Consider the following 60,948-nt stretch of genomic DNA (forward strand, 5'->3'; position numbering starts at 1 on the left):
CTATAACAATACAGATTGAATTGAGCCCTTACATTGGACAATGTATTTTTCTTGTTTCTGTAACACAATGAGTTCTTCTGACCAATTTGCCTACAGTGAATAACACATCCTCTCCCTCCCCTATTCAGTGTGAGAGAACAATATCACAGGCAATTGAATGAACATCTGCAGAGTCGCATGGTGATAATTACTGGGAAGCATGATTAGTTTCCAACGGAGATATTAATCGACTGTCAGTAATGAAACAATTATCACACAAAATGACCCATACTGGTAGTCTAACTTAAAAGCTGGGCTATCAAAAGAGGATGATAACTTTGTGATTTCTCAATTTACTTTCAACTTGTACAAGACTTGTTGAGGCCTTGTGCATTTTTCCATACATTCTTCTTGTCAGTCATTTTGGTTATAAACACATTTTGAATAAACAAAATTACTGACTTTTCACAGATAGCTTAAGTATATTTACAAGAGACAAGGTTGGAGTGTAAGATCTGAAGCCATTCTTGTGATTATTGTGACTTTGTCATTGTAATTGTTTGTAAGCTTGTGTAGTTAAAAATTAATTTATGATCGTATGCTATCCATTTGTTGCTTGTATGCTGTTCTTTGTATGCCATTTTAATATTTGATATTAACCAATGATATTAGGCCACTCTTGGCCATGATTACAGACACCTGTGTCTTTTGACACTATATAAATGAGTCATCCCGCAGCGTTTGTGATTATACCCTGATGAAGACAGCTTGGCTGTCAAAACGTTGGTAATTACATCTGAGCTCCTAGAGTGTGCGGCTCTCTTTTATTTTGGAGTGTAAAATCCAACACATTTAAAATGTAATTAATTTACATGCCAAATGGACAAATAAATAGCACAGTCAGTATCAGTTATTTGATGTCCAGAATCGTATACAATACTGTAATTGCATCCCTGGATATGAACACAAAAGAAACTAGGCTACCGGAGAACCAACCCTCCAGACCCTTTACACAATTTAGTTCCAAAAGACTCTTATTGATTCAAACTAAACTAGCTCTGTCTATGAGAGCAATATTTAATGCAGTACTACAGAGGCACCGGTGTGTGTAGACAAGTATACATTCTCACCATAGATTTATGTACAGTATACATTTCCAAAGAACACTATATGATACTATCTTTAAAACATGATGTAGGAAATCTACAGAAATACTCCTCAGAGGGTTTTGTATTCTCAAGAAGCATTATAAAGTAAAAGGGATATTGATGGATCTTTTACTGCCATTTAAATCAAGCCTGCTATGTTTTTATTACTGTTGTCCCTCTCCAGGATAAATAGAGCTATAAAAAGCAGCGAGTGACGGGTAGTCTGGGCCAGCCTGACATTTTAGGGAGTCCTGTTAGAGTAGTAAAGCTGCCCATATGATATATGCAGCGCTCTGAGGATGCTGAGGACACCAAGAGGAATGCTCAGAGAGAATTAAGAGAGAGGAAGAAAGGGAAGTGGGGGAAAGAGAGGGAGAAAGATGGCTGGGGGGGAAGGGAGGGAGATTAAAAGAGAGAGGGGTAATTGATAAGAATAAGACAGAGAACATTACAAAGAGAGAGAGGAGACAGAAAGAGAGAGCACTAGAAAGAGAGTAAGCAGCTGTCGTGTCTTTACTATCATTAAATTGAAGACTTAGTTTTTAATCAAAGATTCCTGTAATTAGTATTACGTGATTAAACTGAATAATCACGTAACTGTAATTAACTAGGAAGTCGGGGCACCAAGGAAAGTATTCAGATTACAAAGTTATAATTTCCCAATATAACCTTTCAGATATTTTCATATCTGATCAATTAATGATTTATTTTACCTCACGTTAGTCTCCTTCCAAACGTCGTAAATTGTTGGTTAGCTGCACGAACCCAGTCTTCACTATGAGTCATCCATACATCAATTGTCTTAAATAATTAATTTATTACTAACTAAGTAATTCACATAAATGCATAAACAAACAAATATGGTAAATGTGGTTACATGAAATGATAGGAGAATATGCACTAGTGGGCTGAACCGGCATGGTGGCTTGCCACAATTAAAATGCTAATCCTTTACACATGAACTCTCACTCATTCGGGTACAATTGCAATCAATATATATATTTATGCTCAGTGTGTCGTCTTGATCGCTAGTGAAAAGTCATTCTTTTGTAGAATTGTCCGTTTCTCTCTCTGTCTTGGTTAAAGGGGATAGTTCAAAGTGACATTTCTTATAGAATGGATGTTTCGGCGGTTGTCGTTCTTCGCGTTCGATGATACCAAATTCCTAGCTGCAGACTAGTAATTAATATCAAAGACTTGTTCTCATTCTGTCGGTATCGATAGTCTAAGAGTTTAACCACGTGGTATGGTTAAAAGATTCAGCAATGGTCTGCAACCTTTGTCCCCCTGCTAATGGAGAAAAACATGGTCTGGTGATAATTTCTCAAAGTTGGGTTTTATTCGGAATGGCAGAAAAGGGCTGTCCCAGGATGTCTGACCCTAACTGGGCTCAGGGGCGGTCCCCTGATTTAGTTCAAATCCAATTCCTTTTTTGAGTTTTCCTTCATTAAACAGTCCAAAATCACATTGTAAAATTGTGTAAACAGTATCATACTCACTCATTCATCTTATACAACAATTAGATGTAAACCCTTTATCTGGGGCTATTATATAAACAATGTTATGGTAATGTGGCCACACAGTCTTCCATGAGCTTCCCAAGTTGTGACAAACGGACCAGTTCGTAGCTGGATTCTTCACCGATCTTTTACACTTTCTCCAGAACATGAAATTTGTTCGTACCTCAAGTTCTGTGAGGAGGAAGGATTTCCTTTGTCTCCATGAAAGACTACTCTCTATAATGAGAGACTACTCTCCATGAGGTCTTCTCAGGAATTTACGACCTCTGACCACAGCAGCCTAGTTGAAGGAGGCAAGGGGGGTGGCAGGGAGAGGGGATGGGGTTGATATACTCAAAGAGGCCAACGTCATGACACAGCACAGACAGACAGCTAGCTAGCTGTGATTTCATAGACCCGGTTCAGGCTGAGGTCTGTAGAAGACTTGTCCCGAGGCCAGCCTGCGTTTTAGCTCCTTCCACAGCATCTCCCTCTCCCTCTGGGAACCCTTCATGAAGCCCCTGTTCTCCTGGGCACGACGGGATAAGTACGGTATCACCTCATTCACCGGCCCGTATGGAACATATTTATAGACCGGGAAACCTGCCTGGCCTGGAGGAGAGAGAGACAGAGGGGAAGAGAATGACATTTATTGGGGCAGCTTTTCAGTACATACCCAAAAAATATTATACTTGGCTAGTGTAATGGAATTAGTGAGTTGGGAATTTATTCAACTAATCGTGCACATCAATTTTAGACCACACAAAGTTGAACCAGAAGTATCTTCGCTAGGATGGAGCAAAAGCCTTCACATCCTGTGGCTCCCCAGCACTTCAGTTGATCATCCCTGATTTAGTTCAATACAATGTCTTTGATTGACAAACTAGTGCTGTGAGCCAACACCTGTCATGGCCAATTTGTCAATAAAGTGTCAGTGCAAGTCCCAGAACTCCATATGTGCACAATGCAGGGTCATGAGGTTCCATGTGTCAACACAAATAACTGACTGCTATTGGGAAATACCAATACAAATCCTATGGAATCTAAACAGGGCCAATATGCCATCAAATCAGCAGTGCTATGTGAGGTCAGAGAGCTCTGTCTGTCCCTGCATCCCAATAATCTGTCCTGTAGGCATGGGAAGTGCAAACTTGGACTATTGGGAAGCTAACCAATCAATCAATTAACCAATCAGTCAGTCAGTCTCACCCAATGGGAAGCTGATTTGGTCGCACATGCCCAGCAGCTGTCCAAAGTACACCTTGTTCTCCGTGGGAGTCAGGCCCAACTCATTCATCCTGTGTCAACAAGAGGAAAAGGAAAATTATAATAGTTATATTTGTATGGTATATGATAGTGATGAAGACACAGTCTATGAATCTAAGAGATGAGGTACCCGGGCATAGAGACTTCCTTTGGACACATTTCGTTACTGTATGTGCAAACAGCTCTAGCTGCACTGATGGTGAAAGGGACACGTTAGCTTTCCACACACAGTTGGAGTCATTAAAAATCGTTTTTCAACCACTCCACACATTTCTTGTTAACAAGCTATAGTTTTGGCAAGTTGGTTAGGATATCTACTTTGTGCATAACACAAGTAATTTTTCCTACAATTGTTTACAGATTATTTCATTGTATCACAATTCCAGTGGGTCAGAAGTTGACGTACACTAAGTTGACTGTGCCTTTAAACTGCTTGGAAAATTCCATAAAATTATGTCATGGCTTTAGAAGCTTCTGATAAGCTAATTGATATCATTTGAGTCAATTGGAGGTGTACCTGTGGATGTATTTGTGAAAGGCCTACCTACAAACCCAGTGCCTCTTTGCTTGCCATGATGGGAAAATAAAAATAAATCAGCCAAGACCTCAGAGTTTTTTTTGTAGACCTCCACAAGTCTGGTTCATCCTTGGGAGCAATTTCCAAACGCCTGAAGGTACCACGTTCATCTGTACAAACAATAGTACGCAAGTATAAACACCATGGGACTGCGCAGCTGTCATATCGCTCAGGAAGAAGACGCGTTCTGTCTCCTAGAGATGAACATACTTTGGTGCGAAAAGTGCAATCCCAGAACAACAGCAAAGGACATTGTGAAGATGCTGGAGGAAACAGGTACAAAAGTATCTATATCCACAGTAAAATAAGTTCTATGAAGGCCGCTCAGCAAGAAAGAAGCCACTGCTCCAAATCCGCCATAAAAAAGCCAGACTACGGTTTGCAACTGCACATGGGTACAAAGACGTTTTGGAGAAATGTCCTCTGGTCTGATGAAAGAAAATGTTGGCCATAATGACCATCGCTATGTTTGGAGGAAAAAGGAGGAGCCTTGAGTGTACATAAACTTCTGACCCACTGGGTATGTGATGAAAGAAATAAAAGCTGAAATAAATCTCTCTCTCAACTATTATTCTGACATTTCACATTCTTAAAATAAAGTGCTGATCCTAACTGACCTAAAACAGGGAATCTTTTCTAGGATTAAATGTCAGGAATTCTGAAAAACTGAGTCTAAATGTATTTGGCTAAGGTGTATGTAAACTTCCGACTTCAACTGTACAGTCATGGCCAAAAGTTTTGAGAATGACACAAATATTAATTTCCACAAAGTTTGCTGCTTCTGTGTCTTTAGATATTTTTGTCAGATGTTACTATGGAATACTCAAGTATAATTACAAGCATTTCATAAGTGTCAAAGGCTTTTATTGACAATTACATGAAGTTGATGCAAAGAGTCAATATTTGCAGTGTTGACCCTTCTTTTCCAAGACCTCTGCAATCCGCCCTGGCATGCTATCAATTAACTTCTGAGCCACATCCTGACTGATGGCAGCCCATTCTTGCATAATCAATGCTTGGAGTTTGTCAGAATTTGTGGGTTTTTGTTTGTCCACCCGCCTCTTGAGGATTGACCACAAATTCTCAATGGGATTAAGTTCTGGGGAGTGTCCTGGCCATGGACCCAAAATATCGATGATTTGTTCCCACTTAGTTATCACTTTTGCCTTATGGTAAGGTGCTCCATCATGCTGGAAAAGGCATTGTTCGTCACAAAACTGTTCCTGGATGGTTGGGAGAAGTTGCTCTCGGGGGATGTGTTGGTACCATTCTTTATTCATGGCTGTGTTCTTAGGCAAAATTGTGAGTGAGCACACTCCCTTGACTGAGAAGCAACCCCAAGCATGAATGGTCTCTGGATGCTTCACTGTTGGCATGACACAGGACTGATGGTAGCGCTCACCTTGTCTTCTCCGGACAAGCTTTTTTCCAGATGCCCCAAACAATCGGAAAGGGGATTCATCAGAGAAAATTACTTTACCCCAGTCCTCAGCAGTCCAATCCCTGTATCTTTTGCAGAATATCAGTCTGTCCCTGATGTTTTTCCTGGAGAGAAGTGGCTTCTTTGCTACCCTTCTTGACACCAAGCCATCCTCCAAAAGTCTTTGCCTCACTGTGCGTGCAGATGCACTCACACCTGCCTGCAGCCATTTCTGAGCAAGCTCTGTACTGGTGGTGCCCCGATCCCGCAACTGAATCAACTTTAGGAGACAGTCCTGGAGCTTGCTGGACTTTCTTGGGCGGCCTGAAGCCTTCTTCACAACAATTGAACCGCTCTCCTTGAAGTTTTTGATGATCCGATAAATGGTTGATTTAGGTGCAATTTTACTGGCAGCAATGTCCTTGCCTGTGAAGACCTTTTGTACAAAGCAAATATGACGGCACGTGTTTCCTTGCAGGTAACCATGATTGACAGAGGAAGAACAATGATTCCAAGCACCACCCTCCTTTTGAAGTTTCCAGTCTGTTATTCAAACTCAATCAGCATTGTAGCGGTATTTATTTGAGAGGGGTAAAGAAAGATTTTGTTCGGTCGCCAGGCAGGTATTAACCATGCCGAAAGTAAAAGAGTAGAATAGAGAGAGTACCACTACCAGACCCACACACATCAGCAGAATAGACTGCCTAGAGTGTAGCCTGTTTACCAGATAGCCAGTGGAGAGAAAAGAGAATACACACCATATAAAACCAACATCACAGCACAGGGGTAACCCCAACAAGAATCCCTCATACAATAATACTAATACTAATAATGGCAGAGCAATTTAAAAGCAACTTCATACAAGAACGAACCCAGTCATCAACAGAGGATTTGCAATAATCTGTATTATCTTCCAGTGGATGAGTGCAGAGGGTATGAATGTGGCGGGTGTTCATAGACACAACAAAGGCCTTAAAAATGTCCGCAATCTTCTCGGCCACATGCCATTAGTACACCTCAGCTCAATACAGTTCACATAACAATACACAACTTGCAAGCAACCTCCCTTTTAACTAAAATGTCCATCCAAATACTTCTGGCTGGGCAATAATAGTCCAGCTCTAATGAACTTCAATGGGAAGTAACGCACTGGAATGATAGAGGGAAGAGAAACTGTCTGACTGTCCGATGGTTTGTTGGTTTGTATGTCAAAGCTTCGCAACAATGTTGCTACTAATCCATGCGATCCATAACGGGCGCGGTCCCAAACGAAAATAACCACAACCTAAAGCAATCACACCGATGATTGAGTTAAATACTTGATAAACTACACACGCTGAAAACAAACAAAACTTCTGCAGCCCAGCAGACACAATCAAACTGTCCCGCCACCCAAGAGCCCCCCCCCTCCCAAAGTGATCTCCAGCCTTGTTCTCGTCAACACTCACACCTGTGATAATGAGAGAATCACTGACATGATGTCAGCTGGTCCTTTTGTGGCAGGGCTGAAATGCAGTGGAAGATTTTGAGATTCAGTTCTTTGCATGGCAAAGAGGGACTTTGCAATTAATTGCAATTCATCTGATCACTCTTCATAACATTCTGGAGTATATGCAAATTGCCATCATACAAACTGAGGCAGCAGACTTTGTGAAAATTAATATTTGTGTCATTCTCAAAACTTTTGGCCATGAATGTACATAGTATATGCTTTAAACATGAGAAAAACTCTATAGAAATGCAATAACTACGTGTGTTAGAGTTTGAGCAGGAAAACTTGGCAGAGAGCCATCCTCAGTGTGTCTGTGTCAAGCTAAGGCCATGCAGTGCAGTAATGAGACTTGCCTCCTGAGGGTGTGCTTCACTGTGTCCTCATTGTGAGAAGCAACCATGACATTGGCATTTCTGTTCAGTACAATCTCATCGAGGATGTAGTCTAGACACCTTACAGAGTACAGACATGACAGACATGTTAAGTAAACTACAGGTATCCTAGCGGTTAAGAGCGTTGGGACAGTAACTGGAAGGTTGTAGTTTGAATCACTGAGCCGACTAGGTGAAAAATTGGTCGATGTGCCCCTGAGCAAGGCACTTAACCCTAGATGCTCCTGTAAGTCGCTCTAGATAAGAGTGTCTGCTGAATGACTAAAATAAAAAAAATACAATCCAAAATGCTCTCTGTGTGAAATTATATTACACAGCTGTTACTGAAAAATTCCTCATAGTGCTCTACTTTTGGTCAAGTCAGAGAGTTTACTTTATAGGTCATTCAGCATTTTAACAGGTTCTTAAAAACAATTGCTATTCAATACGAATTGAAGAATGTTTTAAGAACAGTATTTATTTAAGCACAGTGAGTAACTAAATAAGCACATCCATCCCTTACTTGTGGTACATCATGTTAGTGGTCTCATAGTCAGGGTTGATGGGGTCCTCGTATCCGATCTCCTCCGCTCTGCTCCTCTCCTGGTACATATAAGCCCCACGCACCAGCTTGGCCCCAAAAAACCATCCCTCACGCCTAGACAACTCAACATCCATGGTCACGATATCATAGGCCTCCTACAATGGTAGAGAAAGCGAGAGGAAGGAAGTAAAGGAGGGATATTAGGGACACCGGTCATCTGTATAATAATGGCGTATAAGCTGTTTATAAGCAAACCTTCAAATGATGTGTTTCAGAGAGCTGCTGGTAAGACATGACTACATGTATGAGCATAGAAACTCAGTGACAGGGTCTCTAGTAGCCTCAGCTCCCAGGCTTCAACTTCCTTGTCGATGTGACAAACAAGACTTGGAAGGATGGCAACGTAATGGGTCCCTAACCTTGAGGTAGCACTGGTAGGTGTTGAAGATGACAGGTTTCCCTCTATTGTAGATCCTCTGCATCTCCACAGTCAGTGTGCTGATGGCGGGCTGGAAGTAGGTCTGCTCTGCATCCACCATCAGACGAACACTGTGCTCCTCTGCATGCTGCAACACAGACAGCCAGAACAGGTGAGTTCCACTTCATTCCACACATGAGCTCAGAGTTTTTCTCAATAAACCAAGGAAACTGAACTGGTAGCTAATTATGAGATGATAAGATGACCTGGTGTGATGTAACGTGACATAGCATAACATTGCTGAAGATAACATAAGCATGGTTTCATATTTACATTGGCAAGTACGTCCAGCCTCTGGAGCATCCTCTTCATCTGTTTCTCCTCCTCCTCTGTGAACTTATTGAGCAGGGGCTCCAGCTGACCAGTCTGGACAAACAAAGAAAGGAGAGCCTAAAATACCTTACCTGAGGCTCAATGAATCACACTGTCTGAGCTAACACTGGAGACAGCCCACACACACAGAGACCTGAGGGCCTTTACCTTCAACAGACTGGCTTTGTCTAAGCTAAGATAAGTAAGTATTAACACACGGCCTCAAGCCTTCTCACACCGCTGAGGTGTGTGGTTATTCCTTGGAATTGCACAGCTGTCATGTGTTAATGCTTACATAGGGAATGGCGTGCCAATTCAAACCATGTCAGGCCCAGTGAGTCACAAGAGGTGCAACTCTTTTCAAACATTCTTTCACCATTCTGGGATCAACTCTAAACTGAATGGTCAATCTTATCAACGTATTTACTCAAACAATTGACAGGGTTTGGAGGTGTTTACAGAACCACTTGAGTTTGAAACCAAGTGGTATCTTCTATCTTCTAGAGCACTTTCGTTGCCATTGCCGTGCCTTGCTTACCTCTAAATTTGGGACAACCAGCAGATCTGATATCTTTATTCTGTCGTCGATCAGGCTGTTCCAGTCCAGCCTGTCAATGGTTCTGAAGGGGCACAGAGAGAGACCGCTTTTAGTAAGTCAAATATAGTTGTTGTAAGGGGCTTTTTCAACAAAGTATGCAAGGGCAATTATTCTACTGCTTTATGGCACAATACAGTTTCTCGAACGAGAGGTATTATTTTTACCCTGATCCTTGTTTTTCTCCAGTGAACCAGCCATGGAAGTCACCTGTGGCCCCCAGCGTGGTCATAAACTCCTGTATGGACAAATAGGCATTTTTGACCGTATATATAGTACGACATTGTTATCTCAATGGATCAAACCTATACACAAGTCATTATAAACCCTAAAGAACAGCAACTGTGTTCTCAGCGTTGGGTAGGTTACTTTCTAAATATAATCCGTGACGGTTACTAGTTACCTTCCAAAAATTGTAATCAGAATCATAACTTTTGGATTACACAAACTCAGTAACACAATCTGTTTACGTTCAGTTACTTTTAGCTTGCTTTCCGCTTAAGAGGCATTAGAAGAAGACAAAAATGAATATGACCAATTGAATGACATTTATTGCAGACTAAATACATTTGAGAGTTTACATAGCTGGCCATAAATGGATGTTGCATTTTACTTTATGGGTTGGTTATGTAGGCCTCTTCTAAGCCACTGCTTTCTACTACAGATAATGATACAAGTAGGCCATGTATTTACATTAAAAAACAAAGTCTGTCAGATGTCCTGTCGTTCCAATTAATTAATAACCCTTTATCTTCAAGACTTGGAAATATAGATTAGTCAAAATGTTTTACCTGAACTTAACGCAAACACTAAGGACTTAATTGGACTAAGGACTTGTTGTCATGGAGGACTGGTCATTGCTTCAAGTTGAAAAATAAATGTTGCGCTCATGTAAAGGCATGCTTTGAGCACTACTGAAAAGTGCAATTCGCATGTGACAAATGAAAACCATATACTGCATTTGGTATTGCTTACATTTTTGTTGGTGACACTTATATATGCCGATAATTTGCAGCTGTTTGGGATAATTCTATCAAAAGTGTGCAAGTTTGAGCATGTGTCTGTTTTCTTTATCAGCATGAATTAGATTGAGCAATAAAAGCCCCACTTAAATTAAACTAGTTTTTGACAGTATTGAACACAATACCACAGGGAGTTTAGAAAGGAGAAACTCCCTCAAACTTTTATTCAATAGGCTGGGAACCGCACTAAAGCTGTTTCAAGAGCGCATTTTTCACTGACTATCCACTGGTCACAAAAACAGTGATTGATAAGCAGCTTAACCTTCTTAAATTCTACCATTATTGGGTTAAAATACACATATATATATATATATATATATATTGGTGAACTGCGAACCCCAACAACCACAATCTGTAAGGCGCACAGACACACACACACACGGTAACATACACACTATACACACATACACATGGATTTTGTGTTTTAGATATGTGATAGTAGAGTAGTGGCCTGAGGGCACACACTTAATGTGTTGTGAAATCTGTTGTGAAATATAATGGAATGTTTTAAATTATATACAATTGCCTTAAGTTTGCTAGACCCCAGGAAGAGTAGATGCTGCCTTGGCAGCAGCTAATGGGGATATGTAATAAATACAAATACAAATAGGTAAATGAGAGAGCAGTAGTGTGATTCACATCAATGTGCTATGTAGATATAAATAATAAGTGATATCCACCACTGCTGTTGTCCTTAACTCCAAGCGTTTATTCAAGTTGGATCTTTTGATGCCAACAGCAGTCACACCATTGGAAGACATAGCTTGGACTGTAGCCTACAAAACCTATTCCTATTTTCCTGCGATCCATAAAACACGTTTGGTGTGTCATCATAGTGTCACACCCTGATCTGTTTCACCTGTCCTTGTGCTTGTCTCCACCCCCTTCAAGTTGTCGACCATGTTCCCCATTATCCCTTGGATATTTTTACCTGTGTTTTCTGTCTGTCTGCACTAGTTCATCTTGTTTGCCAAGTCAACCAGTGTTTTTTTCTCTCAGCTCCTGTTTTTCCCCAGTCTCTCTTTTTCTTGTCCTCCTGGTTTTGACCCTTGCCTGTCTTGACTCTGAGCCTGCCTAACCACTCTGCCTGCCCCTGACCTCGAGCCTGCCTAACCACTCTGCCTGCCCCTGACCTCGAGCCTGCCTGCTGCCCTGTACCATTTTGGACTCAGCCCTGGCTATAAACTCTTTCCTGTCCCCGACCTGCCTTTTGTCTATCCCTTGGACTATAATAAATATCAGAGCTCAAACCATCTGCCTCCTGTGTCTGCATCTGGGTCTCGCCTTGTGTCATTATAAATAGTGGTCTCTGACTTGTAGCCAGACTCGCTCACGCCGGACAAATTTAAACTTGCGCCTTTTTTCAATTCTGATTTGAATGTCATTGTCAAGTACTCCCTCTCCGGCCTCTAGGTCATCAGGCTGCTGATAATCCCGCACACCTGTCACCATCGTCAAGCGCACCAGCGCCTCATGACACTTACCTGGACTCCATCCCCTCCTTGATTATCTTCCCCATATCTGTCACTCCCCGTGGTTCTTTCCTCAGGTGTTATTGACTCTGTTCTTGTGTCTCGGCGTACTGCCTTATGTTAGTGTTGTGTTCATGGTTTTGTTGTTTTATTAAAATGTTTCACCTGCACCTGCTTTCGACTCACCGCCCCATCATTACAGAATAACACCTCACCTAAGGGAAGCATCAGGGAGTGTTTTTTTGTGTGTTAGTGTAAATGACATTGGGTCCGGGAGCCGCTACAGGCTCTCATGCCTCAGCCAGATGGCCAGGCTCCCCTGCCTCAGCCGGTCTGACAGGTTCTCGCACCCCAGCAGTCTCGACAGGTTCCCGCGCTTCAGCAGGGGTAACCGGTCAGCTCCTGATCCCCGGGTTCGTCCCCTTTGTCGGTGTCCTGCGGCTGGATCCGTGCATCAGGGAGGGGGTACTGTCACGCATACCCCTCTCCGTCCTCTAGGTCATCAGGCTGCTGATTATCCTGCACATCTGTTGCCATCGTCGAGAGCACCAGCGCCTCATGACACTCACCTGGACTCTATAACCTCCTTAATTATCTTCCCTATATCTGTCACTCCCCTTGGTTCTTTCCTCAGGTGTTATTAACGGTTTCATGTCGGTGCGTTGTTTGTGTTTCGTGTTTATTTATTAAAACACTTGCTTCACGACTCTCAGCGCACTCGTTACAGTCATTGAGAAAACGTTCTTTCTGAATTGAAAAGTAATCCTATAAGTATTCATCTAGTTTTTCAAAAGTATCTGTAAGCTGATTACAATATTTTTGCTGGTAACGGAACTGTTACTCCCCAACCCTGTGTGTTCTGTGTACCTGTAGTGGCTGCAGCTCTAGCCTCTGCTCCAGAGCCTCCATGCCATCTCTCCCCTGCTGTGCCGCCAGGAAGCTGAAGAAACGCTTCCATTTCACCAGCACCTCCGAGAACTTGAGCTATAGAGGTAGAGAACAAAATACAAGCACTTTATCAGAGAGTCAACTATCAGCTAAGTGTGTGTTACACATGGATATTGAATGAGGTGAGTTCCCCTTTAACTACCAGGAACTGAGGTCGTCCCAGTGCAGTCATCTTGATGGCAGAGAAGCCATCCACTGAGCTCCCACCTGGATGAAGGTTGATAGGTCACACATGCTCAGTGTAAGCCTCACTAATATCAATCAAAAACAGCAATATATAAATTCATGGGAATAGGAAGCTGATGCATTTTGCATAATGTTGTCTAAACAGTAAGGTTACATAGAGGGATATTTTGCTGAGTACTAATTACGGTCTTGCGATTATGAGTGTCCTTTAGTGAGTGTTATGATGCCAAGGAACTACAAATTGGTACATGGTAATTACTACTATTACTATTAGTCACTGAATAAAACACTCCATCCCAACCGCCCAGCCTTTTCGTATTGTTTATATCCACAGGTGTACCAGATGCTTTGATACACTTTAGGAAGGTCTCCATGTGTTGGTCACATTTGGCCTCATCAGAGTAGAAGTATGTCCTGGCGCCGGTCACTCCCCCTCGACGGTCCCCAAACTGTTGGTGAGCCTTATACTGCTTTTCTCTGTGGTCCATGCCTGCAGGGGGAAGCAAACACATCAGCATTCCTCCCTATTGCAACCAGTTGCATCATATAGTTTGGGCTCAAATGAGAGCAAAAAAACACAAGGACGGACTTACTCATGCCTTCTTTCTCTGTAGCAGACACACATGAGCTGGCAATGAGAAAAGAGAGGAGAATTTATTAATTTGTTATGGACACAAAGTTTAGTATTATAGTGTTATGGACAGAAAGTATATTAAGAGATCTCTCTCTACACACACACACACACACATTCAATTCCTTGGTGACCACACATCAAGCCCCGTTCCACTTCTAGAAATAAACACCATTCTATGAACCATATTGCCCTTGAGGCAGAAGCCAGTGTATATAGCACACATCTACCCACAGGTGGCCCCAGATTGACTGAAGCTGAGCTGTCTCCCTGCCAATGTTTTGACCTTCCTGAAAGGGCACTCAGACACACTACACCATCACAGATCACAGGACACAAGGGCTGACGTCACAGGACACTATATTGGGTATTTTGGCGGTTATTGGTGCTAGGTTTGGTGGGTTTTTGGACGTCACTGTCAGTGCGTTTAAACAGAAGGAGGTTGAATGGTATGATGGCATGTCTGGACTGTAAGTGCCAGACGTTTTACATGCTTGGGATGGAACTGTAAATGTCTGAGTGATCGTTTGGTTGTTGGTTTGCATATTTGTGTGTACATGTATGAGCCTGTGAAGCCTCTATACTTTTCTATTTTATTCTCCTGGAAGGCCAAGCGTTCCTGTTGTTTGTGTCCTACTGTTGCTGATCAGTGCGATTCTCTTTGGAGGGTCATAGAAGTGCAGGTCAAGCACGAACGTTACTATAGCAGTCGTCTTGCATCAAAGTAGACTAGCTACCTTTCCCTAGCGTATGCCTTGCAGGTCTGTTTTTTTACCAACAGAGAGGCTTGACTGAGACTTTGATGGCCATGTCTTTTGATGGCAGACAAAGTAAAGACAAAGTACAAAATTAAGCAGAGCAATGAAGTGACTGTATGTGTATTGAGAGAGAGAGAGAGAGAGAGAGAGTCCTTTGGCAGCATGTTCCTCTCTCTCTCTCAATTCAATTTCAATTTAAGCGGCTTTATTTATCTCTCTCACTGGACTAAATGTCTTATTTATTTATTTATAAGTATATAACCTCAAAGTTAAAGTTGTCCTTCAAAGAGGGGTCAGGAAACTAAGCTAAGAAGAAAAACAAATGTTCTTAGCATAACTCTCTCACAGTGTGAGTACATAGTGCCATTATCTCACACATCAAAACTACAGCTCTCCTCAGAGAGAACGCTTGTGTAAGTTTTTCCTGGCCTGTCATACAGGCTTATATCAGAGCTGGGATCAACTCATGTGACAGAATTCCTGAAGAGTGAGTTCCGAGAGGCCAGCCAATCCACCGAGGAGGGCCTTGACCAAACCGACCAATGGGGTCTGGACAGACTAGTGTTTACATCCTAAGAGGGATATCAAATTATAGCATGTCCCTGGCTTCAAACGAGGGGAAAATCATACTTGTGGTCATTCACTCTGGTTAGATTTGGATGCCTTTTGATTTTATACAAAATAAGGAAATTACATTAGTTTGGGGAACTATATCTGTATGTGTGAAAAATAGAACTTTGTTTGCTTAAAGCAATGCTTGTGTGCTTTCAGAAGTGAATAACACAGAACTGCAGTACTTTCTATATTCCCTAATCCTTATCGAATGCCTAACTGATGACAGGAAATGCATTCATCACATTCATCACCACTCATATTCCTTCTGATTAAGTTGTGGAACAGCATTTTATATAGGTTAGAAACATAATGTTTAGGGTAATAAGCAATTTACTTACTCCATCTCTTTAGTCACTGCATCTTCTTGTGTGAGGTCCTCCTCTACACTGTAGTCCAGGACAGAGCCCACTCCGAAGGCCCTGTTCTTTTGAATCAGAGACTTGATGGACTTGTGGTCCTCTCCCGCCACAAACTGGCCATAGAATGTCATCTTCATAAACTGCTCAAATGCCTTCTTCCCCAGTACGAACTTACTGATATCCATCAGCTAAGAAAAAAAAGGGAAATGCATTTAGTGCTCGTTTCAAGCTGTAGCGCTGAGGATCTGCGGTAAAGCGCGATTTTAAATGAAAGCGTTTACAGTGAATGCAGTCCCTGCAAACAAGTAAACATTTCCTTTAAATTTTGTTCACGCCATTTACTTGTGTGGCCAATAATTGTGTGGTAATAATGGCAATAAAGCCTTTATAAATGATACATAACATTGTTATAGCATTTGCCATGAACACCGTCTTTTTTCAGTTTTTTGGACATTTCACTGAGGTGAGAACCTCAAGATGACAGCAAACAGTGGGAGGAGGGCCAGGCAAGTCAGGCACAGTTATATAATCTTCACAGTTATATAATCTAATCTATAATCTTATGCATAACTGAATTACTCAGTTATGAGTAATTCCACACTCTAAATAGACCGCTTGGTGGTAACGTTATCTAGGGATACAGGCACACAGCATACTAGGCAGACGACAGATTTACTGGAAGAGAGGTAATATAGATTCCTTGCTGCCTGCACCTGTATGCACACCCTTTAGGCGAACTGAATGTTAAACAAACTTTGTTTATGTTTTCTTATACCGCTTCAAATAAGAGTTCCCTCACTGGAGAAATAATTCCAATTGTATTCTGTTTCTTATATATTCTATATATATTTAGATATATATATATAAAATGCAGATTGTCCTGCCTTTAGAAAGTCATTTGGGCCTTCTGTGTTGTCTTCTATTATAAGTCAGCATCCTTCTAAAGGACAGACGGATCAGCAAGTGAAACCACCACAGCAGGACGTAGAGCGACACATGATCACATGCGGTAAAGTTTCTCGAATACAGTTTGTGTGTCTCGCCAACTTGAGCTTCTCAACAACAAAACAAATACAAGCTTAATGCAGATTCAGCACACAGATATTATACCATACCTCCTTGTTCTTATCAACCAAAAGGTCATAGGAGCACAGTTTGAAAACCACCAAACTTCTGAGCAGTTCTAAATTGTCTTTACTCTTGTATGCTTCCTGTGTCAGCTCAAAGTCAATAGAGATCTTTGGAGAGGAGGAAGCATTTCTGCTTTTCCTTGAAGAGTAGGACTCTCTGTTGGTGACATCCTGGTCTGCCTGAGTTGAGGCGACAGTGGACTGTGCTCTTCGGTTAGAAAGGGTATTCAGTCTTCTGACGTTTATATCCACGCCTGCCCGAGTAAGGGCTGGTACAGTTTTGACATAAGACATGAGTTTTGAGGTGCTGCGTTGGTCTCAGCGGAACTAACTAAGCAGGTGAGCGCAGCATCGATTGTGGACTGTTTAAAATGAGTTTCGCATGTATCTGCCCCACGTATTCGTATCTACTCCGTTCATGCATATTTATAGTAGTTTAATTCTGAAGTAGCGGTTGGTGGAAAAACCCTGACGCATGCATATTGATTTTGACGTAATAGGTTAATTTCGACACGTCTTTATTTGGCCAAGACTTTATGGTGGACTTGGGCGCGCAAGGCCATCAATCTGTCCCCTGTCATGAAATCTTGTGGAATAGTGATTTTTTTGTGTAGGCTTAATGTTGCACCTTCAATATCAGGAAAAAATAGTACTACTATTGTATTGAAAAACGATGGCCATATATTAATAACCCACAGTCCTCTCTGTGGTTATTTTGCCAGTTCATTTAATGAAACAGACGGGGGAGCCATTGCTGTGCAAAAGTATAGGCTAATGGTATTCTTTCTGTCAAATTCCTATACAATGAAGTTGGCATAAAATATAAAATTGGGGCTATTGATTGGGACTAACGTTCATATGACAAAAATGTCAATAAATACATTTGATACTTGATATAATTACTCTTATTCTTATAAAATTGGTATTTGTATTACTTTCTAATTTGTATATTTTTATATTAAATAATTACGTGTCTTGGTGTCCCAATGTGCCAGTGTCGACAGCGAAAAATTGATCTTAGGACAATCATCCATTCTGTGTTTAATATATTTTTGTATATATATATTATTTTTTATAGTGCAATAGAGTTCTTAACCTGTCAGAAAATGTCCCACTTTACCAATACTCACCCTATTATTAGTAGTAGTAAGTAGTAGTAGTTTATTTAATATATTTAATATTTTGAGGAAAGGTTGGCATTGAAGAACGAGACCTAGGCCTATATCATATTGTCCCCATGTGGCACACCCACTTTTGTGTGTTGCTTATCGCCTCTTTTCTCTGAAAATAAATCCACTGTGGCGCACGAAAAGTATGCTCACTTAACTCTGTGTAACTAACTAACTGCAGGCAAGGATAGAGTAACAAATCAGAAAGTGCCTGCCCCCCGCCACTCATGACAGCGCAATAGAAAGAGAAGACAATAACACGTTATTAATCTTTGATTTAAAAGCACAAAAAAAGGGAATCTTTGCCTCGACCAGTCGAAAGATTTAGTTTTTACCTATTCCATTGCACTGGGCATAAAACATAATATTTGTGGTCAAGTTATGGTTGGTGGCAATAAGCGGATGCTTTTATTGTCGGAGGAGGATGCCCGTTGGATTCCGCTACTTTCCTGATGCCTCTTTCCTTCTTCCTTATTCTTCTGAAAATGTATGGGATAATGAATGTTTTAATATTACAAATCAGCAATGAAGGAAAGTAATCGTTCGAGGAGATCGAATTGCGTGTTCAAGTTTGGGTTTTATAACTTCTTTGGAACTGTGCTCTGTGTGGTTTGGTGTCGCTACACATTCTTTCAACTCTTGGGTACGTCGATGGCGTAGATGGCGCAGTGGTAAGCCTTTTCTCCCCAACTGGAACCTGGATCATATCTCGAATACTTGGATAAAGCTTCTGAAGTTCCCACAATAACAAAACATTATTTTTTTTTTTTTACCTCCGTGGATTATAAACGCAACCCTGGAGAGCAGAAGAATAGGGGCAATTGTCGTTTTCTGGAGAGGAGGAATGCGGAGAGAAAGAGGCATCTAGAAGGATGCTGTTTCTTGTAAAATGGAATTGAAGATCATTATTGAAGTTGTTGTGGTGGTTTGTTCATTTTTTTCTTTGAGTTTTAGCCAAGAACTCAATCCGAAAGGCAGAAATGTATGCAAATTACCAGGGTAAGTATAGCTGCACTGCGGACGCGGAATAACGGGCTTCTGTCGATTAAAAAAAAGGAGTTGCCTGCCTCTATCGCTCTCAGTGCGATGCAACTACTAGGCTACTTGTTGATTATTCAGGTCAAATTCTGAACTATTGTGCTTGGAGTATTGAATACTCACATTGCAAAACTTTGTTTTAGACTCGGTTTCTCTTGCCCTCCACTACCTAAAATAGTTCATTTTCGATATTGTGTAGGCTAGTTGGTCATATTTCTTTTCATATGCACTCTCCTTACACAAGGAGGAGTCCATCTGAGAAGCAGCCATCCAGATGCTACCTACATCTGGAACCGTGGGTAATGTTCTATAATTTCACATAGGGGGCGCTTCCAGGCCTTATATATTTAGTGTCACTGGCCTGAAGTCGTGGCATCAGCTATATGGCTGAAAATAACCCCACAAAATTGTATGGCTGCAGCTACCAGAAACAAAGGTAAGTTGTAGACTGAACTTATAGACAGGGGGTGCATCAAGTTAGCTTAAGCCAACATTTCTTATTCAGCAGTTAGCACCTTTACTATGCAGACTGAAAACCACATGTCAAAGGAGGGTCGGTGTAGGACCAGAGTGTGTGAAATCTGTTAACATTTTGGCATTCCATAATAGAGGTCAAAGCCCTTCTGTGGTCTGGCATTATACACATTGAATTGACATTACAAGTAGACCCCTGGGCCCTGTCTGCGCCTGTCCTTACCTTTCGTGTTAAGAACGTGATGAAATGTGTCTCAATAGACAATGGTGAGCATGTACAGTGTCTCATGGGCAAAACACGTCCTTTGTTGTCAAAGTTGTTGCCCAAATGTCTATTGTTGGTTTGAGGGTCATTACTTTAACATTTAGCATCCATGAGGAGTGTTAGTGCTTACTGTAAACTATTCTCAATCCTTTATCTTCAATGAAATCACACATGTTTACTGTTGGCCCCACTCTCAATTTAAAGTCTCTCCCACAATCCTATTCTTAGTGTTTTAACTGGCTTGGATGATTTATTTTTTGCAGTGCACCACCCGTATCCTTTTCTTTCGTTTGTGCATTTTGTTTAATCTCTTTACTGGGTTCACTGCTCACAGGAAGAATTGAGGGAAGTAGTTGTTCATTTATCATTGCTGCTTAGCACTTCCTATCTGTGTCCTCGTGTTACTAAATCAGCTCGCTGACTGTAGTGGGGGCCATTGACAACATTAACAACGTTGGTTCACACATCATTGTTTGTCAGTATTCAATGCATCACAAAGTACCATGGGAAAGTGAGAAGAAAAAAAAAACACAGAAATTGAGAAAAGTTGCTATCTGATTTTTCAGTGTTGAGAAACAAATAATATGTTGTTGAATGAAGTGTTCAGTACTAGAACACTGTTCAAAGTGCCAAACGTAACAATACTGTGGCCGATAACGTTTAGGCAAATTTGAGTAACAAAAGACAAATGTGGGTCCTGCTTTGATAATGAGAGACCAATGTGAGTCCTGCTTTATCTCAAAGCGTCACATTTGTTACGCAAATGAACATAATGTGTTATTTTTCAGAGTTGTGATGGATTGAGCTGTATGTCAAAGGTCAGATGGGGTCATCTAAAATCGCAGATACCACTGACCACATTGGAAATGCTTCACTGAAAGGAGATTTGATTAATACCTTACAAACAGCTTCTTGTGAGGTATAAATAAACCAACACAGCTTTTTATCCATGTATTAGCTCATTCTTGCGTCTTTAGACCCAATCCAGAATAGTAGGCCTAAATAAGACCAGTATCCATTAGACTCTCCCTCTGTGTGACAGACCTAGGTCTGAGACAAAACAGAGAGTCTGAAATAGTGTTTTTAACAAATGGCAGGTTTTAGAGGGGAAAAATGTGTGTGTCTGTGTGCACGTCTGCTTCTGAAGGCAGAATTCCGCCCCCAACACTTTAGAGGATGTAAAAGTGTGGCGGGGGCCTCTGGGAGGTCAGTGGTGTGGGAGGAAGAAGAGAAGCATCTGTCCTTTCCTGACAGAGCAGTGCAGAGAGGAGAAGAGAGCAGAGTGGAGGGGATCTAGCTTTGCTTCAAACTAGACCGCCAAAGACTGCCTCTCTAAACTCACTCCCCACTCCTCACTCCTTCCTGGCTAGACGTGGGGTCATCTTTAAACAGTATTTGTGTTCTTTCTGATACCAAAGTTGTGCTTGATTGAGACTGACTGACATACTGGATCAATGGGATAGTCCCAAAAGTGCAAAAGATCACCCTTCAGGTACGCCTTGTAGGTTCAATCACACATTAAAGTATTTAAAAGAAAACCTTGTTTTTAAACTGTGGTTGTAACTAGCTAGCTATTGCTAGAGTTGCTCTTCTATAGTCTCCATGGGTTAGCACTTCAGAGGCTACTATTGTTCTGACTGTTGACTGCTGACAGGCCGGGCAGGAGAGGTCGAGTTGAAGGGGCTTTGGAGAGAAGGATGTTTATGTGAGAAGTGTGTTATCCATTTCTACCCATTTCTTTGCACATGGAAAGCATATGGAGAAAGTCAGAACAAATGCTGCGCAGACGTTTAGAGTTTTCAGCGTTTGCCACACGAAGGACAAGTGTGAGGACTGAGGAGATGACAGGATAGTAGTGGTTGTGCAGGGTGGTGGCATGTTGTTATATTCCAGTGTCTGTTTAAGTTTCCTTGCTTATTTTCTTCCTCTCTGACACTCTCGTATTTCCTCTCGTCTCTGTCAGGTCACCAGGCTTTGTGTGCTGCAGCGGGTGGGGGCAGATAGGAGAGGAATGTTTGACACGTATGTATACAGCATATCAACATCATAGCACAGTATTTTCATATGTACAGTTGAAGTCGGAAGTTTACATACACTTACGTTGGAGTTATTAAAACCCGTTCTTCCACCACTCCACAAATTTCTTGTTAACAAACTATAGTTTTGACAAGTCGGTTAGCACATCTACTTTATGCATGACACAAGTAATTATTCCAACAACTGTTTACAGACAGATTATTTCACTTATAATTCACTGTATCACAATTCTAGTGGGTCAGAAGTTTACATACACTCAGTTGACTGTGCCCTTAAACAGCTTGGAAAATTCCTGAAAATAATGTCATGGCTTTAGAAGGTTCTGAAAGGATAATTGACATCTTTTGAGTCAATTGGAGGTGTACCTGTGGATGTATTTCAAGGCCTACCTTCAAACTCAGTGCCTCTTTGCTTGACACAATGGGAAAATCAAAAGAAATCAGCAAAGACCTCAGAAAAAAATTGTAGACCTCTACAAGTCTGGTTCATCCTTGGGAGCAATTTCCAAACGCCTGAAGGTACCAAGTTCATCTGTAGAAACAATCGTACGCAAGTATAAACACCATGGGACCACGCAGCCGTCATACCGGTCAGGAAGGAGACGCATTCTGTCTCCTAGAGATGAACGTACTTTGGTGCAAAACGTGCAAATCAATCTTGTGAAGATGCTTGAGGAAACAGTTACAAAAGTATCTATATCCACAGTAAAACAAGTACTATATCATATAAGGCCGCTCAGCAAGAAAGAATCGACATAACCTGAAAGGCCGCTCAGCAAGAAAAAAGCCACTGCTCCAAAACTGTCATAAAAAAGCCTGAATACGGTTTGCAATTGCACATGGGTACAAGGACCTTACTTTTTGGAGAATACTTTAAGGACAACAAAGTCAATGTATTGGAGTGGCCATCACAAAGCCCTGACCTCAATCCTATTGAATATTTATGGGCAGAACTGAAAAAGCGTGTGCAAGCAAGGAGGCCTTCAAACCTGACTCAGTTACACAACCTCTGTCAGGAGGAATGGGCCAAAATTAACCCAACTTATTGTGGAAGCTTGTGGAGGACTACAACCGAAACGTTTGACCCAAGTTAAACATTTTAAAGGCAATGTTACCAAATACTAATTGAGTGTAGGTAAACACTGGGAATGTGATGAAAGAAATAAAAGCTGAAATAAATCACTCTCTACTATTATTTTGACATTTCACATTCTTAAAATAAAGTGGTAATCCTAACTGACCTAAGACAGGGAATTTTTGCTAGGATTAAATGTCAGGAATTGTGAAAAACTGAGTTTAAATGTATTTGGCTAAGGTGTATGTCAATTTCTGACTTCGACTGTACATGTTTATATCACTTAAGGCCTATTTCCTGGACAGAGATTAAGCTTAGTCCTGGACTAAAAAACAATTTCAATGGAGGTTCTCGGTTTGGTGAAACCAGCCCTCAATGTTTAATATGTGGACATGTAGTGATTCAGTACATCCTCCCCCTAGCTCTCTGTGAAGGCAACTTCACCTGTAAGGAAAATGAGGTATGCGTTAGGCCCAATGAATGCCGCTGTCGCCATGGATACTTCGGAGCCAGTTGTGATACAAGTAAGCACCTTGTTTTTTGGACACATCTCACACGTCCTGTCCTAAAACATCAGAAAGGACATATTCACCTAGATATAAGGCATCAAAGAAATGTTTGTGTAATGCTTATGGGGTTCTCACCATAATATCCTGATATTACTTCATCCCTCCTTTTTCAGAGTGCCCCACCCAGTTCTGGGGCCCAGACTGCAAGGGCAAGTGCCAATGCTTTCCCAACGGCCAGTGTGATGACGTGACGGGCAAGTGCACGTGCAACCCTAACCGCTGGGGGCCCAACTGCGAGAAGCCCTGCCTCTGCCAGAAGGGCAAGTGTGACCAGGACACAGGCACATGCACTTGCCAATATGGCTTCTGGGGCCCTCAGTGTGCAAACAACTGCTACTGCAGTCTCAACTCTGTGTGTGACCAGAACACAGGAAGGTGTAACTGTAGTCCAGGCTGGTCGGGGAGGAATTGTGCCATCCAGTGTAACTGTAATAACTCTCCATGCGAGCAGTTCACGGGTCGTTGCCAGTGCCGGGATAGACTGTGGGGCCCCCGATGCGAGAGGTATTGTCAGTGTATCCATGGGAAGTGCAACCAGGCGGATGGCTCATGTACCTGCACACCGGGGTACCGGGGGAAGTTCTGCAGGGAACCGTGTCCCGCAGGGTTCTACGGACAGAACTGCAGGAATAGGTGAGGAACCACTGGAGAACATTACTCTGTGTCATTATGACCGAAGATAAGACATTTTTCATCATAGTGTAACAGATGGGAAACTGAAAAGCCGTGGATTCTTATTATAACAGGGATTTCTCTTAAATTTTTCCCCAAGGATCTTAATGTTAATGTTTTTTTCCTGATACGCATTATATTGTGGTTTTGGAGTTTTGATTAGGAATATGATTTGACAAACGCTCCAGCTGATAACCCATAACATATCTTAAAATAATTGTCCAGTGTTTACAGATTTCTATAAAATATGACCTATAAATAATTACAATATGAGTGAAATGTTAATTAAGTATTTTAAAAATCTGCTTTACTGTGTTGGAATGGTGTGGTCGTACCCCAACAACAGAATGGTCTGGGCGTATACCGGTCATAAAAATTATTCATGCGAGCATAGGATTTTTTAAATATTTTTTTTATTTATTTAACCTTTATTTATCTAGGCAAGTCGGTTAAGAACCAATTCTTATTTACAATGACAGCCTACACCGGCAATGCTGGGCCAATTGTGCGCCACCCTATGGGACTCCCAATAACAGACAGTTGTGATACAGCCTGGATTTTAACCAGAGTGTCTCTAACCTCTAATACCGAGATGCAGTGCCTTAGACTGCTCTGCCACTCGGGAGCCCAGGAAGAGTCAACAGCATTATTTGGGTATGAATTAATAGAATATACATTTTTAAAAGTGAGATTTTCACTGGACAGTTAGTTACTTTAAACATGATCGGTAGAAGTGTATTGGGGCGATACTGTGGAATTGGTATTCACAGTATCTCATAATAATCATCCAATATGCTGAAGACATTCAGGTTAAGTGATTTACCTTGCTCAAAGTCTGCAGAACTCATGTTATACATGAGCTGCTACATAGCCGCTTTCCCACACTTCTCTGACCTCTATGTCATAGATGTTATAAGAAAAGACAGTCCTGGAAATGTATATACGGGCCCGCTAAACTGTGTAGATACCAACACAAAGATTCGCTATGAAAATGTTACCAAATAGTTTTGCTGTCAATAGGCCAGGCATAAAGTAGTGCACCATAGGGAATATTATGTTAATTTGGTGCCGTTTTGTAGGCAAATGTCTCAACCCACCATCGTGATGCCCTCTCTCCCTTCATGTCCTGACTCCAGGTGTGGCCACTGTAAAGGCCAGCAGCCCTGTAAGATAACAGAGGGGAGGTGTGTGACCTGTGAGAGGGGCTGGAACGGGACCAAGTGTGATCAGATGTGCCTGCCAGGCTTCTTCGGAGAGAACTGCCTGGATGTGTGTCCCCCGTGTAAAGATGGCCACTTCTGCAACCGCATCGACGGAAAGTGCTCCCACTGCAACCCCGGCTGGATCGGGGACAGGTGAGAGAATGGAATGGAAACACACATACACACACATAAACACGTTTTTTTTGCTTCTACCTGGTAGTTTGTTGCACTCAACTGGTGTCCCAGGTCTGAATCAGTCCCAGATTTGAAGGAGAGGATGAAAACTAGGAGTGTTTTGGCCCCTCCAGGAGCGACATTGAACAGCGCTGCTCTAGTACAACACTTGAAAACATAACTTCAAACAAAGACTTACAGTTATGCTAATATAACCTTGAATACAAAGCTAGAGAAAATGTCAATTGTTGTCAACTTTTCAGCATGTCAAAATGTAATTTACATAGATACTGCATTATAATTACTATTTAAATACCTGAACTTGTACTGGCACAGGCTTTCATGTTGTGCTAATGGTTATGAGACATGACTCACAGCTGATGTGACAATGATCATAATAAACAACATTCATTCCCGTTTTGTCTCCCTGGTCGGCAGGTGTGAGGTGCGCTGTCCCAACGGGACTTATGGGGATAACTGTGAGAATGACTGCAGCCACTGTTTTAACGGCGTTTGTCACATTGCTACCGGAGAGTGCCTGTGTGAGCCGGGATTTTACGGGACCTAGTGAGTCAGACCTTTCCAAAAACATCTTAATGTTTACGCTTCCCTTCATGGCTACAATACCCAGAGAGCAGTGGCGGTCGGTGCCATTTAAGATGAGGGAGGACAATTTTTTTTAATGAACATGGCCTTATTTCTATTGCAGCATATTGGATGACTATCATTCATACTCCATTCACTCAGCTCATTGTAGCATTGGCAGGTTTAGGCTACTACATGATACTAACATTTTCCCTATACTCATCTTGAGGTTGCTCCAACCTAGCCTATGAATGAAAGTTTACAATTTAGGTGCAAAGGTCGAGAGAAATTTGAGTAAGCAAGGTGACAGACATTGACACATTCAATACCGCCTTGCACAATCTTGCCTGCATCTAGCTGATCAAGGGTGTAATCATTAGTCAAACACTTGCAAACAAGAATTTCTATTGGACAAATTCCGGTATGTTTATTCCCGTTTAATTCTGTTTGTTTTCATTCAAGAAAAGTTTTTCAACAGAATCGGTGAAATTAATACACCCCTGATCACATGCAAACACAGTTCACTTTCATAGCAGCCACATAAAACAGCATGATCGATTTGAGCTTTGGATTATTCGTTCTCGCATTTACGCCCTCTCCTCCACTCACCTTTTCCCTTCGCTTGTGGACTTCAGTCCACAAGCAGTCTGTGACTAGGCAAAAAAACATTCCAAGCTAAACCTTCATATCATAACCGCTAACCGCTACACACAGTCTACATTGCTGTCACCATTATTAGCTACCGTCAAGTCAACGATGTAGGCTGGTGACAACGATGTAGGCTTTGTGTAGCTGTTAGCGGTTATGATATGAAGTTTTGGCTCGGAAAGCTAATGTGCACAAATAATGCATTATTTAGACAAACAGTACAAGCAAGGGGTTTGGTCATGCAGTACAGTGTACAGTTAGCAAGCAGTGTACCAGTTACACCGGCGGGCCCCGTGGCAATATATTAATAAAACCAAAAGCTTACCTTGACTTGGAAGAGTTCCAGTGTTGCATAACCAGATAGGTAACATAGCATCCCTCTCTTTTTGAGCCGGGTGTTTGAGTAGGCTAAACTAGCAAGCTGTATTTTACTAGCTAAGTAAGTGAAAGTTAAATAAATATAGCTAGCTCCTTCACTCCCTCTCTTTTTCTCTCTTGCTTCTCCTTCATTTATGAAGAAATTCATTCGTAAAAAACTGTTCAACTATTGTCTTTCTCTCACTTTGAGTCAACTACTTACCACATTTTATGTACTGCAGTGTTAGCTAGCTGTAGCTTATGCTTTCAGTATTAGATTCATTCTCTGAACCTTTGATTGGGTGTACAGCATGTCAATTCATGCTGCCAGAGCTCTGATATGTTGGTAGACATCCTCTGGAAGTTGTCATAATTACTGTGTAAGTCTATGGAATGGGGTGAGAACCACAAGCCTCCTATGTTTTGTATTGAAGTCAATGTACCCAGACGAGGATGGAAACTTGCTGTCCTCCGGCAATGTGCAAAACAATGTGCTTTAATAGATTATTTGGTGACGTGAATATATTTATTATAGTTTTATCGCATGGACACATCGCATGGACACAGTAACTAAGTTGTTAGTGTCTTCTCTTTCTTTTAGCTGCAATATGACGTGTCAGATGGGTCAGTATGGAGTGAACTGTGCCCAGACCTGCTCCTGTCACGACAAGAACTGCAACCCAATGTCTGGGGCCTGCAACCTACGTAAGGAAACCAACCCACTCGCTTTCCTTAGTCACACACACATGTGCACATACACACACACACACACACACACACACACACACACAGAGAGAGAGAGAGAGAGAGAGACAGAGACACACATATACACCCTGCAACCTGCAAACTACGTAAGGGAACCACTCTCTTTATTACCTCATTCACTTCTACAGATCTGGGTGAATGTTAGGTCACTGTTTTTGAAGCCAGCCACACTGCAAGACCTAAAATGTAGATGTAAAAATACATTCTTAGCAGAGTACTTGCGGCATCAAACCGTGGTGCTTCTAGTGATAAAGACATTTTTATATTTTGGAAAAAAAGGCACAACATAAAGAAAACACACCCCTGCATGAAACCATAGGGAACATATCAAATGTGTGCACTGCACATGAAGGTCCCAAACCCTTTACTTGTACTGTTTGTCTAAATAGCTAGTTGATAGCGGTGACGGAGACAAGTTCGTCCTAAATGGCACCCTATTCCCTATATAATGTACTACTTTTGACCAGAGCCTTATGGGGGAGACAATGAGCACTAGCACACATGTCAATTCAGGTCAATGTAGTAGTTGAGCCTAACGGTGTTTCCAGACTGCCTGGTGTCCTTTTTTTACTTCTGTGTTTGTTGGCCCTGTTCCTGTCCTGCTGGAGAGAGAGAAAAGAGGAAGAGGAAGAGAGAGCTGGAGGAAGAAAAGAGAAGGGATGGAGGGAGGAGAGCAGCTTGAGGAAACAGGGTTACCAAATGGACATGTTGGGAAGCAGGGATGATGTCACCAGGTCAGGCCTTTGGGCTCTGCCAGGCTAGTCCCTTCCTTTTTCCAGCTGTGAACACAGAGGCCTTACACGCCACACCCAGGCCACACTTCCATTCATCCACAGCCTCTATGACAGAAGAGGGGCGTAGAGGGCCAGGGGTCAGCAGTATTTATCTATCTGCTAAAGTATAGGTTATCTCACTGATGGCGTCATCTGGCTGCACAGTGCATGTATACTGTGGAAATTAAGGGTGCGTCTGAAATGGCATCCTATTCCGTATGCAGTGCACTGCTTTTGATTAGGACCCATAAGGCTCTGGTTAACAGTATAGTGCTCTATGTAGGGAATAGTGTGCCATTTCGGTCACACCCTGAGAGATGCTTATGCAACAGATGGACTGCTGTTCTGTTTAAGTGCATCCAGCTTAGAAAGGGAGGGGTGCTAATAAATCATCAATGAATTATGGCGATATAGGGAGTGTAGTAGAGGAGTGAGAGAAAAGTGAAAAGATGGGGTTTGACAGATATTTCAGAAGTAGAATCCACAACAGGAGATAGATAATGCGGGTGGTGATTTAATAGATGGAAGTCAATTTGTCTGTTCCACATTGTCGATAATTTGGATATCTCTTCAATTCCCGCTTTAACGATAGGCCTACAGTATATCCACAGTGTGGAGGGTCAACACAGTGCAGGACAGATTGAATTTCAGCTCCAGAGTTCTGATTCTGGGAGTTCAGGGAGTTCTGACAGAGAGTAACGTTAGTTGGTACCAGACATACAAATGGCTCTGGTTGGCACTGGCAGTCCGCACCAGTGTGGCACACCCAAAAAATCCCTGCTTGTGTCTGTCTGCTGTTTCAGAGCCCAACCAGCGGATGGGAGTGATCGCGGCAGGAACCCTGGTCTCTTTTCTGCTCATTGTCCTCCTCTCGCTGCTTTGCTGCTGCTGCCTCTGCCGAAATAAAGATGACCACAAGTGAGTGACAGACACGGGCCTGGTGTGGTGCGAGGGATGGGATTTGTTGGAAGGGAAGAGTGGGCCATTTGCCTTCCTTGCTAGTAGCTCATGCAGATGGCTCTATCCTTTGAAATAGTTGTTTGCCCTTTTATCTTATATCTGGGTCCTTGTTATAAGTTACAATAAGGGCCTAAAGTCTTTCCTGGTTAGTTCACATGGTGAGGAAGAACGGCAGGCCCTGCGTAGCATATCATTTTGTAGCCAAATCAAAAATGGGTCAGTATGATATTGTGTGTGGTCTTTTTCTTCACGTGGTCCATGAAATGTTGCTTGTACTGCAAGCGTGTCAATACAGATGAACATTACCCACATTTGAATCAGTTTGTGGTGTTTCGTAATTTAGTATGTTTTCCATGGCGTCACCCCTCCCTCTTTCCCTCAGTCCTGACCAAGACAACTCTACCAACAGCAAAAAAGCCAAGCGGATCCTGTGTGGAAGATTCAGCCGAATCAGCACCAAACTCCCCCAGATCCCACTGAGACGACAGAAGCTGCCCAAAGTAGTCGGTAAGCACCAATCCCTCCTCCCCATAGTCTACCGCCTCAACCATGCCAAGACAGAGCCTGCATCCTAAATGGCATCCTATTCCCTAAATAATTCACTACTTTTGACCAGAGCCCCATGGGCCCTAGTTAAAAGTAGTTCACTATATAGGGAATAGAAGGTGTCATTCGGGATCCAGCTACAGCCACTTTCTTCAATACAATACTCTCTTGTTTGTTTGTGTATATGCTCCATGTGTCTCTGGATGATCCCATAGTTTCTGTGTCATAATCTTTGCACGCCTCTTTAACTCTTCAGCAAGAGGGAGAGAGCGTTTTCATTTGACCTTTGCTCTGTGATACTTCTCTCTGCGACTCTCTGTGGAGTGGTTTTCAGACAATGAATAGGGTTGAAAAGTGTACTGTGGCTGCCAAATGGGTATGGGGTTTCATCTGAGAGGAATGCACTGGTTGCAGGGCTTATTATTCTTGGCACCCTTAAATACCATGTGTTCATATTATTACAACCCTAAACAGGCCCTTCTCTTTTTTTCTCTCTTTTCTTTACTCATTTCCCTCCTTCCCTCCTTCCTAAGAAAGTGAGTTGAGTTCCTACTCTGCTGGGCTGAAGGCAGTGTTATTAAGAGAGAATGGGTCAGTGTAGTGGTGTGGTGCTCGGGAGGTCTGAGTGGTGTTGAGTGATACTTTATCAAAGGCTGCTCTGTTTGTGTCAACGTGGATGGAAGAGGAGGGAGAGTAGCTCCTGTCTGTCTGTGTGGAGGGAGGGAGAGAAGGAAGTGGAGGAAGGTCTCGTGGTCTGGGATAGGATTGTCTATCAGGACCCATCTCAAGTCAGCTTAAAGGATATTACACGTTGCCTACATACTGAGGAACTCTCCTTTGTCTACCCAGATGCCTTCTGGAATCTCTAGAAATTTCAAACACGGCCACATTCTGTGCCGTTCTGCTTTGTCTCTGCTATGTAGGAGTTAACTTGAATCATGGCTATCTAGACTGGTTCTGAATGCATGGATGGAAGAGCTCTGACAGTGCTCTGACTAAATTTTGGAATTAAGAAAGTCCCTATTTGTGGGATATGTTGTAGTTACCTTTACCAATTAAGATCAGTGATGGGGAAGGAGTTAAAAAGCGGTGACCTTGTTTCTTTCCTCTTTCACAACGAGTAGCATGTTCTTCTCCACTTCCTTAGCTGATTATTTCAGCTAGCAGCGGTCTTCATTGTGCCTGCGTAGAAAAACACACGGGAACAGTATTGTCTTTGTCATCCAGTTATCATGGGACATTTTAAGATCATTTTGCACAAACACTCTCAAAGTTTACTGTAACTTATAAACAATCCGCCAGAGGCAACAGATTTTTTTGTTAAAAGTCTATGCGTATGACCTTTTAAACAAACAAGCCCTTTCATTATTTTTTGCACAAAGCATATCGTGCCATGTCTGGGTTGCGATCAAGCAAATCAAGGAGAACAAACTACCACTTTGGGAATTTGGAGAGAGTAGAATAGAGTTTTTGGTTCAAACCAAAACCAATTCTTTCTAAGTTTTCATGACATGACAACACACAGCCATAAAATGACAACTGACTGAATTTAAGTATATACTTTGGAGTCCTTCTCCCAGTGTTATAGACTCTCTTGTTCATAAGGAGAGATAAACTGGTCAGCTTCTCTCTCTCTCTCTCGCTCTCTCCCTCCATCTCGAGAGCCAGGACGCTCTGCTCTGCTTTGCTTTCCTCATTGCCTGCCCACAGAAGCGTGGCCTGCCTGCCAGCATTTTGAAACTCTACCCTCCCTGGGGCGCCGTCAGTCCCTTCAACATTCCACAGGAGGCCCACTGGACTCGAAACAGGAAGTGGCCAAATTTACCCCAGCCCGTGTCAGACCTATGATTTACCCACACTGTGGTCAACACACAACAACAGATGTGGCAAGACAAAAGGAAAGATGAAAAAGGGGAGGAATAGGAGGGAGGAAGAAAACCTTTATGCTGTCTTTACACAAACACTCAACCGTTCCAAGACAAACGTAAAGAGAAACAGAGGGAGGAGGAATATGAGGAAGATGAAGAGGAGGAGGAGGGGGGAAGAAAATATTTATGATGTCTTTACCCAAACTCTCACCCAATCCAAGACAAATGTAAAGAGAAACTGAGGGAGGAGGAATAGGAGGAGGAGGAAGAGGAGGAGGAGGGAGGAAGAAAACAATTGCTCTGTCTTTTGCATAGCTCATATAGCTCCTCCGCTCCTTCATACATAAACATTCTCCCATCCCCCCTCCTCTTCTAAAACCTCTACACTGCTTATAGTTTGTCATTCCATTCTAAGCATATTTATTCCACGCCCTATACTATAGTTAGCTATCTCACGCTCGGCTGGCTGCCTTCCCCCATTTCCATTCCGTAGTCCTCTGTGTGTGTGTGTGTGTCACAAATGGTACCCTATTCACTATACTGTATAGTGCACTACTTTTGGGCTCTGGTCAAAAGTAGTACACTATAATATAGGGGATAGAGTGCCATTTGGGATGCAATTGCATGTCCGAATGCTTTCCTGTGAAAAGTGATGTGGAGCGGGACCACCTGTTCCAGTGTAGCTGGCCTCACAGGCAGCTATGATAGGCCTGTACAGCTGGGGTTCATCAGAAATGCACAGTTGTCCAATGGACTCTGTAGGCTGAGCTTTGGGCTTTCGCTGCTGCCCTGTCTCTCCCGGAAAAATCCATCCGGCTCCAGACTTTTAGTCTGGTGTGAACATTCAAGCACAGCAGTTGTTCACTGTATCATGAAAGAGAATGTATGGAATAAAGAGCCAGTTGGTTAGTTGGTCAATTGAGGTTACTTACAGTAGGCCCTATGCTATACCTATTGGACACTGCATCAGTACTGACTAATATAGTCTTGCACAGACATTGGTTAAGTCAACTGGGACATTCTGCTATTGTACCTCCATGGCATTGGAGTCGTCTGTTCATTATACTCTAGCATTGCAGGGCTGTTACAATAGTCATGAAGTGCATACCGTCCAAACAGAAAGTCTGCCATTTATTTATGTATCGACTTTATTGAATTTGAACAAAAACCATTTCAGCTGGAAGAAAAGCTGCTATGAAAGAATTTCCATGGCCTTTCTTTTCTGTGTCCGTGGATAAATATTTGGATGGGCACTGTTTATATGATATTGATTCTAACGGCTGCCATTGCTACAATCCAACTAATCTACATCAAGTCAATTTCATACATTTAATCCCTTCACCATGGCGGCATTATGTAGAGTTCTGAACAAGACTGGGATGTCACCAGATATTTTGCCTGGAACAATTTCAGAAGTATGGAGAAATAGACAAATAGTCACTTTCTGCTTGACTCTGCAGTATGCAGGATATCCACATAGTACCCACCATTTTCAGTTGAAATTCCCATCAAAATAGAAAGTCCCCTTGCATCAATCTAATTAACAAAATTAAAAGATTCCCATCAAAATCCGTCTGTTCAACATCTGAGGTTAACTGCTATCCACCTATGTCACTGTTTGTCAGACCTGGAGACGTCCCGAAAATCAGTCTTCTCACGAAAACGTACAGTATGTAGTGTCCGGTTTAGCTTACAAGCTAATATGGAAAAGATGAGACTCTCACAAACAAGATGGTGTGGTCCATTTTGCTCTATGACATCCACATAGGACTTGTCTGAAGTTGGTACTGCCGATGTGCCAAATTCTGTCTGTATCATCCAAACCGTACAGACTAATATCACCACTCTATGGAAAGATGAGGCTCCCACAAACACGATGATGTTCTCCCTTTTGTTCTACGATCCGCACAAGTGTCACAGGACTCACAGGACTGAAGGTAACCCCATACCGGTTAAAACATTTAGTTTTGTTTTAATGTGTAAAAAATATATATAAAAATCCTGAGCTTTCGTATATCTCCGGAATATAGGAGAGACACTTCAAAATCCAAATCCTAATGATGCATTCTTGGACTGTCTGCATTGCCAAGAAAATCTGATACCTACAGGGGTCCTAAAATTCTCAAATCTAAAAGCTAAATGATCCATGATATGACCATCTTAAAACAATTCCATATGTTAGCCTAGTACAACCCCCCCCCCCCCCCCCCCCAAACCTCAAGGCTTAGTTAACAAGTGCTGTGAGAATAATAAAATAATGCTGCTCTTGCATTTACACATCTCCTGGTACTAATTTAGCTGGAGCTGTACCACACCTGCTTGTGTTGGTGTTAGCAGAGGTCAGTTGTTTTACAGTTTGGGAGATGACATCCATGCCACAACGTCCATACTATAAACTCATAGCACAATAAGGACCACAATGGAAATACGTTGTAAAACCTTTTTGATTTATCCACAATGATTTTAAATGCAGTAAATCCACTTGGGTGGCTGAATTGTGTTTAAAATGTTCAAATAAATCATGTCAAATACATAGAGAGTTGGAGGGGAACTTCCAGCCAAGAGAGGGTTGAGTTTTAGCTTAGTGTTAGTGGAGAACAAACGGATGGGCTCATGTGTCATCCAGTAGAGGGGGGAGGGTGTAAATTGATGTATCTGATGTGGTTAGTGTCCAGTTAACGCCCAGTCACACACACACACACACGCACACACACACACACACACACACAGTCAGTCCTCGGCCAGTTGGGGAAAGGAGAAGAGGAACCACAGACATCCCACACGAACACAGCTGTCCCCAGACTGAAGGGTCAGCAGAATACATCAACATCTAAAGAGGAGGGAGGGAGGGAGGGAGGGAGGGAGGGAGGGAGGGAGGGAGGGAGGGAGGGAGGGAGGGAGGGAGGGAAAGTACCTACATTTAGGAAATGGAGCATTCTGTCTATTGGAATGATAACTAAAGGAAAAACTTGAACTTATTTCTCAGTAAATAGCAGTTTGTTCAAGGAATGTAGAATCATGCAGATTGTCACACATTCTAGATAACTCAAGCCAGATTGTACCGTGCCTAACAACATCAACACACTCCACAACATCTCTCTCGATCTGTTGTTCTTGTAAGGTAGTCCTGTCAATCTAATTCTCTCTGACCCCTGCTTCTCTGTGTTTGTTTTCTCTCCCTGTCCCCCAGTAGCCCACCACGACCCGGAAAACACATTCAACTGCAGCTTCATCGAGCCCCCTTCTGTAGTTGAGCAGCCCTGCCCTTCCTCCTGGTCCTCCCAGGAGTCCTTCGATTCCTTCGACGAGGAACCCAGCGATGATGGCCCCGTATACTGTGTACCCCATGAAGGTGAGTCATTACACACACACATACACACACACACACACACACACACACACACACACACAGAGAGAGAGAGGCACACGGTCGGACACAAACGACAACGGACCTGTCTAAACAATGTGTGCCCCATGAAGGTGAGTCATCAGGAAAGAACAATAAACACTGTGATTAGCCACAGCTACTCCACAAATAAACACATCTAGGCACGTATGGATGCATGCCCATACACATGTACACACACAGATGTTTGAACACACACACACACACACACACACACTTGGAGTGGAATTTGTTTGTCACAAAGTGTAAAGGAAGAATACGTACTAGGATGACTGAGCACTGAGTCACACACTTCTGCAAAGCTAATTAGAGCGATATGATAGTTATCCTTACCATGTGCCATCGAGCCCTGTCCCTTGTGTTGATGTGAAACAATGAACAGGAAATATAATGGTAAAGTCATCCTATTCATGAATCTCTCCTTGTAGTTTGGTGGAAAGCATCATGGCTATCAGTTTATATATTATTTAGTTTAGACACCCCCGTGAGTTTATTGTTTTTGGAGGCCTCAACATTTCTTGATATTATTCCAGAAGATAAATATGATGTACACTCATTCTAAATGATGTTGCAGCTTCATCGAGCCCCCTTTATCCATATTGATGCACTAATACTGTATATGAAGAGTTGAATTAAAAACCACTATACATACAGTGCCTTCGGAAAGTATTCAGACCCCTTGACTTTTTCCACATTTTGTTACGTTACATTCTTGTTCTAAAATGGATTACATAAATAAAAATCATCAGAAACCTACAGACATTACCCCATAATGGCAAAGCAAAAACAGGTTTTTCGATTGCTATGAGACTTGAAATTGAGCTCATCCTTGAGATATTTCTACTTGATTGGAGTCCACCTGTGGTACATGCAACATGATTTGGAAAGGCACACACCTGTCTATATGAGGTCCCAAGAACACAGTGGCCTCCATCATTCTTAAATGGAAGCTGAGCAATCGGGGGAGGAGGGCCTTGGTCAGGGAGGTGACCAAGAACCCAATGGTCTCTCTTATCTAGAGTTCCTCTATGGAGATGGGACAACCTTCCAGAAGGACAACCATCTCTGCAGTATTCCACCAATCAGGCTTTTATGGTAGAGTGACCAGACTGAAGCCACTCCTCAGTAAAAGACTCTCTGATTCTCTGGTCTGATGAAACCAAGATTGAACTCTTTGGCCTGAATGCCAAGCATCACGTCTGGAGGAAACCAGGCACTAATCCTATGGTGAAGCATGGTGGTGTCAGCATCATGCTGGGGGGGGATGTTTTCAGCGGCAGGGACTGGGAGACTAGTCAGGATTGAGGCAAAGATGAACGGAGCAAAGTACAGAGAGATCCTTGATGAAATCCTGCTCCAGAGCACTCAGGACCTCAGACTGGGGCGAAAAGTATTTTATACATTTTAGAATATCACTATAACCTAACAAAATTTGGAAAAGTCAAGGTGTTTGAATACTTTCCGAAGGCACTGCATATTTTCAGAAATGTTGGTAAATTAGCTTTTAATGTTTAAAACCTCTTACAGCTACCCCCCTACTTTTTTCAATTTCCGCCTGAAGACATACCCAAATCTAATTGCCTGTACAGGCCCAGGACCAAGGATGTGCATATTCTTGGTTTCATTTGAAAGAAAACACTCAGAAGTTTGTGTAAATGTGAATTGAATGTAAGAGAATATAACACAATAGATCTGGTTTAGATAATACAATGAAAAAAACATATGTTTTTTCATTTTTATTGTTGTATCATCATCTTTAAAATGAACAAGACAAAACAAACATTCAGATAGGATGATGGGGACAATTTCAGTGAAAACATAAGAGGGCAACAGTACTTGTGCAAAGTTTTAGAATGAGAACTTCCAAAATGAGTGTGCTACATGACATTTATCATGAAGTCACCCAGGTGTCCCACACAAGTAGCCCAAATGTACCCAAGTGGCCAAATTGGTGAGGTTATACATTTTGAATGGAATAACTATATACAAAATACCAAAATGGTATTCTAACACACACCCCCCAAAAATTTAGAAAAAACATGAAAAAAATAGAAACATTTACAAAATAACACTTTCAATATTTGGAAGACCCTCAGTCCTCTACACAATATTGTGCTGCTGATGCCATGTGCCATAGCAGTCTCTTTCTGCTGTAAAGCAGAGGGTCACCAAGCATGTGGTGCAGGTGATGGGGGACTTCATTTTGCAAAGAACACAGCGACGCCTCCATGCTGTGCCCTTTTGGCCCTGAGGCACATCCATGCCTGCAGAAATAAATTTGGGCAGATGAACACCACTTGTGGCAGGAGCTGGATGAACCAGCTTCAGTGGGGGATGGACACCTTGGCACTGGGGGCTCCCATTCAGAGTCAGTGTCACTGTGAAAGAAAATGTTCAGTTAGAATAGTTTCACATATGAGCCCTGTATCAACAGGTATAATAAACAGATACATATAGAGTACAGGGAACATAAGGTTGAATATATTATTATAGACCTGCTAGATCTACTGTCTCATTTATATTATGACAGACCAGCTAGATCTACTGTCTATTTCATATTATGACATTTCAGCTAGATCTACTGTCTCTATTATATTATGACAGACCAGCTAGATCTACTGTCTTTATTATAGTACAACAGACCAGCTGTATCTACTGTCTCCATTTCACTTTGGCCATTGTTGTAGGCCTGCCCTCCCCTCAACAGCCTCAAATAGGCTATTTCATGTGGGGGTGGGGTGGGGCGGCAGACACACACATCTCACATTTCATTACATTACATTTTTATATATTGCCACTAAAATTAAAACAAATCACAAATACTATTTTATATTATTAATTGCAAACAACGGCATTAGCATGAGAAGAACTTACCAGTCCAGCTTTACCAAAACAATGCTGTGCGTAACATGCATGGCTCCTTCCGGTATGAAACTTCAATGGACCGGAGTTTACGTTTACGTTTATGTTGTCGAATTTCATCCCGCTAACGGGTTCGGTGCGCAGAGAGGCTAAAAAAAATATGAAAGAGTGTTTTTTCACTATCTAATAATGGCAATAACATATATGTATTTGTTTAAAATCTATTACTTTATGGATTAATTTCAGAGAGACAAATAATGTTTGCAAAATGCTGTATTTCCGCCTCACTTTCCAAGAAATAAGTAGTACTACTAGGTTTTACACAGTCAAATGTATTCAGAGTCATTTGAGATCTGTATGTATAACATTTACTTTTGACATTTTAGTCATTTCGCAGATGCTCTTGTCTAGAGTGACTTACAGTAAGTGCATTCATCTAAAGATAACTAGGTGAGACAAAATATCTTAGTCAAATATACAGGATATGAACATTCCATTCCTGCTAAACAATGGATATATAAAGTGTCTTGAACTGTGGTGTAGTGGTGCCTGGAGAAGTGTGTTTCTTTTCATTTTACCTACATTTTTCCAAATGGCGCCCTGTGTGAAACGTTATATTAGAAACAGTGACATGAAATGACCTAAAATTATACATCCCATATTGGTCTTTCACAGTCAGGTCAACCCAAGCTGTACTGTTCAGTAGGCTAATACTATTGAAACAGATAAACTGAGTCAGAAATTAACAGGTTGCAGATTTTCCCCCATTTTTTCAGGTTTTCATTCTCAAAGTCACACCTTTTTATTTTCTTCAGAAAAAAAAGAATCCATAACAATGCACATCAGGAAACCACTTTTGAGGTCTTGTAAAAATTGTTTGATTAGCTGTGTTTCTGTAGGACATGATATGGAGTTTGCAAAAAAAAAGACCACTGGATTGATGCAAATAATCATTATGATATCATTCTGACAGATAGGCATGGGCTACTTTGTAGCTAGTTAACATTTAATAGAGAAGGTTTTTAGGAAAGCATTTCCATCTACCAGAAGGCAGTTAGGCCTATCAATAGCATCACTATATTTTTCCTGTTCCTTAATTGTTTGAAACCTGGACGTTTTACTTCATATTATGAGGCATGTCTTACCTTGATTCAAAGTAGCTTAAAGACTTATAAAGACTTACTCGTATGCATTCTCCTGTTCTATTGGTTTTCTTTCAACTTTCTTTCATTATCTAGCAGCCAAAGACATTATCCTAATCATATTACCAACCCATGATAATTGTTGCATCTTTAAATTCCACCTCTTTGTAACGGGTATTTCCAACTCTGTATTTCAATCTCTGGCCATGAAACCGCTTGCATTTCCAGCGCGCACTTCAGAACGGTGTTTTCCCGCAAATTGCATTTTAGAACATTCACGGATTGGTCTACTGCCATGTGTACATTGCTGCGCCTAAAATGTGAACAAATAATAGTTTATCAACATTTGAAGCAAAACATTCCAATCTGTTTCATCAGCCCTATTAATTGATACGGCTTATACCTCCGCTACACTACTTTGATACCTATCAGTGGGAATGAAGAAGTAAGTATAGGCAATGCCCACTGAAAAACAAGTGGGTATACAGCGTATACCTGCGTATACCTTCCACTACACCACTGGTCTTGAATACAAAATCTGAGAACAGTCATATTTTACACACACATGAAGGTACTCATAAGCGATCATTTCTGATAAAATAAAAAGTAAAACATGTGTGGATATAGTGTTTTGGAAATAAACTTCATATTCTGACCACCTACGTATGATCACCATTACCGTCCAAACTAAACCTGACTCTCATCAATTATATATCTTACTGTCCCATAGAGTCACTGAATGAGAGTAAGGAGAAGCCAGCAGCTGAGAAGCCATCCGCAGCAGCTGTGCCCAGTGAGGACGATGCAGGGGAGTACACCTCTCTGAAAGACACCAGCGCTACCAGCACCACCACCAACAAGCCTCAGGCTGGGGACGGGAGCGAAGCAACCCTGCTCAAGTCCTCTGACAGCGAGGGCTCCACCAGTGGCTCTGAGTCGGCCATTGGGGCCCTCTATGCTCGCATTGCACACCTCTCCAAGAACTCCAAGGACGAAGAGGATGGGGGTGGCAGCACAGTTACAATAGAGGTCAAAGGTAATGGCAAGCCACCGTCCCCGGGATGGAAGACCACCACCAAACCACGCCCGCCAGACCCTTCCACCAAACCGAAGGTGTCATGGATCCATGGGAACACCGGGAGTACCACACCCCCCCAGGTGGAGCAGCTGAACCAGGGGGGTAAGGGGCTGACAGTGCCCAAGGAGAGGACGACCAGGAGCTCCAGCGACAGCTCAGCCAAGAGCGAAGAGAGGCAGAGGCTGAAGGAGACGTCCAAGGAGAAGAGGAACAAGGAGGGGAAGGGGACGGAGGTCAATGGTTCCCCCAGCAAACACAAGGCCCAACGGCTGGGAAGGTCCAGGGAGGATATTAACCACATGGAGCACATAAATGGAGTGGTGCAGAACGCTCTCAAGAAGATCGGTAACTTCCACAACTCCAACTCTGACAAGAAGGCGGCCGAGAAGGCAGCCGCTGTGGAGAACCCCAAGGAGCCGCCCAAGAGCCCCAAAGTGATCCACCCACACATGAACTCCGAGGCCGCCACACTCCTGGCGGCCCAGCTCAAGGAGAAGACGCAGAGCATCAACCGGAATGAGGGCACCGGCCTGGTAAAGACCAACGGCCTGCCCACCCCAGCCTTCCGGGACCGAGGAGACCGGGAGAAGCCCACTCCTCCGCAGAAGGCCAAGCGGACCACTCCGGCCACCCCAGGCCATCAGAGCTCCAACAAGCCTCTGCTGCCCACCACCACCAGCCTCCAGAAGATGGTGGGTGTGGGGGTCCCCACAAGGGACCCAGCCACCCCCGAGGTCGACCCCAAGAGCCCGGAGAAGCAGGACTTGAACGGCTCCAGGGTGGGAGAGGGTGTTGGTGGAGCAGTGAACGTCACGCCAAAGAAGACACCCATCAAAAAGCCTCCCAGAAAGAGAGGCAAGGAAGGGACATTGGATACTGCTCTGGAAACTAAGACACCAACAAAGACAGCAATTATGCCACCGCAGATAATCAAATAGACAATTTTTTACTCCGACCTATTGACCAGGGTTTTTTATTGTTACTCACACACATGACAATGGGGAATTAATTACTTTTCTTCCAAAGGAGACATGCAAAAGGACTTGGTGGTTTTTCATCAAAGGAATTTATTATGTGTGTGTGTGTGTGTTGTGTGTCCGGGACCAGTGGAAAGTAAATAGAACTTTGTTTAAATTGTGGTCCTTCTCATTGGTGTGGGAGTGTGTTTGTATTATATTGAACTCATATACCTGCAATGTATCAGTTTTACACTTCAAAGTCGGACATAACTGTGGCAGTGGAAGAGTTCTGACAGCGGCAAACAATCATCTTCTATTTTCTTCCATCTCTACTATATCCCTCCAATGCCCACCACTATATTTATATAGGAATTTCCGACAATAATTGTAATTTAAAATGTTTTTTCTCAACATTGTATGTGATACAACAATAGAAATGTAATCTATGCAAAGAGAGGTCTCAAGTTGAAACAAGGTACTGAGAATACAAATACAGTATTTGTCTGTTTGATTTAAATTAGCCAGTTTCAATAAGGAACACTCCATAAAGGAGATTGTTGAGTTATTTGTATATTTTTTTGTTGCTATGTTGTCCACAATCTAATGTTTTAGCTGAAGTACAGTACATTTGTTCCACAATTTTGTCAGTCACAGTTTATTGACAATGAAATGAGTAATCAATGCAAACTTTTAAGGAAGCACTTGTTGTCATTCCCCTCCTAACAGAGCAATAGCCCTGTATTCTGAAGGCACGCACTATATTACCTGGATATGCTGTAAAAGCACCTAAAAAAAGCTAAGAGGCTGTTATGTTCTTTCGTCAAGCCTATTGAACAGCTAGTGTAAATGTCTTAGTCTTAGATTCTTTCCCACTCAATCGTTTTCAGCTTGATTCTTACGCACTAATAAATGTGGGTAGGCAATGTTCCTTAAACCAAATGCTTCTGTGCATTGTTTCTGCAGCCATTGTTTTCTAAGAAGCACACAGAGACAGGTGTATTGCCACTAGGTCTTTGGCCACTAGAAACAGTCTGTGAGAGGCCTTGGCTTATCTGGTATTTCACATCATAATGTTGTTTATAAAGGTTGAAGTCATGTTTGAATTCCAGATTAAATATTATACTTACATTTTGATACTTCAATCATTCTTTAACAGTATATTAATCATCCACCTACCTGACAGACAATCTAGTCATGTTACATTAGAAGGTTGCCTTTTCCTTAACTTGAATTCCAGTGTGGCTAAGTAGCTGAATAATGCTAGCTATTTAAAGCTAATTGGTTAAAGAGGCCTCAAGGGTAACACTTACCCCGAAAGGGATGTATTGTTCAATCAACATTTCATACTGCATTAAGTTTGACTGGTTTTATACATATGAGGATTACTACATTACAAGAGGAGGCTCGTAGAAAAGAGTATGGAATTTAAATACAACACTTAAGCAAAAAACAATTAACCAATCTGCATAATATAAAGTAGTACAAAAGTGGCAGTGGTGTTCAGACCGTGGATTCAGACTTACTGTACATTCCACAGTTTTCAGAGCTATTTGATGGATTTTTTGGTGCCTTTGATGTTTTAATTTAATTTTTTTTGTTATGGTACAGCCAGCCTATTCTTTGCCAGTGTTCTTTTTCGACACGTGAAGGTGTTTTTGTATCAGTATAATTGTATATGTTTGTAAGCTGCGCTTATATGAATTATTTTGCTACTTATTTTTGTGTGTGTCAATGAACTGGCTTTCATGTTACATTTGATTGTTTTGTGTCAGGCTCTCTGCAGCCACAGTATGAGTATGTACTTTGTAAAGTTGCCCTTGGCTTGTCATTTCCCTTTTTCCTGTTGATGTTGTTGTTTGTTTAACACTTAACTGCATGAAGCAGAGTGAAACTTATCTGGCATTAATAGCTACACAGGAATCTATAGCCTAACTCTCTTTTTCTTATCGACTTTCCCAATTGCTATCATTTTGTCCGTAGGAAATATACAATATCAAAACTTCAAAGGATTATACAGGATGTGCATTATTGTGTTACCACTGTTATTAAGTACGTGTAACTAAAACCATATGAGTTGTGTGATTATAAAGTGCCAATTTAAGCAAGCAGAAAACACATCTTTTTATATCTGACTGACTGGCCTCTGCCTGCTTTCACAGGCTACAGTACATATTTTTAAGCAGGGCCTCATAACGCTGCAGAAACATTATCAGTGATATGTTATATTTGTAACTCATCATTCTGTTTTGTTTGTTTGTCTGATCTGATTTTCAGTTTTTTATTGTCGTTGAATTTTTTTTATTTTTTTTATTTACTTCTTTGAAATAAAAGCGATACATGTAGCTATATGGACATTCTCACCTCTCACATTAATCTGTGAACCTATCCCTCAGTCAACCTTTTGCGTGCTAAAATATTATCATTACTATCCCACAAACATCACACAGTGGCCCTAGAGTATTGATTTCAGAACCAGACATATACTGTAGCTCCCTTCCCCCATCTGTAGCCTAAAACCATCCATCCTCTTAGCAATAATTGATATTTTACAGTTTCCGGTGACTCCTGGCTGCCTCTCTCCTGGAAACAAAGAGGATACAGAGACTTTTTCACGGTCACACTTGATCATCAAAGAGGCAGAAGAGCCAGAGGAACAACTGCTGGGCTCCTCCTGAGGGAGACAAGAGCTCCTTTCATGGGGGAAAACAGTGGGAACTCTGTGCTAAGGACCCCAAAGTTAATGCATCATGCGCTGCATATTTGTACTCTTTTGGGGGATAGAAGGGTATATAGCCAGGAGCAAGGCAGAAGGCTGTGCAGGAGTGTATGGATGGATCATGTGGTCGGGTAATTGAATCCAGAAGACCGGGTTATTGACTTGTGCCTGCACTGCTGACATGGTACTCCACTTCCATGTTTTTTTAACTGTATGTGTGTGTGTGTGTGTGTGTGTGTGTGTGTGTGTGTGTAGCATAGACTAAACAAAGCGCACCCTATGCACAGCTAGACTGCAAACTAGGGCACAGTCAAGACGTGACACAGAGGTCGACCGCAGCTTCAGAGCACACTGTGACCACAAAGAGAAGGTCTGAGCCAAACATATCCCAGTCAGACCCAGAGAAAGCAGTTAAATGTGTCTTGATTGACACATGACGTTTCTACGTTGTGTTTTTAATGTAAAGACCTTTCTAAAATAGACCTCCCTCCACTAACTGCCAAATTCAGTTTGTGATACTAACCTGGGCATAAGTGACATAGGCAACATTGCCTAAAAACTCCTGGTCGCACAGCAAAATACTTATTTGCATATGCAACCAAATTGGTCGGACTTTAGAGCCCAGTCTCCACCATCACGAGGGGGCCACTAAAATATTTTTCCTGTGAGGTGGGGGTACCCCCAATTAAATCTTGCCTAGCGCCCCCAAAAGGCTAGGGCAGGTCCTAATACTAATTCACCACATCCCAAAGAACACTCGACTACTGTATTCAGTGTTTGGCTGTAGAACTGGCGGGGTAGAATTGTATAGAACTTACTGAAAGTTAGAATGTAATATAACTTATTGAATGTAAGAATGCTATCAAACTTATTGTCAGAGTGGAACTTACAGAGATGGTGGAGGTTCTCAGCCCAGCATTGCAATATCTGTCACACCGGTGCTCTCCCTCAACATGCCCTATAAGACCGGAATGAATGAGAAGGCATATCTGCGTTTAATCAGTCTTTTGAGAATGACAGGCGCAATCTAATCTTCAAACACAACGTTTTTGTACTAGTGTTTTCAAAGAGAAAGTTTGCAGATAGTGTATATCTCTTTTCTTGTGATTTGGCCAATTCAAATATCAACTTTAGTTGAATTTAAACAATGCCTTTGGCCTGAGGTCTGAAGTATACCTGTAAATTGAGATGCAAACCTGTACTGTATACAGATGGTTGGATGGTTATGATTCCATCCAAAGTGAAACTTTGGTTAGAGAAATATGAAAATATGTGTTTACTCGTTAGTTAGATGCTCAAAGCTTCTCATGTAATTTGTAAACTACAGTATTAGAAAAACAAACAAACCACACAGGATAACTTCCAGGTTTGACAGTCAAACTGTTAGGGGGGAATAGAGTGGGTGGGAAGTGCAATGACAAGTTGACTGACAGTCTAAACAGAACTTGGATCTTGGCACATATTACGGCTGTGTAGTGTGCCAGGTCTATAGAAACAGCAACAGTGAGTCAGCCAAGCTAACAGCCCTAGAACCTAGAAGGTCTTTTCAGAACCCTGCGTTACCACGGTAACAGGAACAGACTGCATCCACATCTGGCATCCATTTCAGCCCTAGCTGCAAAAAAAATAAAATAGAAAGAAAGAAATGTATGAGTGAGGGAAAAAATACAAATATTTTCTGCAATGCAAAGCAGAAAAGAAAATGGGATAAAAAAATAGAAATGTTTCTGTGGCTAGAATGCATGGAGAAAATGTGTTTATATTCTCCCATACATTATGGATATTAGAGCGAGACTCACTGGATGACGTGCACTACTTGTAAAATGATATATTGGACTAAGCAGAGTATTTCAGCATTGAGAGGGAAGTACAGGTTCACTCAAGTCAACATAAGTTTTCATAGTAATTCCTGACTTAAAACTATACACATTTCATTCAAAAGTATCTTATCTACTGTCTGATGTTCATGTCAACACACTATAACATTATATTATATTGTCTTACAGCAAGAGACATTGTTTAATCTTAGTGCTTTGTCACATTGAATGTAATGTAATGTAATGCTCAGCATGTGGAGCTTCAGTAACTATGAAATGACTTTTACTGGAAATGGAGCTGGCATTTTCCCTCGCCCTAAACCACACACACACACACACACACACACACACACACACACACACACTAACCACAGCATGCTGAGGTCAGTGTTTCACCATAAGGAAATAACGCTGGGATCCCATGTATGTTTATATATTTCCAGTGACATCTACTCACTCTGTGATTTAACACTGTCATTATAATAGTATAATATAGCCCAAAACTCAAAACTCCCTCACAATGGCACCACACTCAAATAGGATATTCTGACATACTATGTTGGTTTGAAGACAACCACATTGCATGACATCTCAAATAGACATTCGGCAACACTTCTCTTTAGTAAAGTTCAGGTCAGTATTATGATATATTTGTCATAGAAAGACAAAAAGGGATTATGGGTAAGTAATAAATGAATAAGGGGTCTGTAATTATGCTTAACATGTGGGTTTGAAGTGTCAGCAGATATTGAAACATCAGTATAATAAATTTTTCTGCAAATTATAACTAAATCAAAAGATCTGCTCTACCAAAACAACAAGGCCTTTATAGGTAGGCTAACAAAGTTTTGATTTGCAATGAAACATTTATCTCAGCACAGTATTGACCCATAAGAGTTGAAGCCCTGTCTAAGCTGGGGGAGGGGGGGGGGGGGGGGGTGGGGTACTACTAAGCTATATGGAATTGTTTTAAGAAGGTCATAACAAGGATCACTTTGCTATTTGATTTGGACTTTGAAGACCCCTTGAAGTATCAAAAATAAATATATATATATTATTTGATGACACATTTTATTTAGCCTCACTGCTATTAGACCAAAAAAATTGTCACGTTGGTATGAATGATTCGGGAGACAGGCACAGGAATGCGTAATAGGGTTTTTAATTCAGCCCAAATTACGGCGTAAACACATACAAAAAAAAGGGTTGAAAAGTAAAGAAAAAAAAGTACCTTGAATAAATACGCGCACAATGATTAACGAGACCCGTAATCATCTGCACAATCCACAAGGGCACGAAAGCCCAAAACACACAGCACAGGTACTCACAGGCACCAACGGACATTGGAACAATAATTGACAGCCCAAAGGAAACCAAAGGGCACACTTAATCAAGTACTAATCAGTGGGAATAGGGGACAGGTGTGCGTAATGAAAGTTCCAGAGGGATCTGTGACACAAATGCATAGAATAACAGATTCACTACATGGGACAACAGATAGTCCCTTCATTAAATCTAAAGGAGGATTGTTCTGAAGTGTCTATCCTATATCTGAGCGATATAAGAAAGATCAGGAAACATTGGTTATTTATTTATGTATTTAACCCCTTAGTTTTGTTACTAAACTGTCTCCATATCTGCTTCCATACATTTCTTCAACTGGTACCGGTGGACTTTCAGATGAGTCTTGTGAGGCCTGTGGGCCTCCTAGAGCAAAACACAGAGGGGTAATTTGTGTGTATTAGTGTGTAGCACAAACTGTTTCAGACGCTACAGACAGAAGTTGGCAGATCCGCTGTACCGACCTCAGACGAATCCTAAGACACTTGTGGGGGTCGTAGAGCAAAACGGTGAACACCATCGTATCTGTGAGTCTTTTTCCATAGAAGGGTCATAATAGTTTGTAGTCCAAACCATTTGGACGCTACAGAGTTTCGTCTCATGGTCTGGCAAACATCGCTCTATCACCTTTCACCACGGATGCGGTTACATAGGCGGATGCGGTAAATTGAGATGCATCCAGTGCAAAGAAAAACAGACATCTCTAGCTTAAACTGACAGATTTCTATGAGTATTTTTGTATTATGCTAATCATATTTCCTTGCGGACAATGACCTTATTAGCATTCAACCACATGTCTTCTGTAATGCAGACACTTAGCTAGTAATTATAGTTGTATGATTCATTAGTTATCATCTTGTCTTGTCGTAAACATTACTGATGAATGGGAATAAATTGGGAATCCATCTACAATCCCTCTCCATCCAGATTGTTTTCTGGTGGAAAGAGAGGGGTACGCAAACAGTTGTCTGGGACTTTAAATAGCCTAAACTATTTTTTCCCCCTTTGTCAGCATAATTCTGCTGAGTGTATTAAGGAGCTCTGGTTCTAATAGAAAACAGGTCAGTCAAATGTTCTCTCTCTCCTTCCCTTCCCCTCTCTCTTTCTCTCTTCCTTTTCTCTCTGTCTCTCACTGTCTCCCTCTCTTTCTTTCCATCTTTCCCTCTCTCTTTCCACACCCCCATCCACAATCTATAGAGAGGAGGCAGTGTGTCTCCAGGTTTTCACATATTCCAGAGTCAGACCCAGAGCTTTTTAACTTCCTCTCCAACCTGGAGTAGAGAACCTCACTATGCTCCAGAGATTGGGATGGAAAATGGTCACAAGATTCAGCTCTGTTCTATCCAAGAGCTGGAGAGGGAAATGATTCAGAGCAACGGAGCGTATATTTTTATGCACTGAACCAATGGTCCTACAGTCAATGTAATCAAAAGCATACTGATAAATACACTCAAGCCTCAAGCGGTTGCACACATTGAGTACATTGTATGAGATGCAGGCATTCTTTTGACTATTTTCTGTGCCAAGAATTACTAAAACGTATGTTGCCACCATGGACTTTTCCCTCTCTGGCTTTCCCCCTTGCCTAACTTCCCCCCTTGCCTAACTTTCCCCCTTGCCTAAATAGCTTGCCTTATCGCTGTCTTGCTCTCTCCTTTTTCCAGCCAAGTCATGGTTATTCACACCCTCTTTATCCTGGCTTAATTTGCTGAGATGATACGGCTTTCCGTTCTGCCCACCCAGCTTTCTGCCTGAGACTCCAGGGGTTGATAATGGCCGTCTGACTCTCTAACGCTAAATGGAACACAGGGAGTGCGCGTCACTGCTTTGTGTGTGTGTGTGTGTGTCAGGCTCACACTGAAGCCATTACCCCCTCCTAGCCACACACACACACTGTGGCCATGTGTTTTCCATTAGCAGGCTGAGATTAGAGAGGGGAGCAGCAGTGGTAGTCTGTTTGCCCCGTAGCCTCTCTGATGTGGTCAGCGGCTGGACATCGATCATTGCAAAACTCCCACATCCGGCATGATGTCAACTCACGCCGCCTCCCTAACTCGCTAGTTATTCTCAAATCTAAATATGTAAACACTGAGACCCCTCACCTCACACCACCACAATAGAAAAAACAACTGTTTTCTCCATTGAGGGTCATAAAGCTTTTCTTTAGGTGTGGAGATTAGTGACTAGATTCTATGGGGTTGTGTGCAGTCTAGCACATGGCTGAATTGAAAACAAAGATTTAAAGCTGGAATATTATCATTATTGCAGGATGTCTATCCTCCGGTTCGTGCCACATTGCCAAATGCTCAAAATTGACATATTTCAGCACCAATTTATCATCCCTATATTAGATGTACATGTATTATGTGTCAGCAGAGGGTATAGGCTGTTTTGGTTCTTAGACCTGAGCATAAGTAGGGCCAGTGGTTTGCCCTGACCATGTTACTTGACCTGGAATAACTCTGGGCCCCCAAATGATTTTATATGCAACTCTAGTGTGCAACCCTGTTACCATGCCTACAGTTACCAACCCTATTTTACAGGCAGCAGTGTTTCCAGCAGACAGAGAAAGTCAGGGAGGAAGGCCTTAATTCCCTCTGCAGCCCTGAGGGCCCAGACAGGATCAAACACACAGCCAGACCCCTGTTACTGTTAGTGAAGCTTCCCGCCGCAGCACCACATTAGTGGAGAGAGAGGATAGAGGAAGTGTATGTCTCTATAACAAGCCCTGACGACTGCTGAGTGTGAGGAAACTAAGAGACAGGAGACGGATAGACACACACACACAGACAGGGGCCTGCAGATCAGTTGGGGAAGAGAGAGGGGCTTCCGATTGGTTCCCCTCATTATGCATGTTCGGGATGGCGTGCTGGGAGTCTAGTACACTCACGATGGACATGATAGGAAAGAGGGAAGAGCTTTTTTAGATGGATGTTTGATCTTGCTCCAGATTCTGTGTGGAAACCTGCCCTCTAAATACACCTCTGCTGTCTTCATCCAGGATCTCAGCGATCACTGCCTCATTGCCTGCGTCCGTAATGGGTCCGCGGTCAAACGACCACCCCTCATCACAGTCAAATACTCCCTAAAACACTTCAGCGAGCAGATCTTTCTTTAAAAGTGCTTTCCTCACCATCTTAAATAAGCATGCACCATTCAAAAATAATAGAACCAGGAACAGATATGGTTCACTCCAGACCTGACTGCCCTTGACCAGCACAAAAACATCCTGTGGCATACTGCATTAGCATCGAACAGCCCCCGCGATATGCAACTTTTCAGGGAAGTTAGGAACCAATATACATAGGCAGTTAGGAAAGCAAATGCTAACAGAAATGTGCATCCTGTAGCACAAACTCCGAAACGTTCTCGGACACTGTAAAGTCCATGGAGAATAAGAGCACCTCCTCCCAACTGCCCAATGCACTGAGGCTAGGAAATACTGTCACCACCGATAAATCTACGATAATCGAGAATTTCAATAAGCATTTTTCTACGGCTGGCCATGCTTTCCACCTGGCTACCCCTACCCGGTCAACAGCTCTGCACCCCCCACAGCAACTCCTAAGCCTCCCCCATTTCTCCTTCAGCCAAATCCAGATAGCTGATGTTCTGAAAGAGTTGCAAAATCTGGACCCCTACAAATCAGCTGGACTAGACAATCTGAACCCTCTCTTTCTAAAATGATCCGTCGCAATTCTTACAACCCCTATTACCAGCCTGTTGAACCTCTCTTTTGTATCGTAAGAGATCCCTAAAGATTGGAAAGCTGTAGACCCAAACTGTTAGATCTATCCTATCCTGCCTTTCTAAGATCTTCGAAAGCCAAGTAAAGAAACAGATCACCGACCATTTCGAATCCCACCGTACCTTCCCCGCTATGCAATCTGGTTTCCGAGCTGGTCATGGGTGCACCTCAGCCATGCTCAAGGTCCTAAATTATATTATAACCGCCATCGACAAAAGACAATACTGTGCAGCCCTATTCATCGATCTGGCCAAGGCTTTCGACTCTGTCAGTCACCGCATTCTTATCGGCAGACTCAACAACCTTGGTTTCTCAAATGACTGCCTCGCCTTGTTCACCAACTACTTCTCAGATAGAATTCAGTGTGTCAAATCGGAGGGCCTGTTTTCTGGACCTCTGGCTGTCTCTATGGGGGTGCCACAGGGTTCAATTCTTGGGCCAACTATTTTCTCTGTAGACATCAATGGTGTTGCTCTTGCGGCTAGTGATTCTCTGATCCACCTCTATGCAGACGACACCATTTTGTATACTTCTTGCCCCTCTTTTGACACGGTGTTAACTAACCTCCAGACGAGCTTCAATGCCATACAACTCTCCTTCCGTGGCCTCCAACTGCTCTTAAATGCAAGTAAAACTAAATGCATGCTCTTCAACCGATTGCTGCCCGCACCTGCCCCCCGCCTAGCATCACTATTCTGGACGGTTCTGACTTAAAATATGTGAACAACTACAAATACCTAGGTGTTACGGTTTTCTTTAGGTGAAGTAGAGGCGGACCAAAATGCAGCGTGGTTGTTATTCATGTTTTTTAATTAAGAAAACTATACATGAATAAACTAACAAAACAATAAATGTGAGAAAACCTAAACAGCCTATCTGGTGACAACAAACACAAAGACAGGAACAATCACCCACGAAACACTCAAAGAATATGGCTGCCTAAATATGGTTCCCAATCAGAGACAACGATAAACACCTGCCTCTGATTGAGAACCACTCCAGACAGCCATAGACTATGCTAGAAACCTCTACTATGATACAAACCCAATACCTAACAAAAACCCCAAGACAAAACACACCACACACAAAACCCATGTCACACCCTGGCCTGACCAAATTAATAAAGAAAACACAAAATACTAAGACCAGGGCATGACAATAGGTGTCTATTTAGACTGTAAACTCTCCTTCCAGACTCATATTAAACATCTAAATCCAAAATTAAATCTAGAATCAGCTTCCTAGAATCAGCTTCCTAGAAAGCATCCTTCATCCTTCACTCATGCTGCCAACAATACCCTCATAAAACTGACTATCCTACCGATCCTTGACTTCGGCGATGTCATTTACAAAATAGCCTCCAACACTCTACTCAGCAAATTGGATGCAGTCTATCACAGTGCCATCCATTTCGTCACCAAAGACCCATATACTACCCACCACTGCGACCTATATGCTCTCGTTGGCTGGCCCTCGCTTCATATTTGTTGCCAAACCCACTGGCTCCAGGCCATCTATAAGTCTTTGCTAAGTAAAGCCCTGCCTTATCTCAGCTCACTGGTCACCATAGTAGCACCCACCCATAGCATACGCTCCAGCAGGTTTATTTCACTGGTCACCCCAAAACCAATTCCTTTATTGGCCGCCTTTCCTTCCAGTTCTCTGCTGCCAATGACTGGAACAAATTGCAAAAATCACTAAAGCTGGAGACTCATATCTCCCTCACTAACTTTAAGCATCAGCTAACAGAGCAGCTTACAGATCATTGCACCTGTACATAGCCCGTCTGTAAATAGCCCATCCAACTACCTCATCCCCATATTGCTGGCTTACCTGGTTAAATAAAGGTGAAATAAATAAATAAATAAAAACAATTCTGTGTGGAAATCGGCCTGTTGCTATAATGTATGTATACCAGATGTCATACAGATCCTACAAGGAGTTGGGGAACAAGATATGAGATGCATGGAGGTTCGTGTGCCTTTATGTTCATGAATGTGTGTAACGGTAGTCTTCGGTGGAAGGAGAGGAGGACCAAAGCGCAGCGTGGTAAGTGTAAGTGTAAGAGTCCCGTAAGGTGAATGAAAAATGAAAATGAATGAAAAAACACTAAACAGGAAATAATCACCCACAAAACACAGGTGGGAAAAGGCTACCTAAGTATGATTCTCAATCAGAGACAACGAACGACACCTGCCTCTGATTGAGAACCATACCAGGCCAAACACAAACACATCATAGAAAAAGGAACAGAGACTAACCACCCCAACTCACGCCCTGACCAAACTAAAACAAGGACATAATAAAGGAACTAAGGTCAGAACATGACAATGTGGCTATTTATGTTGGGTATGACTGAGTTCCTTTTACTGCATTTATTTTCCTGTCTTTTCACAGGAATCAGTGTTCACCATGTGACCTATCTCACTACAGCTTTACACCATCATTAGTCCCTCTCATTGTCAGCAGATGGATGGTTGTAACCTCTCGTTCTGACATACTCTCCAACATAGAAGGAGGCCTACACACACATACAGGGAGAAAACATATGGTATGCATCCACACATATACAGTACTCTCACAGAGGCATGCCAAGAATACCCAACCCCCATCTTCTCCTTTCTCTCTCTTTCCTTCTCCTGCTGTTTAAAATTAATTGTATTTGGATTGTTCTGCTGCTCAATCTTGGCCAGCAAACGTACATTGTGAGAAACATGGCTGGGTTTATAACACAAATAAAGATAAATTAAAGTAAAACTATAACTATTTTCCGTGTCGGAGGGGGCTTGTTCTTTTTTAATTTGGGCTGTGGATTTACAGCTACAGCCAAGGGGAGGAAACTCTGTTAAAATGAGGACTGCTCCACCATTTGACACATCATGGCTTGCACACATCGAACTGCTGAATGTTAAGGGTTGAACATCAAGTTCTAAGCTCTAGCCTGGGAATTATAGTGAGAGATGGTTTTGCTTTAGCATTCCAATCCAGAAGGGTTTATTTTTCTTGGAAACATAATTGTCTGTGGCTAGAATTTGGAAGTAGGCTACATTTTTACCCGCCAATCTGCCAGGAAATAATAGTCAGTTGTTGTCGCCCTCTAGTGTACATGTCATGCCTCTGTTTCATTGACAAAGGAAAAGCAAAGGTTTTTTACTATGGAATGGAACAACAGAATACTTTTTTTGTCATCTACTGTATTGTTGTGTCATGTGATTTGACTGCATTCATTTCAAGGGAACTTCTAGCATTAAAGGCATGCTTATTCAATGTAACCATTTATTTCAACCTGAGATACTGTTGTTATACTGTAGCTCCATCTGTGGGGAAATAGAGAAACGTTCTAAAGTGTCACATTCTAAAGTGTTTTTACTATGTTTCACTATTCTCTGCAGCACAGAGTTTAGCAGGTATTTTACCGTCATACATGCAGGCTTAACAAGTTCAAGAAAATGCACTGCAGTGTGCCATGAGGTAGGTTTTCACTAGCACCATGATCTGGGAAAAAGAGATACAGATGCAGGTGTCCTCGAGGGTTGCTACAGAGACAGGGGATATTTTACGGCGTCAGGGGTACCAATCCTGATAGAAAGTGTTCATTAACATCTATATTTATGTTCAAGCCATTTCAAGTGGAACAAGTATTATGCCCATCTGGTGACCATTTCCCATAATGTCTGTCATTGAGAATAAACCAAAAGAAAACCCAAACTAAAAAGATGACTCATTTTCCTAATGGACCCTCTTCCCCCCTTGGCCCTGCCACCTGGTTCAGTCCAACCTGAGCACATGTGTCCATGGTCACCCGAAAGGTAGTTTACTGTGTCAGTTGTTGAATAACTCCATTGAAGACTCAAGAAGCAAGGTTTAGGCTCAAACATGTGGGCCGTTTTGTTGCTCATGCTGACCTTTTCTGCTCCAAGAAGGACGGCAGAAGAAAATGTCACAGATTTAGCCGTTGAAGAGAGACTTGTAATAGCCAAGGGCATACTTAAGGTAAGTTAAATGTGAACGATGTGGTGATTAAATTAGTGAAATGAATTTACTTCTCTACTCTGAACATACCTTTGTTACACTTTCTACTTAGGAGGAAGACACATTTATTGTTGATACATGAAGGCTTCAGTATCTTTGACCTAACTGAGATAACAGATTAGACATGGTGGTTGTGAATGAAAAATACTCATTGTCTGTTCATTTTTCCCATATGGTCCAAGTGTGGTTGGATGAGCCATCAAGAAGATGCCTGAGCTCTATATGTTTCTCATGGAGCGATGGGCATTGTAGTATCCTTCTATTGGTTTCTGTGTAGATCTTCAATAGATTTATGAGGCTAGATTATAATTGTATTATGGTTGCTATGTCACTTTCTAATGATATCTTAGGAGATCGCATTGCCTCATATGGTTACATCGTACCTCATGTAATTTTTTTCAAAACTTGACCCACCCAAAGCCTTTTGTAGTTTCTCATGACCTTCCAGATAAACAAGAAAATGTGTGTTAGCAACAACCCAGTTTTATGTGGGTCCAACTACATTCAAATCCATCATGTGTTGTATGTTCAATTATGTTTGATCTCACTTCAAGTAGATTGTTCTTGAATTTGTTGGTGTTCCCGTATCCTACAGGCAGAGAGTGAACCTAGTCCTGGACAATAACAAAAAATCATGCTTAATGGAGAATCTTCACTGAAATAGATTTTTTTTTGTCCAGGACTAGGAATAATCTGGGCTCAGGAAACCAGCCCTACATATGTTCCTTGAGCCTCCTTTCAGTTGAAGTCACAATCTGGAATATGATACAGGGGAGGAGAAGAATCCATTTCTGATCTTCTACAATGATAAGGATGAGGTTGTTCAGGTAAGATATGATTCCCATTGAAGATGCTACATATTGTAGCAAATTCAGAGGGTAACTCTGACTGGGATTTGAACCTACAGTAGGTCCAGTGACTAACAAGCCAACACTTTCACCATTATGCCAAGAGCGACAAACCATTCAACAAAGTCACTGAGTGTTGGGTTAAGGTCATTACATTAGCTCCTTCCTTTGGGAGAACTTGTCCCCACACTTCTCTATACCAAGTACCTTACATGTAAATGCCTCTCCAAAGGCCTCATCCCACTTCTGACACCAATGTAGTGGTTGTGGGGGTAGGCCTGACAAGGCCTCAAACCCAGGGTCAGCTTTTGTATAGCCAACACCTTAACTCTTACGCTAAAAAGTCAGAACCTCTTGATGGGTGTTGTTTTAAGATCGCTACAATATCGTCTAAAGGTCAGGCAAAGATTATCAGCTAAATGGTTGGGTAAATAACATATATTTTCTGACCTTGACTCAAGCATGACAAGATTAGAAACTGTCATGCCTCTTTCTCTTTAACTGTTTCAAATCACACCTATATGTTCCTATTTTTTATTGTGTAATGTCTTCTTGCAATAGTTATGCAAGAAGACATTACACAATAAAAAATAGGAACATATAGGTGTGATTTGAAACAGTTAAAGAGAAAGAGGCATGACAGTGATGCTGTATATTTTCTGAACCAGTTCAATCTTGCATTATGGTTTCCCCGCCTGTACTGAATGTAAACATTTTGCGTGTGTGTTGTATCAGACTGTCCCTGTAAAGTACATGAAGGTGGATGAGATCAGCAGTCTGCTGGTGTTGCTGGGTTTCTACAATAGATCTCAGAAGAGAGAGGAGGTACTGGAGCAGTTTCAGTACTTTCCCCTGCGTGCCCCCAGAGATGAGCTGTAAGCACAGGGACATCTTGTGGCCATACTCTGTCGTTGCACCCTGTCACACATGACGAGTGAGGCCCCAAGGCCACAACATAATCCAGGCCTCAGTCTGAGGACGACAGACTCTGTGCAGTTGAGCAAAGCAAAGCCCTACCACACCGTCTCACTGTAATTTAAACATGAATTGAATCATGAATTTGTCAATAAAAGTTTTCACAAGTTACGTCAAATGTTTCTCTTACTGACTTTTTGTGGCTTACTACCATTTTATAGAGATCCTATTAAATGACTATGTAATAAACCCTTGACGTTAGAATGGGGTGAACATGGCAGCCAGATTGGCCAGGGAGAAATCCAAACCCGTCTAATTGGCGTGAATGGCAGAATTGACATAATCCAGATTTGATTTATGCAGGTAAGTAAAAGTAAGGTGTGTGAAATATCAGAAATTGTGTAGTGGAATTATTGTCAACCTAAAATATTGTCATATAATTATATATACAGTTGATATGGGTTGTTGACCAATTTTCTGTCTAAATAGCATCTAGAATAGATGTAAGCAGACCATAAATGTCTCCATTGTTGTTTTCTTGGATAGCTATGAGTGCTATTATATGACACAATATCAGTAATTGTTGCAAGTCCAACTGATTTCTGCCAGTTTATTGCTGCGTTGTTTTAATGGAATATTAGAGTAATGGCAGTTCATTTGAAAAATAAATGGAACCATTCCTCTTAAACTGGCAGGCAAACTAGCTAACAAACATACAGTGCAGCTAAATTCTTCAAATTCATTATTTTACACATTATCTTATCACAGCACATGCAAACCATGGTCGACCAACTCCCTGACCTAAACGGCTGGCCTTTATACCATCATAAGAAGGTTCATGTCCATCTAGTATTCTAATTCCTAATGACATGCTTACCACACTGTCTATCTTTCATCAAAACATGATTTATTTGCATCTCATTAAAGTCACAGAGCAAAGTTTCAACAGGTAACGATTGATATTAGTTAGTGTAGCAAATATGTGTGATGTTGATTTAAAAGAGAACCTGCCATAAGATGTCCTACGGTTATTTTGCATACAACCTTTCTGGGAATGGTGCAGGATAGCTGCTTGGCTTTGGAACATTCTCAGCACATTTAAGGAACTCCACAAAAAAAATGTATTTCTTGGTATTTTATTACTTTAACAAAACATTTCCTGAAAGTTCACATTGGGAATGTTTACTCATGGATCTAGAACGCTAAGAAACAACGCTCTTCTGTGGGAATTTCCGTACTTGAGCAATACGTTTCCTACATGTTTCCTCATGGTTCTATGTAAAGTAATGTCCTCAAATTGTTCCAAGAACGCTAAGAAACAACGTTCTTCTGTGGGAATTTCAGTACTTTAGCATAATGTATCATACAGGTTTTCTCATGGTTCTATATAAAGTCATGTTCTCAAATTGTTCCAAGAATGCTAAGAAACAATGTTCTTCTGTGGGAATTTCAGCATAATCTGTCCTACAGATAAAGAAAAAATAATGTATACCGCTATCTCATGATAGCCAACCACCGCAGTGCTTATCCCGCTTTCTCATGACACCTCAAGCACTGCAGTGCCTTAGACCGCTGCGCCACTCGGGAGGCCCTACAGGTTTTCTCATTGTTCAATTTAAAGTAATGTTCTCAAATTGTTCCGATAACGTTAAGAACACTTTCCATAAAAAAACAGAACATTCTAAGATTCTAAGAATCTTAATAAAAACATATCCATTCGGTTCTCATAATCAACAAAACTCTATCCTGAATTTGGAAAGTGTGTTCAGGTGTGTTGGCCGCGGCCACTTATTGGGCATACCTGATCTTAATGAGTGCTTGTTTTCTTTGAAATTGGGTCTGTTTGAATAGACTAAAATGAACAGCCTTGTATGTGTAAAAAAAAAAAATATTTTAGCGCCATCCTGGTGGCGCTGTGGAATAATTCCAGCAATAGAGAACAGAAGATTATAGGTTCAAATCTCACTGATGCTGTGTCACAATAAATAATCAATTACTTTCCATGTGTCCTATCTGTGATTGTAGTTAAAGAGTTAACCTAAAATAAGATGGTGTTTTATTGAAACATTCAGTGAATGTTTTAAGGAAGTTATTTTTTTAAATCGAAAGTAGCAATCATTTCCGTTCTCAGGGCATTAATAAAACCCCCCAGGAAAACTTTCAAGCAACCAGACTAAAATATTCTCAGAACCCCTCTGCAACCTAAAAATGTACTTTTCACTTCTGTTCTCAGAACATTAAAAAAATGTTCAGTTTTACCAGTCAGGAACATATGGCTTCGTTCTCACAATCAATATGAAACCAAAAACATATGTTCCTACAACTTCCACGGAACCAAATGATCTGGCTGGGAAAATTGTCCCTATTGATGGGTTTTATCTATTGTTGTTTTTTTCACAAGGAATGTTCAATTTGACGTTTCAAAACTTGGTTGACATGAAACCTTCTATTCCCATGTATTAAAACCCTAACAAGGTACTGAGTGCAGAGCCACAGCCACCACGCAGCTATGTATGTCTAGGGCACTAATCCCCCTGTCATCTCTCCTCTCTCCACTCTGAAAATCTAATCAGCAGACACTGCTGTCTGGTTAACTAACGAATCCCTACAGCCCTCAATCACACACACACCATTACAAACACACTGTTGTTGCCTTCACCCACACAAACAAACTGATAGCAGGCATGGTTTTATTGGGCAGCCACCATGCCTGTGTTCTACTCCCCCACACCCAAGAACCTGCATATGGTCCTGGCTTCCGTCAGTGGGTCTGTGTTCACCAACAACAGGACTGGGGACTTTAGCAGTGACTACAACAGGGAGCAAGATGACAAAACAGCTAGGCCTGATTCCAAGAATAGGCAGAATACTATATGATGCCCGTTTCAAATAGCCTATGTATTCAATATATTTGTTACTCTGAAATGTATTTGAAGAGGTATTTTATGAAAATATTTCACATCCTTTTGGAGAGTGTTTGGATATTCAGGAAAGTATTTATATACTTCAAATTCATATACTTCAAATATACATTGATTTATGGTCAATCTATCGCTTTGTTTCTATATTCTAATCAATGAGTTGGTGTCCCACCTTCCCCTTCAGATGCTCCTCTACTTCAACATATTCCAGTTCCCATGCTGGTAGGTCTCAGCTGTTGTCATGTTGAATCAGAAGACGGGTTCTTCGTATGACTTCACAGAGGTCGCCCCAAGGTTCCACAATGCTTTGTTTAGTATTTATAGCATACCCAAATCAATAATGCGTTATTAGTCTTTCTTGTCACAGTTGTATTACCTGCCTGGTTACTACCAAGCTCTCCTTGTGACTGGGGTGGTTCTGCTTACCATCTGTGAAATCACCAGGCTCTATCTGGGCTATATCGGAACCCTCAAAGAGAAGTTAACCGAAGCCAACTTTCTCTCTGGAACTTCCTCTCTGGAGCAGTGGCGTTGTATTCATGGATGCCAAGGGAAGCTGAGCTTCCCTAAAAAATTGACCAATAAAAAAAGGGTAAAAAACACATTAAAATAATATATCTTTTGTCTCTCTGTATTTCATTAGTCCTTAAATTCAAAAGAGGCTGAATGTACACTACATGACCAAAGTATGTGGACACCTGCTCGCGAACATCCCATAACCCCTTTGCTGCTATAACAGCCTCCACTCTTCCGGGAAGGCTTTCCGCTAGATGTTTGAACATTGCTGCGGGGACTTGCTTCCATTCAGCCGCAAGAACATTAGTGAAGTCGGGCACTGATGTTGGGAAATTGGGCCTGGCTCGCAGTCGGTGTTCCAATTCATCCCAAAGGTGTGCGATGGGGTTCGAGGTTAGGGCTCTGTGCAGGCCAGTCAAGTTCTTCCACACCAATCTCGACAAACCATTTCTGTATGGACCTCACTTTGTACACGGGGGCATTGTCATGCTGAAAAATAAAAGTTTCTTCCCCAAACAGTTGCCTCAAAGTTGGAAGCACATTATCATCTAGAATGTCATTGTATGCTGTATCATTAAGATTTCCCTTCACTGGAACTAAGGGGCCTAGCCTGAACCATGATAAACAACCCCGGACCATTATTCCTCATCCACCAAACTTTACAGTTGG

The 60,948-nt window shown here is 41.8% G+C and overlaps 2 protein-coding genes and 1 pseudogene across 12 annotated transcripts; 2 read left to right on the forward strand and 1 right to left on the reverse strand.

Moving 5' to 3' along the window:
- Positions 1-1,924: 1,924 nt before the first annotated feature.
- On the reverse strand, positions 1,925-17,251 carry prodhb (proline dehydrogenase (oxidase) 1b). 2 transcript variants are annotated; one of them, XM_021606578.3, is made up of 14 exons: positions 16,788-17,251; positions 15,652-15,860; positions 13,903-13,937; positions 13,650-13,799; positions 13,266-13,330; positions 13,043-13,159; positions 9,849-9,919; positions 9,625-9,706; positions 9,048-9,140; positions 8,716-8,862; positions 8,276-8,451; positions 7,735-7,833; positions 3,836-3,924; positions 1,925-3,238 (listed from the first exon to the last, which is right to left on the reverse strand). In XM_021606578.3, exons 1-14 carry the CDS (start codon positions 17,094-17,096, stop codon positions 3,036-3,038), a joined length of 1,845 nt encoding a protein of 614 aa, XP_021462253.1. In that variant the 5' UTR covers positions 17,097-17,251; the 3' UTR covers positions 1,925-3,035. The 2 variants fall into 2 exon arrangements, with proteins under 2 accessions (XP_021462253.1, XP_036836052.1); XM_036980157.2 differs by lacking the exon at positions 7,735-7,833.
- An 818-nt stretch (positions 17,252-18,069) lies between these two features.
- On the forward strand, positions 18,070-43,771 carry LOC110526005 (scavenger receptor class F member 2). 9 transcript variants are annotated; one of them, XM_036980158.2, is made up of 11 exons: positions 18,070-18,970; positions 21,712-21,770; positions 23,282-23,383; positions 23,542-24,061; positions 25,237-25,455; positions 25,915-26,043; positions 27,668-27,771; positions 29,408-29,522; positions 29,947-30,071; positions 35,169-35,330; positions 40,119-43,771. In XM_036980158.2, the coding sequence occupies exons 1-11, from the start codon at positions 18,861-18,863 to the stop codon at positions 41,402-41,404; spliced, it is 2,931 nt and encodes a 976-aa protein (XP_036836053.1). In that variant the 5' UTR covers positions 18,070-18,860; the 3' UTR covers positions 41,405-43,771. The 9 variants fall into 9 exon arrangements, with proteins under 9 accessions (XP_036836053.1, XP_036836054.1, XP_036836055.1 ...); XM_036980159.2 differs by having other exon boundaries at positions 18,081-18,970; positions 35,172-35,330; XM_036980160.2 differs by having other exon boundaries at positions 18,081-18,970; positions 29,974-30,071.
- A 10,742-nt stretch (positions 43,772-54,513) lies between these two features.
- LOC118964874 (selenoprotein M-like) lies at positions 54,514-57,004 on the forward strand (annotated as a pseudogene). The gene is made up of 4 exons (XR_016496971.1): positions 54,514-54,518; positions 55,262-55,330; positions 55,828-55,906; positions 56,663-57,004. The product of XR_016496971.1 is annotated as a selenoprotein M-like (transcript).
- The last annotated feature ends 3,944 nt before the right edge of the window (positions 57,005-60,948 follow it).

The sequence above is a fragment of the Oncorhynchus mykiss genome, chromosome 6 (assembly GCF_057628025.1).
Source record: "Oncorhynchus mykiss isolate SJ-2025 chromosome 6, ASM5762802v1, whole genome shotgun sequence".
NCBI classification, from domain to species: Eukaryota; Metazoa; Chordata; class Actinopteri; order Salmoniformes; family Salmonidae; genus Oncorhynchus; species Oncorhynchus mykiss.

What these genes read in the sequence shown, in the direction of transcription:
- LOC110526005 (XM_036980158.2), top strand. Translation starts at nt 18,861, where the DNA reads ATGGAATTGAAGATCATTATTGAAGTTGTTGTGGTGGTTTGTTCATTT. An exon ending in AGGAGAGGAATGTTTGACAC is followed by an intron (nt 21,771 to 23,281) that starts GTATGTATACAG and finishes TCCTCCCCCTAG; the next exon opens with CTCTCTGTGAAGGCAACTTC. An exon ending in GGACAGAACTGCAGGAATAG is followed by an intron (nt 24,062 to 25,236) that starts GTGAGGAACCAC and finishes TCCTGACTCCAG; the next exon opens with GTGTGGCCACTGTAAAGGCC.
- prodhb (XM_021606578.3), bottom strand. Translation starts at nt 17,096, where the DNA reads ATGTCTTATGTCAAAACTGTACCAGCCCTTACTCGGGCAGGCGTGGAT. An exon ending in TACAGAGAAAGAAGGCATGA is followed by an intron (nt 13,800 to 13,902) that starts GTAAGTCCGTCC and finishes TTCCCCCTGCAG; the next exon opens with GCATGGACCACAGAGAAAAG. An exon ending in GTGAAGCACACCCTCAGGAG is followed by an intron (nt 3,925 to 7,734) that starts GCAAGTCTCATT and finishes TTGTTGACACAG; the next exon opens with GATGAATGAGTTGGGCCTGA.